General features: G+C 45.9%; 1 non-coding gene across 1 annotated transcript; it reads left to right on the top strand.

The window, feature by feature from the left end:
- The first annotated feature begins 43166 nt into the window (after nt 1-43166).
- On the top strand, nt 43167-43239 carry Trnaa-cgc (transfer RNA alanine (anticodon CGC)). Its single transcript has one exon. It is a non-coding gene; the product is annotated as a tRNA-Ala (tRNA).
- The last annotated feature ends 28850 nt before the right edge of the window (nt 43240-72089 follow it).

Genomic DNA, 72089 nt, shown 5'->3' with positions numbered 1-72089 from the left:
CCGATCCGATTTAACTTTCATTGTCGTCGTTCCATTCTACAGCAGATGGGTGTCCAAATTCGCAACTGCGAATACATTTAATGTATTTCACAACGGCTGTAGTCTCCGCAGTGCCTGTTCCTTTGGACGTACTTGCATGTCCGAAGGGACTTTGAGTGGTAATTCATAACGCGGGCAGTGCAATATCTTATCTATCCACTGACGCCGGGCAAGCGGCTTTCAAGTACATTGTCTCACCTGTATGTAAATAGAGGTAATGGATGTAGAAGTACAGGTTATAAGCGCATGGTTTACGACATATGGAAATTTGGAACTGGCTTGAGGCGTGCACGGATAGCCAAATGGTAAGGCAGTCGCTAGCTATAAGCGGGAAATCCGGGTTCGAACCATTGTCCGGCACAAATTTTCATTATCATTCCATTCTACAGTCGTTCGTTGTCAGTATTCGCAACTGAGAATACATTTAACGTAGTTCAACACGGCCTCGCGTTGCTCAGACGACGCTCACACTTAATTTATTGCTGCACTGTCATCTGCTGGGAAACGTGCTCCAACGTATGTGGCGAGAACAATGGACTACGCTACCGCGCAAAATTACGACTGCGTCATTTCCTTCTGAAGATATTAACTGTCAAAGACTGTCCACACTTTTCGGCTAGTTTAAGACTATTTTTCATGTATCACAATGTGGAAGGGAAAGGAAAGACGCGTTTTATTGCCGAAGCAGAAGATGCCAGAGATCTTCTAAAGAGACTCCCTACATTACGCTTGCCAGTCCTCTGCTGAAGTACTGCTGTGTGGTATGGGATCTGTGCCAGATATGATTGATAGAGGACATAGAAAAAGAAGGATAGGTAGCTCTTTATTATAGAGCAGAGACTGACGGATGTGACACGCGATTTCGGGTATCAATCGTTAAAAGAAAGGCATTATTCATTGCGGCGAGTTTTCACAAAGTTTCAGTCGCGAACACCACTGCAGTTGTGATGAAACATTCGAAATCAGCGCCACAACAAACACAAGAGCAACGATGAACAAACAAACAGCGACAACAACATAACGCCTCTCACTCCGTATGGAGACAGAAGTGTCTGCTCAGATCGCATTTCGTCACATTTTGTCAGACTGCATGGAAAGTGAAGTAGTGAGTGAAAATTTTGTGAAAAACTGTGTGGAAACAGTGCACTCAATAGCAGTTCATCGAGACACCAACCAGAGACACGAAACAGGACGGAAAATTTAAGTACAGAAACACACATGATATCTGCCCACGAAACAGCATATTCACAAATACACAATTTTTTCCATGGCTAGTTTGCAGAAAAAAGATGAAAAAGAGCACAAGAAATCAATGTATAATAATGCAGTTCATTTAGCGATGTAATTTTAAGGCGAGCGTATAAAGCAAAACAAAGCACATATTGTAGTTCTTACGTCTACACACTTAAATTATCATACATGTAATGTTGTATATTACAGAAATAAAAATTTCACCCACAGAAGATGATGTATGATTGTCGAAGCATGTCTCGGTAAATATAAACTAAATGTGTTTACATAAGGCGGACTTTCAAAACCACCCAATAGTTCAGGAGATATGACGTCATAAACACTAAGATGCGTCATAAACTGCCGCATCGTGCCTGAAGTTTCAATTTATTACATCTTTGCTACAAACACATTTAGCAGGCAGTAGCCACGTCTGCCGCCGCATGTAGCGACAAAATTAAATCATTGTGCAACACATACTTTAGGAGATATGACGCCATGAACCCTGAGATGCGTGAAAATGAAACTGCAGGGCCAAATTCGCTAGAAATAAAGATGAATACGTGTGAAACACTTTGAATATATGTGAGGTGTGCGTATGCGGGCAAAACAATTGATAAAAACTCCTCCCAAACACCTGAATCGATCTCAGTCAAACTTAATATGCATATTCCATACTATCTGGACAGAGATACAGTGGTAACAAGAAACCAGCAACCTTCTGCTAGGGTTGGGATAATGGATGCATGAAAATTGTGTCAAGTGAAATTTGTACCAAACCAGAGATCTATGGAATTTACACCCAGTTTGCCTGGAAACTAACCGCTGACTACGTCACGTCCTCCCTGCACCCCGAGTCCTCGCTCACTCTCTCCCTCCAGTCGCAGTGGGGTGCTGCGCGGCCCTGTCAGAGCTGCGTCGACGCCGCCACCCAAATAACCAACGTGAACAAAACATCCTACTGCCGACAGAGCGGCAAGAGCGCCACCAGTTGTCGACATAATGCTCTACGATATTCCCTCTTACGTACACATTGACACTGGTTCTACTTGTTGTAACTTTTATATCCTACTGTCCTATTATGATACACCTTTACACCTACATCTAAATAACTATTCTGCCATTCACACGTAAGTGTCAGGCAGATGGTTCATTGAACCGCTTTCACACTATTTTTCTATCGTTCCATTCTCGAACAGCGCGCAGGAAAGACGATCACCTAAGTCCTTCTCTGCCAGCTCTGATTTCTTTCATTTTATTACGAGGATCAATGGACACTGAAACTTTGCGAAGAAAGCTAGCCGCAATGAAGAAACGTCTTTCTTTTAATGACTGCCACCACAAATTGCGTGTCATATCCGTGGCTTTCTCTACTATTTCGCGATAATACACATCGAGCTACCCTTCCTCGCGCTTTCTTGATGTCCTGCGTCTATCCTACCTAATAAGGGTCCCATACTGCAAAGCAGTACTCTGCCAGAAGATGGACAACCGTGGTGTGGGGAATCTCTTTAGTTAGATCTGTTGCATTGTCTGCTCTGGGAATAAAACATTATTTTCCTTCCACTTTATCATCCATCACAATTCCATCGTTGTTTGGATGCAAATGGCCTCCAAGTAGCCGAAGATAACCATTGTCTGTCAAAGATCGGTTCAGATGGACCAGAGGACCGCGTCCACTCACTGGAAACACGGCGCACGTTGTTATGGAACCACCACCAGTTGCACAGTGCGTTTTTGACAACTTGGGCCCATGGTTTCGTGACGTCTGCGCCACACACTAACCTTATCAGCTCTTACCAACTGAAATCTGATCTCATCTAACCATGTTACATTTTCCAGTTTTGTAGGGTCCAACCGACATGGTCACGTGCCGAGAACAGTCTTTGCTGTTGGCAAAGGCACCCGCGTCGGTCTTCTGCTGCCATACCCCATTAACGCCTACTTCGCCGCACTGTCCTAAAGAACACGTCCGTCGTATGTCCCACTCTGATTTCTGTGGTTACACACAGTGTTGCTTGTCTGTTAGCACTGACAACTTTAAGCAAACGCCGCTGCTCTCGGTCGTTAGGTGAAGGTCGCTGGCCAGTGCGTTGTCCGTATTGAGAGTTATTGCCAGAAATTTGGTATTCTTGACACACTCTTGACATTATCGATCTCGGAATAATTAAGCCCATAACGGTTTCCGATATGAAATGTCCCATGCATCTAGCTCTATCTAACACTCCTCGTTTTAAGTCTGTTAATTCCCATTGTGCGGCAATAATCAAGTTGTAAACCTTTTCACACGAACCACTCGAATAAAAATGACAGCAACGCCAATGTACGTCCTTTTTATACCTTGTGTGCGCGATGCTACCGTCATCTGTATATCGCTATACCATGAATTTCGTTACCTCAGTGTATGATGAGGTACTGTCCGGGAAAAAGAAAAAACTGCACAAATATTCAGTTAGATAGTGATAAGATTTCAAAGTGACAAAAATACTGAAATCGTGCTTTGAACGTTCAGAAATGTAAAATGACGCTCTTTTCAAAACGAAAACAGTGTACTGTCCTATGACTACAATATCAACGAGTCACAATTGGAATCGGTCAACTCATACGAATACCTGTGTGTAACACTTCATAGGTATATGAAATGAGAAGATCATACAGGCTTAGTCGCAGGTAATGCAGGGGAAAACTTCGGTTCACTGGTAGGACACTAGGGAAATCCTATCACTGTACGAAGGAGACTGTATAGAAAACACTCGTTTGAACCATCTTGGAATATTGCTCAAGTGTATGAGACCAGTACTCAATTGGACTAAGAGGGGATATTCAACGAAAGAAAGGAACGTGGCACTAATAGTGATAGGTATGTTTAACCAGTGGGGGATTGTGACGGAGGTGCTAATGAAGCTGATCTGGCAGACTCTTGCAGGTGGCGGCGGACCATCCAGAGAAAGCATAGTTAGTAAGTTTCAAGGACCAGCTTTAAATTATGAATTTATGAACGTACTACAGCCCGCTAAGTATCGGTCCCGTAGGAATACCATGGTGGGTTTAGACTAATTAGAGCGTCCATTGAGGTATTTAAGTTGTCATTGTTTCCCCGCTCCATAAGTGAGTGGAACGGGAAAAACCTTTCGTAACTGTACATTGGGAAGTATCCTGCGCCATGCACTTCACAGTATTTTGCAAAGTGTGGGTGTAGATGCAGAAATACTGTTGAAAAGAAAATTGTATTCATGTCTAACTTACATATAGAGGACCCGCACAAGTAGCGTTGTTGGGCGTGGGAGACGAGTCAACGTTCGATTCATGTTACCTACACAGGATGAACAAGAATTTCATAGACAAAATTTCAGATTTTGTTCAGGAATATTTTGCAAGCATTTTGGTATAAGGACCCTTTGTGTCCGGTGGCGCCCCACGAAGTCATAACGTAATTAGGACATAACAGGATTTGTTACTAGAATAATCTTTGTTTCTGTGAAAATACTTTCTCAACAGTGAAGACGGCTGTAGCACGGAATCGTCAAAACGTAATAACACTAAAGGATGAGGTTATCTGTGGTCGCCAATATACAGATTGCTGTTACAGGGTTGCCGTCGCTGCGGTAACAGCTGAGAATATCGTCGTCGTGATGTTTTTCCATTGTGTTCAGTTAACCCGTCGACGAGATGCGAATCGTCCGATTCTTCATGACTAAACCTATCCATACCGTCGTGTTCACCTACTAACACTACTGGGAAAACCAACCCGCGTCTAGACGGAGCAGTAGTGAATGCAAGCTTCAAGACCAACACTGAAGTAGGCTTCGCTGTCGTCAACAGCAAGTACCGTGAGTGAAAGGAATAAATTGTCTCCAATCAAGACACACAGCTTGTACTGTCAAGAATGTCACTGTTGCGAAGATGTCTGCAATGTAATAGCAGTGAAAGGGTTAAGAAAACAAAAGAAATGCAATTACTCTGTAACGAACCACTGAAGAACACCATCATACGAAAATAGTCGGAAAATAACCCTGGCCAGCCTGTGAAATTTTGTCAGTGAAGTTCTAGTTCACTATGTCTCGTACGGCGGAATTTGGATCCCCGCCAGACGACATGGACGTCGAAGACCCCTAGAGGTCTCTGCACCATCGCGCCGTCAGCTGTAGCAGCGCGCGCCTCCTGGCCCGCATTTAGCGTGAGGGCGCCACAGTGGAACACGTGGTTCCAGCTGCCAATAGCGGCGTCCCCGATACAGTATTTAAGCGCCTGCCTCTCCCTCAGCCAAACACCATTTATGGCCGTCCTAACCACTTCACTCCTACCCTCAAATACCTTGGCCTCACACTCGACCGACACCTCACCTGGACTCCCCATCACCTTACCATCCAACACAAAGATCACAACCGCCTCCGCCTCCTGAAACTCCTGTGCGGCTGGATGTGGGGTCTGCATCCTTCCACCATCCTTCACACCTACAAATCTTTGATCCGCCCCATCCTCTGTTTTGCCAGCGTAGCTTGGATTTCCGCCCCTCCCCGGCTCTATAAAGGCCTCCAAATCCTCGAAAGCCATGTGCTCCGCCTCGGCTTCCGCATCCACCTTCCATCCCCCACACGCATCCTCTACGACCTCGTCCCCTTCCCCCACCTTCTCATTTTCCTTGAACACATCCGCACCTTGTATACTGTCCGCTGCCTTGATCCCCTCAACCCCTGGTGTCTCCCTTCCTCTCCAACCCAACCTGTTGCAGTGCCTTTACCGTTGTGTCCCACCCTCTCTCCATCTCCACACCCTCTGCCTCCTTTCGCAACACAATTTCCACCATCTACCCCTCCCGGATGATGAGGTTCGCCCTGACATCTACCCTTCCTATCAACTCTTCCTGCCTCCTCCTCAGGGCTCCCTCTCCTCCCCTTCCCCCTGCTCTATCCTGAGCAACTTCCCCCTCCTACTCCCCCTCCCTCTCTTGTGCTCCCATCCCGCCACCTCCCCGGCTGCCCCTTGCTCTCCCCTCCTTTTCCATCCTCTCCGACTTCTCCCTCAGCAGGTCCCATCTTGAAGTTTTATTCTTCATCATGTGTGCTCCAAGTGGGTTTTAAGTGTGTTGTTCTGTAGTGTTTTTTACTGTGGCCAACCTTTAACCTGTGCATGTGCTTCCAGTGTCTTCTTTGTGTTTAAAGAATCGCAAACTGTGTTTTTTACCTTTCTGGTGAATTTTTTAAGTGTCCCCCCCATGAACGTCTCCATGTCAGTGTATTTTTACCTCAACTTTCTCCCCTTACTCTGTTTTATGTTCCCCTTTTATATCGCCTTATATATGTAACATATCATTCTTGTTTTAGTTGTAGTGTCACTCGGCTGAAGAGCGGCGGATTGTGCCGCTGACAGCCCTCCCCTGCCCATATGGGGCAGGGGAATTAAATCACAATAAAGAAAAGGAAAAAAGCTCAGCCAGCCAGTGTAGCCTTGCATATGTCTCTGGACACATCGCCTCAGCTTAGACAGCTCATTTACTTTCTTGTTCTGTGTATGAGTAAACGTGGTTGTTTGGTTTTCTTGTGACTCTGTTGTTTCGATCTTGTTGTTGTTTGTTCTGTCCTTCGTTGCTCCTGTCCGCCCCCTGCTGTTGTGTTGTTGTTTGTGGACCACTCCACGGGTCCCACTGCGCTTTCCGTCACTTCAACCCTGCGACCGTTCTGGTCGCCATTACAACACCATGTCTACATGAAAATTGCTGCTTTCGTTACAATGGGAACACATCTTATGCACGTACCTATGCTGATCCACAGGCATAGACCATAATTTATCTTAAACTATGCTTTGTCAAGTAAAAGAGATATGTGTTTGTAATTCGGGTTGAATGTTTTCCATTGTGTTTCCTGAAGATCTGGTCGTAAGTAAAAAGAAATTATTGGGCCACACACAAAAAAATGTAAAAGCATAACCGCTTCCTACTACGAAAAACTTAGGAATTACAGTTCTTGTACAAGCATCTCCACTCCTGTTCATCAGGTCACCTCATCAGGGTTGGCCAATGGTGGTTCTCGTTCTTTTACCTGCCGGGAAGACAAGTGATTAGTGGACCTATCTGCGACCTTTTCTGGGTGAAATTTCACAGTGCGCAAATTTCAGTATGTGCAGTTTACAGGACATCTGATAATGCAGAGAGACTATGGAAGGCAGATGGGGAAGAAAGAGATTGACAGACAGGGAGGGACAAGCAGGAGATGGACACAGATATGAGAGAGTGGGAGGAAATACACAGAGAAAGGGAAGAGGAGAGCACTGACAAAGACAGGGAGATAGAGAGAAAGCTGGTAAGAGCAGATGGACAGAGGAAGAGGAGATGGGGTGAGAGAGGTAAAAGAGGATATGAATGGAGAGAGTGGGAGATGGACAGAGTGAGAGAAGGAGATAGAGAATATGAGAAAGATGTAAAGGGGACAGATGTACTTGGAAGGAAGAGCGGGAGATGGACAGAGGGGAAGGAGCCGATGGACAGAGGAGGGAGGAGGAGGTGGAAAGAGAGACTGAGGATGATCATATGGAAAGAGAGAGGGGCAGCATGAGGTGGGCAGATTGTGGAGGTGGAGGGGATTGACAGAGAAAGGGGGAGAAGGAGGGCGACAGGGAGGTGGAGGAGACAGACAGAGAAGGGGTAAGGATAAGACAGGCTAATAGAATGGGAAGAAATAAACACATGGACAACATCAGATATCTAATAAGACATAAAAGTTTGTTAGAAGACTTGAAATTAATATCCTTTGAAAGTTTCAGAGCCTTTTTTTAAAATTTATAATTAAGAAAAATCTTTGAACTTGCTAAACATTAAACAATTGCCCCCAAAGGCATTCAGTCCTTTTAAATTTATTTTGACTATTTGGAAACCTCAATATAAATAACTAAATATTTTAAAACATCTTCCAATATAGAAAAATATAGTGGCATCGTCAAATGTATCGTCAAATAAATTCCGTATGTAACATCTGACGATGCCACTATGGCTGCAGTAGATTAGGACTTTGTTTTTATGAAACAGATCTGATGATGGTCATTAAAGACCGAAACCGAGAATCTGTTAACAAAAAGTTTGTGACCATAGACGTAAATTAAAGCAAACTTATGAATCCCTTTTAAAATGAGAAAGGGATCATTTAAAAACGACATGCATAAGCAATTATTATTCACGAGAGCAACCAAGGGCAAATTCATAGCAAATAGTAGGGCTAGACAGCACAGATTAGGCAACGCACATAAGCAGCTTGAGCTCAGCCCGCGCCACAAATGGTAGTTGGATTCCGTTCAGTTTCATTAATTCCTGCATCTAGCGCGGGAGAACAGAGAACAGAGTATGTGGTCACGTCCACTAATCAAGGCAGCAAGAAATGGTATAGTCGTACGATCCGCTCCTGTAAAGACAAAATCAAGTGGCGACTCTCCGGGAGGCAAAGGCATGTTCCCCAAACTAAACGTCTGGTATCCAAATGGACCTGCACAGCTAGCAGTTTCATCCGTGATCGAGAAAAATACGTTCAATGACTGTCAACCCCTAGTATAAGTTGCGCACACACACACACACACACATCCCGTCTGAGACGCTTCAAGGCCACCACCTGCGAAGACACCAGAGATGTCATAGCTAGGCAGCGAAACACAGAGAAGTTCCATGAACAAAACAGTCTATATGAGTGTGCGTGCACAGTTCAATTTTCTACCAGAAAAATGAGGGGGAATGAGGATGCGAAGACCACAGATTTAAGAGACAACCTGTGGTTCAGCATCCCGACTGTCATAGCTAACTTTCAGCTGACTGAAATATGCCCTGAGCGGTCCATTAGTGGCTCTGTCCCGAACAAGGAAGCTATCTGGGGAGATCATATTGATGACGATGTATGGCCGCACAAGGAGTGGGAGCATCTTAGCAGTTTTATTCTAGCCAGCTTTGCTCTGACCCCAGAAATTGTTTAAGAAAACAACGTACCAGTCTGACGTAGTGTGCCTGCTCGTGTTATACTGGGCATCCTCCTTCCAGTGTCTGAGGCACGTATTATTCCCAGCATCTACACAATTTTGCCAAATGATCTTGGCATTAATATCTTGAGGGGAGAGATCCTTCATTGACTACGAGTTTTATAGAGGCTAGTAAACTGAAAAAGAAAACATCAGCTTGTCAGGTGCAGTTTTGTGGGTTTCACGTATATCTGCATTAAATGTAAAATTAAGCCAGTTGATGGACTGGTTCCACTTCGCCTGCCAAAGGGTGTGTGAAACAATCAGGGCTGATTTCAAGTTGTGTTGATGTTGTGGCCTTCAGTCCAGAGACTGGTTTGAGCTGCTCTCCATGCTACTCTATCCTGTGCAGGCTCCTTCATCACCCAGTACCAAATTCAAATGTTCAAATGTGTGTGAAATCTTATGGGACTTAACTGCTAAGGTCATCAGTCCCTAAGCTTACACACTACTTAACCTAAATTATCCTAAGGACAAACACACACACCCATGCCCGAGGGAGGACTCGAACCTCCGCCGGGACCAGCCGCACAGTCAACGATTGCAGAGCCTCAGACCGCTCGGCTAATCCCGCGCGGCTCACCCAGTACCTACTGCAACCTACACCCTTCTGAATCTGTTTAGTGTATTCATCTCTTGGTCTCCCTCTACGATCTTTGCCCTCCACGCTGCCCTTCATTACTAAATTGGTGATCCCTTGGTGTCTCAGAATATGTCATACCAAGCCATCCCTTTTCCTAGTCAAGTTATGCCACAAATTTCTCTTCTCCCCAATTCAGTTCAATACCTCCTCATTAGTTATGTGATCTACCCATCTAATCTTCAGCATTCTTCTGTAGCGCCACATTTCGAAAGCTTCTATTCTCTTCTTGTCTAAATTATTTATCGTCTATGTTTCACTTCCATACATGGCTACACTCCATACAAATATTTTCAGAAACGACTTTCTGACACTTAAATCTATAATCGATGTTAACAAATTTCTCTCGTTCAGAAACGCTTTCCTTACCATTGACAGCCTACATTTTATATTCTCTCTACTTCGACCATCATCAGTTACTTTGCTCCCCAAATACAAAAACTCATTTACTAATTTCAGCGTCTCATTTCCTAAATCACCCGATTTAATTCGACTACATTCCATTATTCTCGTTTTGCTTTTGTTGATGTTCATCTTATATCCTCCTTTCAAAACACTGTCCATTCCGTTCAGCTGGTCTTCCAGGTCCTTTGCTGTCTCTGACAGAATTACAATGGCATCGGCGAATATAAATATTTTTATTTCTCCTCCATGGATTTTACTTCCTACTCTGAATTCTTCTTTTGTTACCTTTACTGCTTGCTCAATATACACATAGCATAGGCTACAACTCTGTCTCACTCCCTTCCCAACCACGGCTTCCCTTTCATGCCCCTCGACTCATAACTGCCATCTCGTTTCCGTACAAATTGTAAATAGCCTTTCGCTCCCTGTATTATACCCCTGTCACCTTCAGAATCTTAAAGAGTGTATTCCAGTCAACGTTTCAAAAGCTTTCCCTAAGTCTACAAATGCTAGAAACGTAGGTTTGCATTCATCTATTTTCTAAAATGGGTCGTATAGTCAGTATTGCCATTTCTACCATTTCTACGGAATCCAAACTGATCTTCCCCGAGGTCGGCTTCTACCAGTTTTCCATTCGTCTGTAAAGAATTCGTGTCAGTATTTTGCAGCCGTGGATTATTAAACTGACAGTTCGGTAGTTTTCACATCTGTCAACACCTGCTTTCTTTGGGATTGGAATTAATATATTCTTCTTGAAGTCTGAGGGTATTTCGCCTGTCTCATACATCTTGCTCACCAGACGGTAGAGTTTTGTCAGGGCTGGCTCTCCCAATTGTATTCCTTTTTGCCTGCTTCATTTACTGCATTTTTGTATTTTCTCCTTTCATCAATTAAATTCAATATCTTTTCTGTTACCCATTTGTTAGCCCTCGTCTTTTTACATACTTGATTCTCTGCTGCCTTCACTATTTCATCTGTCAAAGCTACCCGTTCTTCTTCTACTGTATTTCTTTCCCCCATTCTTGTCAATCGTTTCCTAATGCTCGCCCTGAAACTATCTACAACCTCTGCTTCTGTCAGTTTGTCCAGGTCCCATCTCCTTAAATTCCCATCTTTTTGCAGTTTCTTCAGTTTTAATCTACAGTTCATAACCAATAGAGTGTGGTCAGAGTCCACATCTGCCCCTGTAGTCGGTGAATGCGACGTGAGAAATTATTAAAAGAAAACGCCCTGAATTCCTGGGAGAAAATAAATCGACATATTATCGCTCACTACAACCTTGCGTCTTCCCGACTCCGAAAATAATTTGCCCGTGTGTTGAACAGTACCCCTGATTGTCGTAGATTTACTCGGAAGCAACCAAACAAAACGAGTAAATGCGATAACCACCCGAAATATCCATCGCTTATCACATTTAGTAGGGCGTAGAGGTACGAGGTAGATGAACAACCCATCCATACAGTTTTCTACGTGTCTGGAATGCAGATTGCCCCTGCGGTTTCTAGAATTAGGAATTGGAGAGACCTAAAACTTGGCACTGTTTTCTCATATGAAATGCCTTGTACAAGTCCTTTATCAGTTTTGACACCCACCCAAAACTGAAACTAGACGATCCGCAATGACATGACCAGAAACAGAAACAGCCGAGAGGCAGTTGTCCAATCGCAACATGGCGCTGATCTCATGAGTATAACTAAACCCTCATACCCAATAGGTGTCGCAGTTTTAATGTGTAACGAATGTCTGTTCCAATCAAACATCGACAGAAACGAATGTCTGTTCCAATCAAACATCGACAGAATGTTAATAACTCGAACTGATGCTCGTAACTTCATGAAACTTCGGCTCCTGACGATATTAGACATCCTGGACATAGATCTTTAATCGAAATAATACTTCATCGTAGAACACAAATTCAGTAGTCGGAATATTTTGAACAACGCTGTGTTCGCAAGTAACTTCTCGCTACACGGCTGCTGCGTCCGCACGGTCCGTAATAATAACCAATAAGGCCGCCTCTTGTCAGCATAACCGCCCTCCACAATTGACTTTATCTGGTAGCCACACACGTGGTTTCAGTAGTATCTCAAGTAAATAGCGGCCTATGAGGTATCATGCGAAAGTAGCAACGTTGAATGAAGCGGCTATTAGGCCGCCCAGAGAATGAGACACCAAACAGCCTCATATTCTTTGGTGGATGACGCCCTTCAGCTGTCAGCTTTTTTTTTTCTTTATTGAATTTCAATTCCCCCCGAAGGGGGTGGGCTGGCAGCAGCTTAGTATGCCGCTCTTCAGCCTACAGACTTTGTGAGAAAGATGAAGAGAATAAATAATAAAAACAGGCGATAAAATCGGAGACTTAAAGAGTAACATGGCGAAAAGAAATCGTGGAACTGAAAACAAAGAACAGAGGGATGATGATGCTAATAAAATACATACGAAGCAGACAGGTAAAACAATAGACAGACAATTAAAAAACACGGCGACAGTCTGGATTCTGTTCGCAACACGAGAAAGACGAACAACACTGAATAGTCACTGGAACAGTGCACTAAAAAGTTGGCAAATGTGACATACCACAGCCAAGAGCAGGTGGGGGGAAACGGGACAGATGATGGGAAAACAAAAAAGGGGGGAAAGGAGAGTAAAAGCGAAGGGGGGAACCGGGAAAGGAGCTGATGGAGGAGGAGGACCCATAAGAGGGGTGGGGGGCAGACGCGACAGGGAGGGGGGAGGCAGAGGAGGGGAATACAAAAGGACTGGGGGGGGGGAGAAGGGAGGTAGGGAGAGATTTAGTGGGGAGGAAACAGGACGGAAGGGGGTGGGAAGAGGGAGCCCAGGGAAAGGACAGAGGAAAGGAGGGGGAGGGAGGATCAGAGTTGATAGGAAGGATAAATGGAGGGAGAGAGGGCATCATCCGGGAGGGGGAGTTGACGGAAGCCACCTTGGGAAAGGAGATGGAGGGTGTAGAGATGGAGGGTAGGGGGGACACAACGGTGAAGACGTGGCAGGGGGTGGGGATGGGAGAGGAGAAGAGCAACCAGGGGGTGAGGGGGTTCAAGACGGCGGGAGGTGTAGAGGATGCGGATATGTTCGAGGAATAGGAGCAGATGGGGGAAAGGAATGGACGGGAGGCAGATACGGAAGGCGAGGCGGAGTGCATGACGCTCAAGGATCTGGAGGGACTGACAGAATTTGGGGGGGCAGATATCCAGGCAGGACGGGCATAACAGAGGATGGGACGGATCAAGGATTTGTAGGTGTGGAGGATGGTAGAGGGGTGCAACCCCCATGTCCGGCCAGAGAGGAGTTTGAGGAGCCGGAGGCGGTTGTGGGATTTGGATTGGAGGGAGCGGAGATGAGGTATCCAGGTGAGGTGACGGTCAATGGTGAGGCCAAGGTAGGTGAGGGTGGGGGTGAGACGGACAGGACGTGCGCAGACAGTAAGGGAGAAATCCAGGAGCCGGAAGGAGCGAGTGGTACGACCTACGATGATTGCCTGGGTCTTGGAAGGATTGAGTTTCAGGAGCCATTGGTTACACCATGCAGCAAAAAGGTCAAGGTGATTCTGGAGAAGGCGTTGGGACCGTTGGAGGGTAGGGGCGAGGGCGAGGAATGCGGTGTCATCAGCATATTGCAAGAGGTGTACTGGAGGGGGGGGGGTTGGGGCATATCTGCCGTGTACAGGAGGTAGAGGAGAGGGGAGAGGACAGAGCCCTGGGGCACACCGGCAGAGGGGTAGAAGGTGTGGGAATTGGCATGATGGATGGTGACATAGGAGGGGGCTGTCAGCTGATGCTTTTCAGTTATGTACCGTTTCTACGAACCTGCTTCCCACGAGTCCGCCGCTGCCGACAGCTTCTGCACTGCTCCGATCTGTCCTATATCTAAGTGTTGTGGGCTCGCCTGTGTTGGAACTGTGCCACGCTGCGGAGCCACTACCACTGCCATCAACACAACAGCTGCCCACGCCTCCTTTTAATTTTCATTAACAGCGGAAATGTGCGCTCAGGAGAGTTCGCCGCTCCACCAGCAGGCGGCAGTAAATCTCCGAGACGGCTGGCTGGCTGCGTACGACGCATGCAGTTCTGGCTGAGTGAGTTTCTCCGACTGCGCAGTTAAAATGAAATAAGAAAATAAAAATGGGAGCAGTGCGTCTTGCCAGTAGACAGCTGCACAAGACAACAAGAAATAATTCATTTCGAAATGAAAAATATCTCTTACTGTTTGTTGCTGAAGTGTATACATAAAAAATTATGTTCCATTAAAAGAGTGAGCATTAATTTCTTCGAACTATAGTTTGAAGGTGGCAGCGAGTGCACCGAAAACGGTCGCAACAAAAAAACAGAGCAGATACGCTCTTGGAAACAAGTGACGTTCTAAACAGTTTTTGTTGTTGCCAAAGAACAGTCATATAAAACTTTTTTAATGAACACAACACTAATTGATGATATAGTTGTTTATTTAATTAAGACCCAAGTTTCGGTCTTTTATGCCATTTTCAAGCGATTGCGTTTATGTCATTAATATGTATTGCAGGAGATCAAGTACAAAATTGACCATAAGCTCAATCACTTAAATGTGGCATAAATGGCCGAAATCTGGGTCGCAATTAAATAAACAAATATACGGTTAAATGGCGGTGTGTTCATTAAAAATGACGCTATCTATTTATGGAGGTATCTAAATGAGAGAAGTGTGAACTGAAACTATATCGCTACGTTCACAGGTTCGAATCCTGCCTCGGGCATGGATGTGTGTGATGTCCGTAGGTTAGTTAGGTTTAAGTAGTTCTAAGTTCTAGGGGACTGATGACCTCAGAAGTTAAGTCCCATAGTGCTCAGAGCCATTGGACACATTTTGAAAGTATATGAAGAGCATACGCTCGCGTAAAAATAACGCAATTTCACTTACAAAACTAATATATGGTCCTTACTCATAAGCGGCTTTAGAGGTCTGTTAGTCATTTTGACTGGACTTCACAGTACATGAAATCCTTCATGAAGTTTACTGTAAATGATCTATTGCGGTTCAAAAGTAACAATGATAGACATACTTATTGTGCCAGAAGGATGTTATTCATTAGTCCACATTAAGGTTGAATTTAGCATAAAAAGGGTACACAACGGTGCGGCCAAAATGTTCGATCACTCGCCAAATGATATTAATTGTCTGAAAGACAGCAAAGTTAAATTTGAAAACGAACTGCAAAAGTTTCTTCTTGATCACTCCTATTCCATACAAGAGCCCCGGTTTATCTAATATGTAAAGGGCGGTGGGTTGGAAATACTATTTAAGATTTGTATCAAAAAAGAAAACACTAAACTGGTTAACGTAACCATATTTACATACGAATGTGTAATATGAATGTAAAATGACTCGCTCCACATCATTACGATTTAAAAGTTATTCATGGAACCTGTTGTTGCTGTTATGATCTTCAGTCCTGAGACTGGTTTGATGCAGCTCTCCATGCTACTCTATCCTGTGCAAGCTTCTTCATCTCCCAGTTCCTACTCCAGCCTACATCCTTCTGAATCTGTTAAGTGTATTGGTCTCTTGGTCTCCCTCTACGATTTTTACCCTCCAGTACTAAATTGGTGATCCCTTGATGCCACAGAACATGTCCATCCAAGCGATCCCTTCTTCTAGTCAAGTCGTGCCACAAACTTCTCTTCTCCCCAATTCTTCTGTAGCACCACATTTCGAAAGCTTCTATTCTCTTCTCATCTAAACTATTTATCGTCCATGTTTCACTTCCATTCATGGCTACACTCCATACAAATACTTTCAGAAACGACTTCCTGACACTTACATCAATACTCGATGTTAACAAATTAATCTTCTTCAGAAACGCTTTCCTTGCCATTGCCAGTCTACATTTTATATCCTCTCTACTTCGACCATCATCAGTTATTTTGCTTCCAAAATAGCAAAATTACTTTACTACTTTAAGTATCTCATTTCCTAATCGAACTCCCTCGGCGTCACCCGACTTAATTGGACTACATTCCATTATCCTCGTTATGCTTTTGTTAATGTTCACCTTATGCCCTCCTGCTTAGCCATTGTGCTCTTCCTGTCGATCTCATTTTTGAGACGATTGTATTCTTTTGCCTGCTTCATTTACTGCACTTTTGTATTTTCTCCTTTCATCAATTGAATTCAGTATCTCTTCTGTTACCCAAGGATTTCTACTAAACTTCGTCTTTTTACCTATTTGATCCTCTGCTGCCTTCACTATTTCATCCCTCAAAGCTACCCATTCTTCTTCTACTGTATTTCTTTCGCCCATCCCTGTAAATCGTTCCCTAATGCTCTCCCTGAAACTCTGTACAACCTCTGGTTCTTTCAGTTTATCCAGGTCCCAACTCCTTAAAGTCCCACCTTTTTGCAGTTTCTTCAGTTTTAATCTACAGTTCATAACCAATAGTTTGTGATCAGAGTCTACATCTGCCCCTAGAAATATCTTACAATTTAAAACCTGGTTCCTAAATCTCTGTCTTACCGTTATATAATCTATCTGAAACCTTCTAGTATCTGCAGGGTTCTTCCATGTATACAACCTTCTTTCATGATTCTTGAACCAAGTGTTAGCTATGATTAAGTTATCCTCTGTGCAAAATTCTACCAGGTGGCTTCCTCCTTCATTTCTTATCCCTAATCCATAATCACCTACTACGTTTCCTTCTCTCCCTTTTCACACTGTCGAATTCCAGTCACCCATGACTATTAAATTTTCGTCTCTCTTCACTACCTGAATAATTTCTTTTATCTCATCATACATTTCATCAATTTCTTCATCTTCAGAGCTAGTTGGCATCTAAACTTCTACTACTGTAGTAGGCGTGGGTTTCGTGTCTATCTTGGCCACAATAATGCGTTCACTATGTTGTTTGTAGTAGCTTACCCGGACTCGTATTTTTTTATTCGTTATTATACCTATTCCTGCATTACCCCTATTTGATTTTGTATTTATAACCCTGTATTCACCTGAGCAAAAGTCTTGTTCCTCCTGCCACCGAACTTCACTAATACCCACTATATCTAACATTAACCTATCCATTTCCCTTTTTAAATTTTCTAACCTACCTGCCCTATTAAGGGACCTGACATTCCACGCTCCGGTCCGTAGAACGCCAGTTTTCTTTCCCCCTATAACGACGTCCTCTTCAGTAGCCCCCGCCCGGAGATCCTAATAGGGGACTATGTTACTTCACCCAAGGAGGATGACATCATCATTTAATCATACATAAATCTAAGTAACTACCTAATTTGACTCGAAACAGATGTACGTCTATCTCCGTATCCGTTTGTACCCTTATTCTTTGTATTTTAAATCTCTTCTATGTGCCCTGACTTTCTTAACCATGTGAGTATATTTCCGTATAGCGTTACTCTTTACTCTGATATTATGAATGGATACACATGGCAGAACACTCATGAGTACGTCATGGTGATTAAACTTTGCTGCGAATCCTATTTGCTAATTTTCGTAAGAGAGAATTACTCTAAGTCTTATAAATACCGAGCTTCTGGAACGTAACAAAAGACAAAGAAGCTGTAACAAATAAAGTATCTCTGTTGTTCTGCGGTTCAGTCCGAAGACTGGTTTGATCCATCTCTCCATACTACTCTATCTTGTGTGAGCCTCTTTATCTCCGAATAACTACTTTATGAATCTGCTTACTGTATCCATCTCTTTCTCTACTATTTTTGCCCCCCACACTTTCCTCCAGGATACCTGGATATCTCAGAATGTGTCCCATCAACGGGTCCCATCTTTCGTTCCAGTTTTGCCACAAATTCCTTGGCTCCCCAAGTCTATTCAGTACCTGCTCATTACGTGATCGATCCATCTCATATTTAGCATTCTTCTGCACTATCACATTTCAAAAGCTTTTATTCTCTTTTTTATCTAAACTGTTTATCGACCACGTTTCACTTCCAAACAAGGCTACACTCCATACAAGGCTACACTCCAGACAAATACCTACGGAAAAGACTGCCTAATACATAAATCTACATTCGATGTTAAATTTCTCTTCTTCAGAAATGCTTGCCATTGACAGCTCAAATTTTATATCTACTTTGACAACCATGAGTTATTTTACTGCCCAAATAGCAAAACTGATCTAATACTTTGTCTCGTTTCCTAATCTGATTCCCTTACTAATTCGATTATCCTTGTTTTGCATTTGTTGATATTCAGCTTACATCCTTCTTTCAAGACGCTGTTCATTTAGTTCAAGTGCTCTTCCAAGTCCTTAGATGTCTCTGACAAAACTACAATGTCATCGGCAAACCTCAAATTTTTTCATTTCTTCACCCTGAACTTTAATTCCTATTACAAATTTTTCTTTGGTTTCCTTTACTGCTTGCTCAATGCAAATAGTAAATAACCTGGGATAGGCTACTACCCTTTCTCAATCCCCACTCAGCCACTGCTTCTCTTTCATGTCCATCGACTCTTCTAACTGGCGTCTGATTTCTGTACAAGTTGTAAATAGCGTTTCGCTCTCTGTATTTTACCCTCGCTACGTTCAAAACTTTCGAGTATTCCAGTCAACACTGTCAAAAGCGTTCTGTAAGTCCACAAATGATATAAATGTGGGTTTGCCTTTCCTTAACCTGTCTCCTAAGATAAGTCGTAGCGTCAGTATTGCATCGCGTGTTCCTACATTTCTCCGGAATCTAAACTGATCTTCCCCGAAGTCTGGTTCTACCAGTTTTTTCATTCTTCTGAAAGAATTCGTGTTAGCATTTTGCAAAGGTGCGTTATTGCAATGATGGTTCGGTAATTTTTGAGATCTGAGGGTATTTCACTTGTCTCATACATCTTGCACAGCAGATAGAAGAGTTTTGTCATGGCTGGTTCTCCTATTGCTATTAGCAGTTCTGACATAATCTCGTCTACCCGTGGGGCCTTGTTTACACTTAGATCTTTCAGAGCTTCGTCAAATTTTTCTCGCAGTATCGTATCTCAAATCTCACCTTTATTTACATTCACTTTCCTTTCTATAATATTGCTTTAAACTTCATCTCCATTGTAGAGAACCTGTATATACTCCTTCCATCTTTCAGCTTTCTCTTCTTTGCTTAGTAATGGTCTTTGATACTCATACAGCTGCTTCTCTTTTCTCCGAAGGCCTGTTTAATTTTCCTATAGGGGGGGGGGTCTGTCTTCAGTATGTATATTTCGACTATGAACTATATTTCTTAATCATTACATTTGTCTTCTAGCCATTCCTGCTTCGAAATTTTGCACTTCGTGTCAAATCTCATTTTTTGAACGTTTGTATTCCCCTCAGCTGCTTCATTTGCTGCCATTTTACATTTTCCCCAATCATAAGTTAAATTCAATATCTCTTGTGTTATCCCAGAACTCCTACCTGTTTGGTCCTCTGCTACCTTCACTATTTCATCTCTCAATGCTACCCATTTTTCTTCTACTGCATTCTGTCAAACGTTGTATAATGAACCCTCTGAAGCTCCCAAGAACCTCTGGTTCTTTCAAGTTATCCACGTCCCATTTCCCTAATGTCCTACCGTTTTCCAGTTTTTTTCAATTTTCATCTGCAGTTCATAATCAAAAAACTGCGGTCAGAATCCACATTTGCCCCTGGAAATGTCTTATAATATAATGTCTGGTTCCTATGATTCATAAACCAAGCGTTAGCGTAGGTTGATGTTCTGTGCGGAAATCTACATGGCGGCTTCTTCTTCTTTCTCCCACACAATTTCACCTACTATTTTTCCTTCCCGTCCTTTTCCTCTTATGAATTTCAGCTCCGTATCACGATTAAACTTTTAGCTTTTAACTATATGAATAATTTCTGTTATCTCATGTAAATTTCGTAAGCTTGTACTGCTGTGATAGGCGTGGTCTCCTTGTCTATTTTGGCTATTTTAATGGGTTCACTATGCTGTTTATTGTAACTGACTCGCATTCGTATTTTATTATTCACTATTAAATCTACTCCGGCTCTGCTATTATTTGATTTAGTATTTATAGCCCTGAACCCCCCTGACCAGACGTCTTATTCTTCCTGCTACTGAACTTCTCTAATTTGCACTATATCTAACTTCACTATATCCATTTTCCTCTTCAAATTTTCTAACGTGCCTGCCCGATAAAGGAATCTAACATTCCACACTCCGATCCGTAGAATTCAAGTTTTGTTTCTCCTGATAACAACCTCCTCAAAAATCCCCGCCCGGAAATTTGAATGGGGACTATTTTACATCGGGAATATTTTACCCAAGACGACGCCATCATCATTTAACCATACAGTAGAGCTGCATGTCCTAGGGAAAAAATAAGGCTGTATTTCCCACTTGCTTTCAGTCCTTCGCAGTATGAGCACAGCACGTTCGTTTTGATTGATATCACAAGGCCAATCAGTCAGTTACCCAAACTGTTGCACGTGCATCTACAGAAAAGGCTGCCGCCCCTCCTCTGCTGGCCTCTCAACAGATACGCCTCCGTTATGGTTCTACCTGCAGTACAGCTGTCTGTATCGCTGAGACACGCAAGCCTCACCACCGACGGCAAGTTCACAAGAGGGAGGGATGATTTATGCAATATATATATATATATATATATATATATATATACAGGGTGTTTCAAAAATGACAGGTATATTTGAAACGGCAATAAAAACTAAACGATCAGCAATAGAAATACACCGTTTGTTGCAATATGCTTGGGACAACAGTACATTTCCAGGCGGACAAACTTTCGAAATTACAGTAGTTACAATTTTAAACAACAGATGGCGCTGCAAGTGATGTGAAAGATAGAGAAGACAACGCAGTCTGTGGGTGCGCCATTCTGTACGTCGTCTTTCTGCTGTAAGCGTGTGCTGTTTACAACGTGCAATTAATGGCCACACCTCGCGATCAGTCTAAGAGTCAAATTGCCTGCCTCAGCCGGGTCACCCGTTTTCCATGAGGCCTTTAGTTCCGCCTCATACACAACAACGTTTGCTGGCTATAGGAAACTGGTAAGTGTGTTGCATGTGAAATTACGCCTTTAAAGTGTGCCGAGTGTTTCTGAGACAATGAGTTTCTCAGACAATGAGTTTCTTTAACAGCCACTCACGTTTTGCCGACGTCGACAGATGTTTTTCATTTACTTGGTGACTGTATTGAAGGTAATACAGATACTTTTGATAATCATAACGCTTTTTAAAGTCGACAAGACTTATCCTTTGTTAATATATTACTCTATAAATACAAACAGATGCGTGTTCTGCTTTATCTAAAAAGGTACATTCGGAAGATTATCTTCACTGTGAATGGATAAATGACTATATTAAGAGGACACCATAAAAACATATTGTGCTAATAAAACTACAAATAAATCTCATTTTCACGGTATTTCCATTATCATTATGCGTGACATATGGGTAAAAGATCATTAATAAGAAATATTTGAGGCTTGTCATGAACTTACTATATGGCAAAGGGATGTGATTTCTGACACGTTGCAGCGTTCTGCCTGTACGGACGATGGTTGCCTAATGCCATACAACCGCTCTGCACCAGAAAACAGTTTTGCATCACTTTCACTAGGCGGCCCTAGCAGAGTGACTTCACGTCCAGACAGAGCTACAGACGGACACCCGCTCTACTACGCTACCTCGGCCGGCCAGCTGCCTCCTCGACGAAAAGCACCGGGCCTCTGCAGCTCCAGCTTTTCGTTTAACCGTGGAGTACTTTCCGCCTGACGCGATCGATAGTAATCGGCCACTCCGATCCGTAGAATTCAAGTTTTGTTTCTCCTGATAACAACCTCCTCAAAAATCCCCGCCCGGAAATTTGAATGGGGACTATTTTACATCGGGAATATTTTACCCAAGACGACGCCATCATCATTTAACCATACAGTAGAGCTGCATGTCCTAGGGAAAAAATAAGGCTGTATTTCCCACTTGCTTTCAGTCCTTCGCAGTATGAGCACAGCACGTTCGTTTTGATTGATATCACAAGGCCAATCAGTCAGTTACCCAAACTGTTGCACGTGCATCTACAGAAAAGGCTGCCGCCCCTCCTCTGCTGGCCTCTCAACAGATACGCCTCCGTTATGGTTCTACCTGCAGTACAGCTGTCTGTATCGCTGAGACACGCAAGCCTCACCACCGACGGCAAGTTCACAAGAGGGAGGGATGATTTATGCAATATATATATATATATATATATATATATATATATACAGGGTGTTTCAAAAATGACAGGTATATTTGAAACGGCAATAAAAACTAAACGATCAGCAATAGAAATACACCGTTTGTTGCAATATGCTTGGGACAACAGTACATTTCCAGGCGGACAAACTTTCGAAATTACAGTAGTTACAATTTTAAACAACAGATGGCGCTGCAAGTGATGTGAAAGATAGAGAAGACAACGCAGTCTGTGGGTGCGCCATTCTGTACGTCGTCTTTCTGCTGTAAGCGTGTGCTGTTTACAACGTGCAAGTGTGCTGTGGACAACATGGTTTATTCCTTAGAACAGAGGATTTTTCTGGTGTTGGAATTCCACCGCCGAGAACACAGTGTTGTTGCAACAAGACGAAGTTTTCAACGGAGGTTTAATGTAACCAAAGGACCGAAAAGCGATACAATGAAGGATCTGTTTGAAAAATTTCAACGGACTGGGAACGTGACGGATGAACATGCTGGAAAGGTAGGGCGACCGCGTATGGCAACCACAGAGGGCAACGCGCAGCTAGTGCAGCAGGTGATCCGACAGCGGCCTCGGGTTTCCGTTCGCCGTGTTGCAGCTGCGGTCCAAATGACGCCAACGTCCACGTATCGTCTCATGCGCCAGAGTTTACACCTCTATCCGTACAAAATTCAAACGCGGCAACCCCTCAGCGCCGCTACCATTGCTGCATGAGAGACATTCGGTAACGATATCGTGCACAGGATTGATGACGGCGATATGCATGTGGGCAGCATTTGGTTTAATGACGAAGCTTATTTTTATCTGGATGGCTTCGTCAATAAACAGAACTGGCGCATATGGGGAACCGAAAAGCCCCATGTTGCAGTCCCATCGTCCCTGCATCCTCAAAAAGTACTGGTCTGGGACGCCATTTCTTCCAAAGGAATAATTGGCCCATTTATCAGATCCGAAACGATTACTGCATCACGCTATCTGGACATTCTTCGTGAATTTGTGGCGGTACAAACTGCCTTAGACGACACTGCGAACACCTCGTGGTTTATGCAAGATGGTGCCCGGCCACATCGCACGGCCGACGTCTTTAATTTCCTGAATGAATATTTCGATGATCGTGTGATTGCTTTGGGCTATCCGAAACATACAGGAGGCGGCGTGGACTGGCCTCCCTATTCGCCAGACATGAACCCCTGTGACTTCTTTCTGTGGGGACACTTGAAAGACCAGGTGTACCGCCAGAATCCAGAAACAATTGAACAGCTGAAGCAGTACATCTCATCTGCATGTGAAGCCATTCCGCCGGACACGTTGTCAAAGGTTTCGGGTAATTTCATGCAGAGAGTACGCCTTATTATTGCTACGCATGGTGGATATGTGGAAAATATCGTACTATAGAGTTTCGCAGACCGCAGCGCCATCTGTTGTTGAAAATTGTAACTACTGTAATTTCGAAAGTTTGTCTGCCTGAAAATGTACTGTTGTCCCAAGCATATTGCAACAAACGGTGTATTTCTATCGCTGCTCGTTTAGTTTTTATTGCCGTTTCAAATATACCGGTCATTTTTGAAACACCCTATATATATATATATATATATATATATATATATATATATAAAATAAATCATCCTGTGTACCGCTCTCTCTTCACGTTTGTGATGTCACCGCAAGGCACCACACTTGCTAGGTTGTTGACTCCAAATCGGTGACGTTCCGTCAGTAGACATCGGACCCGCCAGTCGCCACTGTCGACGCTAGCAGACCGAGCGCCGCCACTCGGCTGGTCTTACGAGACAAGCTGGCGCACTGGCCAGTTCTACAGCCGACTTTAATAGGAACGGTTCACTTCTTATAGCATTAGAGATCTCATTTTTAGAGACGCTAGGTAGCATAGCCTTCAGCTAAGTTAGTAGCTACGACCTAGACAGGCGCCACATACAGTTTATGCATTGAAAATTGATCTATATGTGTCAATCAATCAGAATTTTAAAGAAGTGTTAGCAGTGCAGTCAATAACGGCACTTGTAAATGTTAATGTACAAAGTCAAGATCGACGTTCACCGCCGATGCTGAATTAAAACTAAGTATTTTCTTGTATTCCTGTCTACTAACTTTCTAATCACCTAAGGTGTTCCAGATACATCCCGTCAAGTATAGCTCATTGATCCTCTCGTCAGCCTACGTGATAACCGCGTGCAATTAATGGCCACACCTCGCGATCAGTCTAAGAGTCAAATTGCCTGCCTCAGCCGGGTCACCCGTTTTCCATGAGGCCTTTAGTTCCGCCTCATACACAACAACGTTTGCTGGCTATAGGAAACTGGTAAGTGTGTTGCATGTGAAATTACGCCTTTAAAGTGTGCCGAGTGTTTCTGAGACAATGAGTTTCTCAGACAATGAGTTTCTTTAACAGCCACTCACGTTTTGCCGACGTCGACAGATGTTTTTCATTTACTTGGTGACTGTATTGAAGGTAATACAGATACTTTTGATAATCATAACGCTTTTTAAAGTCGACAAGACTTATCCTTTGTTAATATATTACTCTATAAATACAAACAGATGCGTGTTCTGCTTTATCTAAAAAGGTACATTCGGAAGATTATCTTCACTGTGAATGGATAAATGACTATATTAAGAGGACACCATAAAAACATATTGTGCTAATAAAACTACAAATAAATCTCATTTTCACGGTATTTCCATTATCATTATGCGTGACATATGGGTAAAAGATCATTAATAAGAAATATTTGAGGCTTGTCATGAACTTACTATATGGCAAAGGGATGTGATTTCTGACACGTTGCAGCGTTCTGCCTGTACGGACGATGGTTGCCTAATGCCATACAACCGCTCTGCACCAGAAAACAGTTTTGCATCACTTTCACTAGGCGGCCCTAGCAGAGTGACTTCACGTCCAGACAGAGCTACAGACGGACACCCGCTCTACTACGCTACCTCGGCCGGCCAGCTGCCTCCTCGACGAAAAGCACCGGGCCTCTGCAGCTCCAGCTTTTCGTTTAACCGTGGAGTACTTTCCGCCTGACGCGATCGATAGTAATCGGCCACTTTGACCTCCAATAACTCAGGTACCCGTGGTCTAGGGGTAGCGTCTTTGATTCATAATCAAAAACGTCTTCGGTCCCGGGTTCAATCCCCGCCACTGCCTAAATTTTGATAAATAATCAGCATTGGCGGCCGAAGGCTTCCGGCATAAGAAGTCAGCCTCATTCTGCCAACGGCCTTGTCAAAGAGGGCGGAGGAGCGGATAGAGGTTCAGGGCACTCTCTTGTCCTAGGGGTGGGAAATTGCCCCTAAAGGCGGAAGAATCAGCAATGATCAACGACATGAGGATGCAGAAGGCAATGGAAACCACTGCATTAAAGACACGTAACGTGTATCCACAGGACATGTGGCCTGCATTTCAAGAAAGTGTCATGATGATCTTTCCATTGGCAAAAGATTCCTGAATAGTCCCCCATTCGGATCTCCGGGAGGGGACTGCCAAGGGGGAGGTTACCATGAGAAAAAGATTGAATAATCAACGAAAGGATAACGTTCTACGAGACGGGGCGTTGAATGTCAGAAGCTTGAACGTGGTAGGGAAACTAGAAAATCTGAAAAGGGAAATGCAAAGGCTCAATCTAGATATAGTAGGGGTCAGTGAAGTGAAGTGGAAGGAAGACAAGGATTTCTGGTCAGATGAGTATCGCGTAATATCAACAGCAGCAGAAAATGGTATAATAGGTGTAGGATTCGTTATGAATAGGAAGGTAGGGCAGAGGGTGTGTTACTGTGAACAGTTCAGTGACCGGGTTGTTCTAATCAGAATCGACAGCAGACCAAAACCGCCGACGATAGTTCAGGTATACATGCCGACGTCGCAAGCTGAAGATGAACAGATAGAGAAAGTGTATGAGGATATTGAAAGGGTAATGTAGTATGTAAAAGGGGACGAAAATCTAATAGTCATGGGCGACTGGAATGCAGTTGTAAGGGAAGGAGTAGAAGAAAAGGTTACAGGAGAATATGGGCTTGGGACAAGGAATGAAAGAGGAGAAAGACTAATTGAGTTCTGTAACAAGTTTCAGCTAGTAATAACGAATACCCTGTTCAAGAATCACAAGAGGAGGAGGTATACTTGGAAAAGGCCAGGAGATACGGGAAGATTTCAATTAGATTACATCATGGTCAAACAGAGATTCCGAAATCAGATACTGGATTGTAAGGCGTACCCAGGAGCAGATATAGACTCAGATCACAATATAGTAGTGATGAAGAGTAGACTGAAGTTCAAGACATTAGTCAGGAAGAATCAATACGCAAAGAAAAGGGATACGGAAGTACTAAGGAATGACGAGATACGTTTGAAGTTCTCTAACGCTATAGATACAGCAATAAGGAATAGCGCAGTAGGCAGTACAGTTGAAGAGGAATGGACATCTCTAAAAAGGGCCATCACAGAAGTTGGGAAGGAAAACATAGGTACAAAGAAGGTAGCTGCGAAGAAACCGTGGGTAACAGAAGAAATACTTCAGTTGATGGATGAAAGGAGGAAGTACAAACATGTTCCGGGAAAATCAGGAATACAGAAATACAAGTCGCTGAGGAATGAAATAAATAGGAAGTGCAGGGAAGCTAAGACGAAATGGCTGCAGGAAAAATGTGAAGACATCGAAAAAGATATGATTGTCGGAAGGACAGACTCAGCATACAGGAAAGTCAAAACAACCTTTGGTGACATTAAAAGCAACGGTGGTAACATCAAGAGTGCAACGGGATTTCCACTGTTAAATGCAGAGGAGAGAGCAGATAGGTGGAAAGAATACATTGAAAGCCTCTATGAGGGTGAAGATTTGTCTGATGTGATAGAAGAAGAAACAGGAGTCCATTTAGAAGAGATAGGGGATCCAGTATTAGAATCGGAATTTAAAAGAGCTTTGGAGGACTTACGGGCAAATAAGGCAGAAGGGATAGATAACATTCCATCAGAATTTCTAAAATCATTGGGGGAAGTGGCAACAAAACGACTATTCACGTTGGTGTGTAGAATATATGAGTCTGGCGATATACCATCTTACTTTCGGAAAGGCATCATCCCCACAATTCCGAAGACGGCAAGAGCTGACAAGTGCGAGAATTATCGCACAATCAGCTTAACAGCTCATGCATCGGAGCTGCTTACAAGAATAATATACAGAAGAATGGAAAAGAAAATAGAGAATGCGCTAGGTGACGATCAGTTTGGATTTAGGAAAAGTAAAGGGACGAGAGAGGCAATTCTGACGGTACGGCTCATAATGGAAGCAAGGCTAAAGAAAAATCAAGACACTTTCATAGGATTTGTAGACCTGGAAAAAGCGTTCGACAATATAAAATGGTGCAAGCTGTTAGAGATTCTGAAAAAAGTAGGGGTAAGCTATAGGGAGAGACGGGTCATATACAATATGTACAACAACCGAGGGGGAATAATAAGAGTGGACGATCAAAAATGAAGTGCTCGTATTAAGAAGGGTGTAAGACAAGGCTGTAGCCTTTCGCCCCTACTCTTCAATCTGTACATCGAGGAAGCAATTATGGAAATAAAAGAAAGGTTCATGAGTGGAATTAAAATACAAGGTGAAAGGATATCAATGATACGATTCGCTGATGACATTGCTATCCTGAGTGAAAGTGAAGAAGAATTAAATGATCTGCTGAACGGAATGAACAGTCTAATGAGTACGAAGTATGGTTTGAGAGTAAATCGGAGAAAGACGAAGGTAATGAGAAGTAGTAGAAATGAGAACAGCGAGAAACTTAACATCAGGATTGATGGTCACGAAGTCAATGAAGTTAAGGAATTCTGCTATCTAGGCAGTAAAATAACCATGACGGACGGAGCAAGGAGGACATCAAAAGCAGACTCGCTATGGCAAAAAAGGCATTTCTGGCCAAGAGAAGTCTACTAATATCAAATATCGGCCTTAATTTGAGGAAGAAATTTCTGAGGATGTACGTCTGGAGTACAGCATTGTATGGTAGTGAAACATGGACTATGGGAAAACCGGAACAGAAGAGAATCGAAGCATTTGAGATGTGGTGCTATAGACGTATGTTGAAAATTAGGTGGACTGATAAGGTAAGGAATGAGGAGGTTCTACGCAGACTCGGAGAGGAAAGGAATATGTGGAAAACACTGATTACGAGAAGGGACAGGATGATAGGACATTTGCTAAGACATGAGGGAATGACTTCCATGGTACTAGAGGGAGTTGTAGTGGGCAAAAACTGTAGAGGAAGACAGAGATTGGAATACGTCAAGCAAATAATTGAGGACGTAGGTTGCAAGTGCTACTCTGAGGAAGAGGTTAGCACAGGAAAGGAATTCGTGGCGGGCCGCATCAAACCAGTCAGTAGACTGATGACCAAAAAAAAAAAAACCCATGTACTATTCAAGTTACATGCCTGTAATTCATACCAATTTAGGTTTACACTAATAGCTTTCTAAAGACACGTAGGTCGACGAAATCGGATTAAGCGTTTAGATATTGGAGATTCGTTGCTGGGTGTTACATGTATAATTTACTGTCGGATACTAAACCTTAAACTAATAAAGATATTGAAAATCTGATTACACCATGAGAATAGTAGTGCAAATAATAGTAATGTATATGTTTCTTTTTGAGGTGTCCTGATTTATCTGACTACTTTTAATTTCTATACGAACTGTGAAATGTCTGCCATGATGGTTTCACAACGTCCACCATCTTTGGCACTCTCGACATACAAGTCTCTTTCATTGACACAGCGTCACCCTGGGATTCCCAGCCACGCTGCTGGACCATACGCCGGGACTAGCCTTCTTCTCCGGCTAACGTCCGCCACCACGTGTTTGCTGCCGGTTCCCGACTGCCCGAGCGGCCCGTGAGGCCACGCCAACTTAGAATATTTTCAGGGCGCCACATTTCGCCCGTTACTTCAAAGACTACAAACAAAGCTGACTTGTCTGTGTTGAGCAAGGTGGGCCTCGTGATTCGGCTTGTTCTTTCATTGAAATGGACATCAACACAGCTGCAGTGATTGTCTGTGAGGATCGATGATAACATTAGGTAACCTCAGTGAAGTATTGAGAGTTTCATGTGTCAGTTTTATACGATAATGCATAATCGTCTCTGTGTGACCTGTGTGTGTGTGGGTGTGTGTCTGTTGACTGTTGACTTCCGAACAAAAGTCTGTGCGACTGGAGACAAGCCGCGAGGTGACACGTGTCTTCGTTGATGTAGCGGATGCGTTTCTGGAATCGATTAGGACCCTGAAAGAAAACGAGTCAACGAAGTGTGGAAATCGCCAGCTTCTCTAACACCAAAGAAGGTGAAAGTGGTTCCATCTGGAGGAAAATTGATGGTGACCACATTTTTTGACTGTCTTGGAACGATTTACCAGCATGCATCACACTAATGTTACAGCAGCGTACAACACGTCAGAATAGGCTTAACTGAGGACGCACATTCCAAGGAAACGATGAGGACTTTCTCGGACTTGGTGGCGACTTCATCATAAGAATGTGATGCCTCATGTGCATCCTGTGATCTGTGCTTCCATTAAGGAGCAGCCTCTCAGCTGGCCCTCCTACACGGCGGCAGACATCCTAGTTCTGGGCGCCTTTACTCACTCACAGTCCGCTCACAACTGAAAAGAGCGTCTTCATACGATCGACGGTCATACTAGAGACACTACCCAATACATATGTGCAAAATTTCATCGGGTTTTCACTGTGGTGTCCATTTCGTGACCGATTGGAATTTACTTTCTGGACTTGTGAACTTATACGATTCAGGACTACACCTCTGGGTAGGCTGTCGTCGTTAAGTATGCAGCGTTCAGTGCCCGGATGCAATTCTTCTGTCTATACTCACGTTGAGATGTTATCTGAATTCCTTCCTTGTGGCAGGGAGTTCGAGATTTTTGCCTGTAGAACACAGAAAGGAGAAGACACTGTTAGATTATACTAGACAAAGGACCGTCTTCTGCCGTCCTAGTGTTTGAATGATCTTTTTACACATACAGGGTGAGTCACCTAACATTACTGCTGGATATATTTCGTAAACCACATCAAATACTGACGAATCGATTCCACAGACCGAACTTGAGGAGAGGGGCTATTGTAATTGGTTAATACAAAGCATAAAAAATGCACAGAAGTATGTTTTTTAACACAAACCTACGTTTTTTTTTATGGAACCCCGTTAGTTTTGTTAGCACATCTGAGCATATAAACAAATACGTAATCAGTGCCATTTGTTGCATTGTAAAATGTTAATTACATCCGGAGATATTGTAACCTAAAGTTGACGCTTGAGTACCACTCCTCCGCTGTTCGTTCGTGTGTATCGGAGGCACAGAAATTTCATGGAATACGTTTAGAAGCAAACATGACATTCACGGTAGATAGGAAATAGCTGATAAACTGGTTAGGCTGATAAAAACAACAAACATACTGCAAATATAAACATCCGGCCTTCAGAAAACTGGATAAACCACTAAAATAAATATTAGTATAATCTGGTTGTTGAAAACCTATCGGGTGGAAAAGGGGGAGGGGGGAACAAACTGGATTTGATCGAATAAAGCAGCCATTCAAGCAAATATGCACCTGGATTACACATAGTTACCGTAGAACAGATAAGTTACAGGACATGACTTGCTCAGCGACTTATACTGCAAATTAACGCTCTCCAAAGTCTTGTGTCAAGTTTCATGTCATTCATGATGCAAAAAATGCATCTTTCATCAAGCGGACTACCGACGTAATCACAATCAGGACATACACGACGCGCGTGCCTGCAGAGGCAGCTCAAAGTAAACTGTGTTCCACTTTAATCTTAGCAAACGGAGGTTAATATGAGCTCACATTCTGATTCTTTACCCGCTCCTCTTTGCAACACGCAACGGAACGGCAGACGCAAGTGAATGAATCACAAAGGAATGCACACAGTGCAAAACTTATCTAATTCAGGCCAGATCTCCCTGTATGGAAAAACAGCTAACGGCTCTGTTTCTCGCAAAACACATAAAAGCAGTATCCCGAGAGTTAGAACTCATAATCGTATTTCAGAACAAACCACAATCTATTCATATCTTTACACATTTGTAATCAGTCTCTACAGTTTCAGCAAGATACCGATGCTTATGTCAAACTGATTAATCAAGCAACTTGAGAGCAGCTGGGATACGGTGATATTCATAAATGGGTGCCGGGCGAACCGTGGCAAGGCGCCTGAGACCGCGCGACTAGCACGCGTGGCATGGCGAAACACATTTGTCCGTGGGACTAGCAGCTTGCCGGTAAAATATCATGCCATTCACAGCAGTTCTATCACGTACGAGTTCAAACATTTTTGACATGAACACATTTTATTTGTCTGTATTAAATATCCAGGAAGATGCGCATACTTTTGATACGCAATTTTCTCATGCCAGAATTCATCAACTGTGTAAAGAATGTGGACGTTTTTCCGCTGGCACATTAAAACATGTTAGAAATTTTCAAGCAAGAATAATGCTCAACTAAAGTTTTAACGCACACATCCGGTGCCTCACTTAATTCTCGACCGAAGTTACTTCCTGACTCAACAGACTAGAACAAACTGGTGTCTTGAAACTTATTCCCGTTAGTCAATGGGCTTCTCCTCTGGTTATTGCAAGAAACCCGACTTTAAAGCAACAGTAATGCCAAACGTTATTGGTTCTTTTCCGGATCCACGTACTGAGGAGCTTATGGATTGTCCACCAGACGCTTGATTGTCTTCTAAAATTCGCTTAGACGATGCATACATTCACACGTGAGCTTGTATCAGTACCAGAGCCTTCCATTTGGAAGCGCATCTGCTGCTTTTTATCTCAAAACTTTGCTGAATAAGTGACGTAATAAGTTCGGGCATGGTTGGTTGGTTGATTCGAGGGAGGGGACCAAACAGCGAAGTCATCGGTCCCATTGGATTAATGAAGGATGGGGAAGGGAGTGGGTCGTGCCCTTTCACAGGAATTATCCCGGCATTTAGCAGAAGCGATTTAGAGAAATCACGAAAAACCTGAATCAGAATGGCCGAACGCGAATCTGAACCGTCGTACTAGACAATTCGAGTCCAGCGTGCTAAGCACTGTGCCACCTTGCGCGGTGATTCGTCATGTTAAAATTATTTGGATGAAATCATTGCCTCGGAGAGCCACCGGAAAAGCAAAGTCTGCATTTTCTTTTCCAACTTTAACCCATGAAGCTCTTATGTGTAATTCACAGAATAGCTGGACTTTCATTTACGAAATTGAATACCTCATTCACTTACACAGCGCTCCTCCTTCGACTAAGCATCTAGAGATATTGCCGATTTTATCTTCTCGCAAAAATGTACGAGAACTACAAGCAGTTCTGAGCGAAATATATTACTGTATCAAATTTACTGCGAACGCAGCGCAAATTGTTACTCCCTTCCATCACTTCCGACGTAAATATACCCCCTTTCCAATGGATTGGAGAATGCGAACAATCATTTCACAAGTTTAAACATGCATCGCACATTGCAAAAACAGACATAATGTCTTATGGGACAACAGCAATCAGTGATTTTATAATGTTACTTAAAATCCGTCTTGATTGCAAAAATTTTTTTATTATTCATATGACCGGTTTCGGTTCATTCAGAACCATCTTCAGATCTGATATTTCAGTTACAGGAGTAACCCGTCCAAATCCAGCACCTTTCACATGCTACGTCACATAGCATACGTGACGTAGCATGTGAAAGGTGCTGGATTTGGACGGGTTACTCCTGTAACTGAAGTATCAGATCTGAAGATGGTTCTGAATGAACCGAAACCGGTCATATGAATAATAAAAAATTTTTTGCAATCAAGACGGATTTTAAGTAACATGCATTGCTCAGCCGCCTCCGCCTTATTCATTTCAATCCCCAAAGACCAATACTACTTGTACTTAGTGGGATATCATCCACATGAGTGCTAAAAGGAACTTGTTAAACTTCGGATACGCGATAAATCAGTCTAATCTAAAAGCCTTAAGTTCAACTAAATACATAGGTATTACAATTACGAATAACTTAAATTGGAAGGTTCAAAAATGGTTCAAATGGTTCTGAGCACTATGGGACTTAACTTCTAAGGTCATGAGTCCCCCAGAACTTAGAACTACTTAAACCTAACTAACCTAAGGACATCAAGGACATCACACACATCCATGCCCGAGGCAGGATTCAAACCTGCGACCGTAGCGGTCGCGCAGTTCCAGACTGTAGCGCCTAGAACCGCACTGCCACCCCGGCAGGCAAATTGGAAGGAACACATAGAAAATGTTATGGGGAAGGCTAACCAAAGACTGCGTTTTATTGGCAGAATACTTAGAAAATGTAACAGACCTACTAAGGAGACTGACTATACTACGCTTGTCCGTCCTCTTTTACAATACTGCTGCGCGGTGTGGGATCCTTACCAGATAGGACTGACGGAGTACTTCGAAAAAGTTCAAAGAAAGGCAGCATGTTTTTTATTATCGTGAAATATGGGAGAGAGTGTCACCGAAATGATGCAGTATTTTGGCTGGAAATCATTAAAATAAAGGCGTTTTTCCATGCGACGAAATCTTCTCACGAAATTCCAATCACCAACCTTCTCCTCCGGATGCAAAAATATTTTGTTGACACCGACCTGTATAAGGTGGAACGATCACCACGATAAAATAAGGGAAATCAGAGATTGTTACAGAAAGATACAAGTGTTCATTCTTTCCGCGAGCTATACGAGATTGGAATAATAGAGAATTGTGAACCAGAATGAGATTTTCACTCTGCAGCGGAGTGTGCACTGATATGAAACTTCCTGGCAGATTAAAACTGTGTGCCCGACCGAGACTCGAACTCGGGACCTTTGCCTTTCGCGGGCAATGCTCTACCATCTGATCTACCGAAGCACGACTTACGCCCGGTCCTCACAGCTTTACTTCTGCCAGTATATCGTCTCCTACCTTCCAAACTCTGCAGAAGCTCTCCTGCGAAACTAGCAGTTAACTATCCACAATTAACCGAATTAGTTCTTAAACGAGACGGTGGAGGCTGAGATGACCAAGTTATTCTTCAGTGGTATGCTTCTCTTACACTCCAGTACAGTACAGTGCTCCCTGCCGCCGTTGGATAAGCAGCTGCAGCAGCAAGTCGTATACTCCTAGCTCACTCATTTGTTACATAGTTTAATTCTTAATTTCTTTGCGTGTTTTTGGTACTTGCATTGTTTAATTCATAAATTTCGGGCGTATTATAGTATTTGAGAGTTGTAGCATCGCGTTTTAGTACCTGAATAGTGTAAATTCGCGTAGTCGTCTGTCAACTGTTTTTGTTTTGAACGGCCAGTGTCGGTTGGTCACAGTCAGTGTGCTCCCTGCCGCCGTTGGATAAGCAGCTGCAGCAGCAAGTCGTATACTCCTAGCTCACTCATTTGTTACATAGTTTAATTCTTAATTTCTTTGCGTGTTTTTGGTACTTGCATTGTTTAATTCATAAATTTCGGGCGTATTATAGTATTTGAGAGTTGTAGCATCACGTTTTAGTACTCGAATAGTGTTAAATCGCGTAGTCTCCTTCCGCCGCCGAGCAGTGTGTCAGCAGTGCACAAGTGGCAGCATTACTGCATTTACTAGGCAATCTTGTATTTTAATAACCGCTTCAATTTTGTGTCGTTTTGTTTGCGCTCTCTGTAGATTAGTTCAGACGTTCTTTGCACAGTTTTTAGCATGGATAGGGACTGCAACTGCTGTGTTCGGATGCAGGCTGAGTTGGCATCCCTTCGCTCCCAGCTTCAGGCAGTGTTGGCTTCGGTCACACAGCTTGAGGCTGTTGCCAATGGGCATCACTGTGGGGGTCCGGATGGGGGTTTGTCGGGGACGGCCAGCTCGTCCCACGCATCCCCCGATCGGACTAAGACTGTGGTTGCCCGGGATACTGCCCGCATTGAGGCTGATCCCTCACCTGTGGTAGAGTGGGAGGTCGTCTCAAGGTGTGGCAGGGGGCGAAAGACATTCCGGAGGGCTGAACGGAAGGCCTCTCCAGTTTGTCTGACGAACCGGTTTCAGGCTCTGTCTCAGGCTGATACTGATCTTCGGCCTGACATGGCTGCTTGTCCTGTTCCAGAGGTTGCCCCTCAGTCTGCAAGATCCGGGCAGTCGCAGAGGGTGGGCTTACTGGTAGTTGGGAGCTCCAACGTCAGGCGCGTAATGGGGCCCCTTAGGGATATGGCAGCAAGGGAGGGGAAGAAAACCAAAGTGCACTCCGTGTGCATACCGGGGGGAGTCATTCCAGATGTGGAAAGGGTCCTTCCGGATGCCATGAAGGGTACAGGGTGCACCCATCTGCAGGTGGTCGCTCATGTCGGCACCAATGATGTGTGTCGCTATGGATCGGAGGAAATCCTCTCTGGCTTCCGGCGGCTATCTGATTTGGTGAAGACTGCCAGTCTCGCTAGCGGGATGAAAGCAGAGCTCACCATCTGCAGCATCGTCGACAGGACTGACTGCGGACCTTTGGTACAGAGCCGAGTGGAGGGTCTGAATCAGAGGTTGAGACGGTTCTGCGACCATGTGGGCTGCAGATTCCTCGACTTGCGCCATAGGGTGGTGGGGTTTCGGGTTCCGCTGGATAGGTCAGGAGTCCACTACACGCAACAAGCGGCTACACGGGTAGCAGGGGTTGTGTGGCGTGGGCTGGGCGGTTTTTTAGGTTAGATGGCCTCGGGCAAGTGCAGAAAGGGCAACAGCCTCAACGGGTGCGGGGCAAAGTCAGGACATGCGGGGACCAAGCAGCAATCGGTATTGTAATTGTAAACTGTCGAAGCTGCGTTGGTAAAGTACCGGAACTTCAAGCGCTGATAGAAAGCACCGAAGCTGAAATCGTTATAGGTACAGAAAGCTGGCTGAAGCCAGAGATAAATTCTGCCGAAATTTTTACAAAGGAACAGACGGTGTTTAGAAAGGATAGATTGCATGCAACCGGTGGCGGAGTGTTCGTCGCTGTTAGTAGTAGTTTATCCTGTAGTGAAGTAGAAGTGGATAGTTCCTGTGAATTATTATGGGTGGAGGTTACACTCAACAACCGAGCAAGGTTAATAATTGGCTCCTTTTACCGACCCCCCGACTCAGCAGCATTAGTGGCAGAACAACTGAGAGAAAATTTGGAATACATTTCACATAAATTTTCTCAGCATGTTATGGTCTTAGGTGGAGATTTCAATTTACCAGATATAGACTGGGACACTCAGATGTTTAGGACGGGTGGTAGGGACAGAGCATCGAGTGACATTATACTGAGTGCACTATCCGAAAATTACCTCGAGCAATTAAACAGAGAACCGACTCGTGGAGATAACATCTTGGACCTACTGATAACAAACAGACCCGAACTTTTCGACTCTGTAAGTGCAGAACAGGGAATCAGTGATCATAAGGCCGTTGCAGCATCCCTGAATATGGAAGTTAATAGGAATATAAAAAAAGGGAGGAAGGTTTATCTGTTTAGCAAGAGTAATAGAAGGCAGATTTCAGACTACCTAACAGATCAAAACGAAAATTTCTGTTCCGACACTGACAATGTTGAGTGTTTATGGAAAAAGTTCAAGGCAACCGTTAAATGCGTTTTAGACAGGTACGTGCCGAGCAAAACTGTGAGGGACGGGAAAAACCCACCGTGGTACAACAACAAAGTTAGGAAACTACTGCGAAAGCAAAGAGAGCTTCACTCCAAGTTTAAACGCAGCCAAAACCTCTCAGACAAACAGAAGCTAAACGATGTCAAAGTTAGCGTAAGGAGGGCTATGCGTGAAGCGTTCAGTGAATTCGAAAGTAAAATACTAGGTACCGACTTGACAGAAAATCCTAGGAAGTTCTGGTCTTACGTTAAATCAGTAAGTGGCTCGAAACATCATGTCCAGACACTCTGGGATGATGATGGCATTGAAACAGAGGATGACAAGCGTAAAGCTGAAATACTAAACACCTTTTTCCAAAGCTGTTTCACAGAGGAAGACCGCACTGCAGTTCCTTCTCTAAATCCTCGCACCAACGAAAAAATGGCTGACATTGAAATAAGTGTCCAAGGAATAGAAAAGCAACTGGAATCACTCAACAGAGGAAAGTCCACTGGACCTGACGGGATACCAATTCGATTCTACACAGAGTACGCGAAAGAACTTGCCCCCCTTCTAACAGCCGTGTACCGCAAGTCTCTAGAGGAACAGAAGGTTCCAAATGATTGGAAAAGAGCACAGGTAGTCCCAGTCTTCAAGAAGGGTCGTCGAGCAGATGCGCAAAACTATAGACCTATCTCTCTGACGTCGATCTGTTGTAGAATTTTAGAACATGTCTTTTGCTCGAGTATCATGTCGTTTTTGGAAACTCAGAATCTACTATGTAGGAATCAACATGGATTCCGGAAACAGCGATCGTGTGAAACCCAACTCGCATTATTTGTTCATGAAACCCAGAAAATATTAGATACAGGCTCCCAGGTAGATGCCATTTTCCTTGACTTCCGGAAGGCGTTCGATACAGTTCCGCACTGTCGTCTGATAAACAAAGTAAGAGCCTACGGAATATCAGACCAGCTGTGTGGCTGGATTGAAGAGTTTTTAGCAAACAGAACACAGCATGTTGTTATCAATGGAGAGACATCTACAGACGTTAAAGTAACCTCTGGCGTGCCACAGGGGAGTGTTATGGGACCATTGCTTTTCACAATATATATAAATGACCTAGTAGATAGTGTCGGAAGTTCCATGCGGCTTTTCGCGGATGATGCTGTAGTATACAGAGAAGTTGCAGCATTAGAAAATTGTAGCGAAATGCAGGAAGATCTGCAGCGGATAGGCACTTGGTGCAGGGAGTGGCAACTGACCCTTAACATAGACAAATGTAATGTATTGCGAATACATAGAAAGAAGGATCCTTTATTGTATGATTATATGATAGCGGAACAAACGCTGGTAGCAGTTACTTCTGTAAAATATCTGGGAGTATGCGTGCGGAACGATTTGAAGTGGAATGATCATATAAAATTAATTGTTGGTAAGGCGGGTACCAGGTTGAGATTCATTGGGAGAGTCCTTAGGAAATGTAGTCCATCAACAAAGGAGGTGGCTTACAAAACACTCGTTCGACCTATACTTGAGTATTGCTCATCAGTGTGGGATCCGTACCAGATCGGGTTGACGGAGGAGATAGAGAAGATCCAAAGAAGAGCGGCGCGTTTCGTCACAGGGTTATTTGGTAACCGTGATAGCGTTACGGAGATGTTTAACAAACTCAAGTGGCAGACTCTGCAAGAGAGGCGCTCTGCATCGCGGTGTAGCTTGCTCGCCAGGTTTCGAGAGGGTGCGTTTCTGGATGAGGTATCGAATATATTGCTTCCCCCTACTTATACCTCCCGAGGAGATCACGAATGTAAAATTAGAGAGATTAGAGCGCGCACAGAGGCTTTCAGACAGTCGTTCTTCCCGCGAACCATACGCGACTGGAACAGGAAAGGGAGATAATGACAGTGGCACGTAATGTGCCCTCCGCCACACACCGTTGGGTGGCTTGCGGAGTATAAATGTAGATGTAGATGTAGATGTAGATCCATGGGTTGATGCACGGCATGACATATGACACTTAACTTTCTAGCGCTGACTACAAGAAAGATCACTTCATCCAGCACACATAGTCTCCACACACTCGGATGCGCATCATCCTATCCACAGTATCTCATCTCGTCTAGCATAATCTTCGAGCGATCGCAATCTATAATCGCCTGAGAAGGTTTCAAAAAGTCCCATCCGAGAATTACGTCATGACTACACTCTCGTAAGAAGATGAATTCTAAGGGCTGTGGATGGCCACTTATACCCAGACGAATGCTACAGCTTCCTGTAGGTTTTACATATTTCCCATTAGCCACCTTCAGCAGAGACTTTTTGCTGTCGATGAATACGGTTTTCTGCACCTGGCCACGGTGCTTCTCCGAAATGACAGAATATGACGCTCCAGAGTCCACAAGAGCTTCGGCTGGTCAGTCATCCATGAGGATATCGACGTAGTTTCCTATCATTTCTGTAGTGATCGGCGACGGAAGATTTTTCTCTTCGGCGGGCTCACGTCCAATGAAGGTCGCACTCTTTAGTTTTCCAGCTTGCGGCGGCTAGGTGATCGGCTGGAGCTTCCAAACGGCGATGGAGACCTTGATCGGCGCGTTGGGGAGCGTCCTCTCCAGCGGACAGCTTGCGGCGATGGAGACCTACGTCGTCCTGCACCCACATCTTCTTCTTCATCTTCGTCGTCTCGGAGATGGCGTCGGCTAAGATCGGCCTGCTGTCTTCTGGTGTGGGCGGCATCAAATATCCGCGACCTTTCTCGGAATAGTGCACCGCATGTCCCGGTCGTCCGCAGTGGAAACATACTAGATGGTTGGTTATCCAGGATCATCCATACGTCAGTCTTCCTTGGTGCCCAAACAGGTTCCTCATGCGGCATTGTAGGAACGTAACTTCGCCTGGATCTCGACGTTTTCACCGTTTTAAAGGGAAATGAAGGACTAGAGATTGAGTTCAATGTCTGTTCCACTTCCTCCCTTATGACCTCTTGAAGCGTCTCGGTTTATTGCCGGCCGGAGTGGCCGTGCGGTTCTAGGCTCTACAATCTGGAGCCGAGCGACCGCTGCGGTCGCAGGTTCAAATCCTGTCTCGGGCATGGATGTATGTGATGTCCTTAGGTTATGTAGGTTTAATTAGTTCTAAGTTCTAGGCGTCTGATAACCTTAGAAGTTAAGTCGCATAGCGCTCAGAGCGATTTGAACCATTTCCGTTTATTGCTCGCCATGCAATCCAGTGCAATCTGAACTTCCTCTCTATCTGACGAAGAACACTTGTGAAATCAGTTCCTTCCTCCATCACAGACATCGATATGACGTTTGGAAGCCGTTCAAATTTCTTGCGTGTAATTCTTTTTTGATGCATTGCCTCGATATGCTGGCACCATTTTATGAAGTCGTCTGCTGTCGAAACCTCCCTCTGGAGAACATGTCCTCAGCAGCGCCCTTCATCATAGAATTATATTAATACCTTCAGCTGCTGACGGGCGTTGATATATATCAACGGGGACAGGTGAAAATATGTGCCCTGACCGGGACTCGAAATCGGGATTCCTGAATACATGGCAGACGCTCTATCCATATAATTATATACACTCCTGGAAATTGAAATAAGAACACCGTGAATTGATTGTCCCAGGAAGGGGAAACTTTATTGACACATTCCTGGGGTCAGATACATCACATGATCACACTGACAGAACCACAGGCACATAGACACAGGCAACAGAGCATGCACAATGTCGGCACTAGTACAGTGTATATCCACCTTTCGCAGCAATGCAGGCTGCTATTCTCCCATGGAGACGATCGTAGAGACGCTGGATGTAGTCCTGTGGAACGGCTTGCCATGCCATTTCCACCTGGCGCCTCAGTTGGTCCAGCATTCGTGCTGGACGTGCAGACCGCATGAGACGACGCTTCATCCAGTCCCAAACATGCTCAATGGGGGACAGATCCGGAGATCTTGCTGGCCAGGGTAGTTGACTTACACCTTCTAGAGCACGTTGGGTGGCACGGGATACATGCGGACGTGCATTGTCCTGTTGGAACAGCAAGTTCCCTTGCCGGTCTAGGAATGGTAGAACGATGGGTTCGATGACGGTTTGGATGTACCGTGCACTATTCAGTGTCCCCTCGACGATCACCAGTGGTGTACGGCCAGTGTAGGAGATCGCTCCCCACACCATGATGCCGGGTGTTGGCCCTGTGTGCCTCGGTCGTATGCAGTCCTGATTGTGGCGCTCACCTGCACGGCGCCAAACACGCATACGACCATCATTGGCACCAAGGCAGAAGCGACTGGAGGCGGGCTGCACGATGTTGGGGCGTGAGCGGAAGACGGCCTAACGGTGTGCGGGACCGTAGCCCAGCTTCATGGAGACGGTTGCGAATGGTCCTCGCCGATACCCCAGGAGCAACAGTGTCCCCAATTTGCTGGGAAGTGGCGGTGCGGTCCCCTACGGCACTGCGTAGGATCCTACGGTCTTGGCGTGCATCCGTGCGTCGCTGCGGTCCGGTCCCAGGTCGACGGGCACGTGCACCTTCCAGTGTTAAAGACTGCGATGGAGCTCCGTATGCCACGGCAGACTGGCTGTCACTGACGGCGGCGGTGCACAAATGCTGCGCAGCTAGCGCCATTCGACGGCCAACACCGCGGTTCCTGGTGTGTCCGCTGTGCCGTGCGTGTGATCATTGCTTGTACAGCCCTCTCGCAGTGTCCGGAGCAAGTATGGTGGGTCTGACACACCGGTGTCAATGTGTTCTTTTTTCCATTTCCAGGAGTGTATATCCTTCTGTCTTCTGTTTAGAGGGTCTGACACAAAGAGTTGTTTCGGACAGTGACTCATAGTTTTCTTCGTTGTTGGTACTTTGTCAATAGAATGGGATTCGCAATATCCGAAGTGCACTGTTCTCTCACAATCGAAGGGTGCATCTGAACGCTAAATTCTCACTTTCAGCATCAGATTTCCGAACTCGTGCATCCCACTCAGGAGGCAATGCTTTATTATTGTTTCTCGGCACCTATCGCAATTTTCCCTTTTACGATGCTTCGTCGACGGAATTATTACGTACGGCTATAGACGTGAGTGATGTCCGTTCTGTCCGACTTACGTCTATGCTAGTCAGCTAAAACATGGCCAGTGTCTCCCGCGTCGCTGGATGCCGCCTGCTGGCGTTGTAGGCACGTGACGCGGTAAAGTAAGTACGTAAGCGGAGCGGACATGGACTGGAGATCCTTCCAGCGAAAAAGGTTCAAATGGCTGCGAGCACTATGGGACTTAACATCTGAGGTCATCAGTCCCCTAGAACTTAGAACTACTTAAACCTAACTAACCTAAGGACAGCACTCACATCCATGCCCGAGGCAGGATTCGAACCCGCGACCGTAGTGGTCGTGCGGTTCCAGACTGAAGCGCCTAGAACCGCTCGGCCACACCGCCCGGCGTTCTAGCGAAGATAAGAGCTGCAAATGGGGAAGTCCATTAAGTGACTTTGAAAAAGGGCAGATTGTTATTAGGCAGAGTCTGTGAACGAGTATCTCGAAAACGGCGAAGCTTGTCGAATGTCTACGTGCTACTGTCGTGAGCATCTACGGAAAGTGGTAGAAGAACGGTGAAACTACCAATAGGTACTAAATGGTTGGACGTCCAGGACTTTTCACAGAACGTGGGGCTCGGAGGCTTTTCTGCTCTGTAAAGTTGGAGATGGGGTTCTGTGGCACCACTGCGGAGAGAGCACAATGCTGGCGCACGCAGAAGGGTGTCGGAGCACACTGTTCGTCGTGTATTCAACATGGGGCTCCGCTACAGACCACCCCTCCGTGTTCACACGTTGACCCAACAGCATCGTCAATTAAGATTGCAGTGGGCACGGGAACATCGAGATTCGAACGTCGATTAATGGAAACTCATCGGCTATTCACGTGAATCGCATGTTTGCTACACTAAGTCGATGGTCGTCTCCACGAACGCCGTCATCGAGCTGAATGGAGGCTCGGAACGTGCAGACCGAGCGAGGTGGTGCAGTGGTTAGCACACTGGACTCGCATTCGGGAGGACGACGGTTCAATCCCGTCTCCGGCCATCCTTATTTAGGTTTTCCGTGATTTCCCTAAATCGCTTCAGGCAAATGCCGGGATAGTTCCTTTGAAAGGGCACGGCCGATTTCCTTCCCCATCCTTCCCTAAGCCGAGCTTGCGCTCCGTCTCTAATGACCTCGTTGTCGACGGGACGTTAAACACTAATCTCCTCCTCCTCCTTCGGAACGTGCAGCGCGCCTTGGACGCAGGCTGCTGAGAGCGGTATTATGTTAGGGGAGATTTTCACCTTCCCTTGCATGGGGCCTTTGGTAGTGATCGAAGACACGCTGACAGCTACGAACCACCTCCATAGCTCCATGCTTGATGTCTTCTCCAATGGCGATTTCATCTTAACTTTCTGTGCCACGCAGCCACAATCATGCTCAAGTTGATGTCCGGGCGACCAAATTCGCCTGATGTAAATCCTATGGAGCCCGTTTGAATCACTATTGAGCGCCATCACCACGTACGCCAATCAGTGGCCCGTTATATACGGGAATTACAAAAAAAAAAAAAGAAAAATGTTCAAATGTGTGTGAAATCTTATGGGACTTAACTGCTTAGGTTATCAGTCCCTAAGATTACACACGACTTAACCTAAATTAACCCAAGGACAAACACACACACATCCATGCCAGAGAGAGGACTCGAACCTGCGCCGAGACCAGCCCCACACTGTCCATGACCGCAGCGCCCGAGACCGCTCCGCTAATCTCGCGCGGCGGGGATTACATGGCCTGTACATAGACATCTAATTGCACATACCTCCACAAACCTACCTTGCGATCACTAATACGCAGAATCTGTTATGTATTCGTATTTCGTTCCAAAGACGGACAAAGAAGCTATTAAACCAGTGTTCATAGTGTTCTGGCTCATCAATGTACACTCCTGGAAATGGAAAAAAGAACACATTGACACCGGTGTGTCAGACCCACCATACTTGCTCCGGACACTGCGAGAGGGCTGTACAAGCAATGATCACACGCACGGCACAGCGGACACACCAGGAACCGCGGTGTTGGCCGTCGAATGGCGCTAGCTGCGCAGCATTTGTGCACCGCCGCCGTCAGTGTCAGCCAGTTTGCCGTGGCATACGGAGCTCCATCGCAATCTTTAACACTGGTAGCATGCCGCGACAGCGTGGACGTGAACCGTATGTGCAGTTGACGGACTTTGAGCGAGGGCGTATAGTGGGCATGCGGGAGGCCGGGTGGACGTATCGCCGAATAGCTCAACACGTGGGGCGTGAGGTCTCCACAGTACATCGATGTTGTCGCCAGTGGTCGGCGGAAGGTGCACGTGCCCGTCGACCTGGGACCGGACCGCAGCGACGCACGGATGCACGCCAAGACCGTAGGATCCTACGCAGTGCCGTAGGGGACCGCACCGCCACTTCCCAGCAAATTAGGGACACTGTTGCTCCTGGGGTATCGGCGAGGACCATTCGCAACCGTCTCCGTGAAGCTGGGCTACGATCCCGCACACCGTTAGGCCGTCTTCCGCTCACGCCCCAACATCGTGCAGCCCGCCTCCAGTGGTGTCGCGACAGGCGTGAATGGAGGGACGAATGGAGACGTGTCGTCTTCAGCGATGAGAGTCGCTTCTGCCTTGGTACCAATGATGGTCGTATGCGTGTTTGGCGCCGTGCAGGTGAGCGCCACAATCAGGACTGCATACGACCGAGGCACACAGGGCCAACACCCGGCGTCATGGTGTGGGGAGCGGTCTCCTACACTGGCCGTACACCACTGGTGATCGTCGAGGGGACACTGAATAGTGCACGGTACATCCAAACCGTCATCGAACCCATCGTTCTACCATTCCTAGACCGGCAAGGGAACTTGCTGTTCCAACAGGACAATGCACGTCTGCATGTATCCCGTGCCACCCAACGTGCTCTAGAAGGTGTAAGTCAACTACCCTGGCCAGCAAGATCTCCAGATCTGTCCCCCATTGAGCATGTTTGGGACTGGATGAAGCGTCGTCTCACGCGGTCTGCACGTCCAGCACGAACGCTGCTCCAAATGAGGCGCCAGGTGGAAATGGCATGGCAAGCCGTTCCACAGGACTACATCCAGCATCTCTACGATCGTCTTCATGGGAGAATAGCAGCCTGCATTGCTGCGAAAGGTGTATATACACTGTACTAGTGCCGACATTGTGCATGCTCTGTTGCCTGTGTCTATGTGCCTGTCGTTATGTGTGATCATGTGATGTATCTGACCCCAGGAATGTGTCAAAAAAGTTTCCCCTTCCTGGGACAATGAATTCACGGTGTTCTTATTTCAATTTCCAGGAGTGTATAATTGTATGGGCGCGATGGCTGATTGATGAAGAAGTTTCCGTGCGAAAGCAGAAACAGTGCCCATACTCTTACGGGAATCAGAAATCAGCGAGTACGGTGTTAATGGGCGGGGTTCTTGGCGGTGTGGCGAGCGGGATATTGGGAATTTGGGTCTGGTGGAAAGCGTGTCCGAATAGCTGAGGCGGCGTGGTGCTCTTGTCTGCAGTGAGGGGCGGGCGACTCGTGTGAGTCCAGCCAGCCGAGTTGCGCGTTGGCAGCTCTCCACTTCCCAGTCGTTACGCGGCGTTAAGGACACCTTTTAAATATGGCGCATCCCTTTAGACAGGCCACCATCAAAATCCCTCTTCAACAGGATCACGCAAGCCTACACAAGACCACGCGCATACGTTTTGAACGTATCTCCACAATTGTGTCCGGCATATAAAAATCTAACTCACAAACATGTACCGTCCTAATTCTTTATTGGCGGTTGCCGTAGGATAGTGATACGACGTCAAACCACGCACGTGTTCTGGCTGTGGCCGGGAAGGCCATGTCAGTTCGGAGTATACAGGGCTATTACAAATGATTGAAGCGATTTCATAAATTCACTGTAGCTCCATTCATTGACATATGGTCACGACACACTACAGATACGTAGAAAAACTCATAAAGTTTTGTTTGGCTGAAGCCGCACTTCAGGTTTCTGCTGACAGAGCGCTCGAGAGCGCAGTGAGACAAAATGGCGACAGGAGCCGAGAAAGCGTATGTCGTGCTTGAAATGCACTCACACCAGTCAGTCATAACAGTGCAACGACACTTCAGGACGAAGTTCAACAACGATCCACCAACTGCTAACTCCATTCGGCGATGGTATGCGCAGTTTAAAGCATCTGGATGCTTCTGTAAGGGGAAATCAACGGGTCGGCCAGCAGTGAGCGAAGAAACGGTTGAACGCGTGCGCGCAAGTTTCACGCGTAGCCCGCGGAAAATTGGCTCATGCCACAACTGGAGACCGACAGCGCCGACTTCATCTTTGAACAGGATGGTGCCCCACCGCACTTCCATCATGATCTTCGGCATTTCTTAAACAGGAGATTGGAAAACCGATGGATCGGTCGTGGTGGAGATCATGATCAGCAATTCATGTCATGGTCTCCACGCCTTCCCCACTTAACCCCATGCAATTTCTTTCTGTGGGGTTATGTGAAAGATTCAGTGTTTAAACCTCCTCTACCAAGAAACGTGCCAGAACTGCGAGCTCGCATCAACGATGCTTTCGAACTCATTGATGGGGACATGCTGCGCCGAGTGTGGGAGGAACTTGATTATCGGCTTGATGTCTGCCGAATCACTAATGGGGCACATATCGAACATTTGTGAATGGCTAAAAAAACTTTTTGAGTTTTTGTATGTATGTGCAAAGCATTGTGAAAATATCTCAAATAATAAAGTTATTGTAGAGCTGTGAAATCGCTTCAATCATTTGTAACAACCCTGTATTCAACGCCGGCTGACGCAGGCACCGATCGGAGAATCGGCGCCCCCTCACCTACGACGAAGTGTCGGAGACGTTCTCCATAGACGAAAAAACTGCCTATCACCGGCAGTTGCCGACGTTCTGCGAACCCAACAAGGTCACGATTGAGGTCACGCCGCCACGCTTGACGCTGTTGAATAGCGATAATTTTCACCGGACCTCTCAGCATCAAGGTTCAAATGGTTCAAATAGCTCTGAGCACTATGGGACTTAACATCTGAAGTCATCAGTACCCTAGACTTACGACTACTTAAACGTAACTAACGTAAGGACATCACACGCATCCATGCCGGAGGCAGGGTTCGAACCTGCGACCGTAGCAGTCGCGCGGTTCCGGACTGAAGCGCCTAGAGCCGTTCGGCTACAGAGGTCAGCCTCAGGATCAAGCTTCAGTGTCGGGACCCTTCAACATATGCGCATATAGGGGACATTGGCGAAGACGCATACCACGTGCGCTGGCGTCCAGCGACTTAAGTCAAGCATTTGACCGAGTTAACCAATCATTCGAGGGTGCTCTTTGAAGGCCGTTTAACGCGGCCGTCCAGTTTCGCCGCTCAGTGCGTCAGAGCTGCCCATTATCAACAATATTGTACGCTTTGGCCTTAGAACCCAGCAGCCTACGTCATAGAATAGACTGACTGGAATGACGTTCGGTACTCGGATGGCTATGTTGGTCCTCCGCGGCGGGATGATATGGCAGTCGCCATGGAATGAATCACGATGTACAGGACAGCCTCAGGTAGCGTCGTAAAGCCAGTCGCCCTGTGTCTCGGGAGAGGACTCACCTGACAGTGGCACCCCTTACGGATCAGCGACCACATGAGATGCTTGGGTTTAGTCTTCACGAACGATATACACCGAAGTACGACCGGTAAGTGTAGTCGCCTCCTGCACCAAATTAGAGCAGGCATAGCAGATAACCACATGCTGACTTTGTAGGTACTCCAGAGGACATAGGATGCCAAAGTCTACTTAGCGCATCCCGCACGTTGCCCACGCACTTCCAATGCCCCACAGCAGTACGGCAACTCTCGGCTACGTTGTTAGCACAAGAATGCTGCTCAAAGTTCGATATGAATCACACACGCTCTCCAAGGACAGGGAGGAGTAGGGCTAGAAAACATTTACGGTTGAGCGGTGGCCATGTTTGTTAGTTCACATTTACGGTTATGGCAGCTTTGTCCCACCAGCCTTACGAGCTTGCTGTTGGGAGCACTAGACCGGTCTCCCTCGAATCCCAACATCCCGCACCGGTGTTCCCCCCCGGGGCGCTTCTATTTGAAACTCAGTTACACACGCGACGCTTTCCTGGCTCCGCCCTTCAGCGGAGACGGCAACCGAATGTAGTGGAAACGGAATACCACAGCCGCAATGGCGTGTCGTGTTGTGGACAGTCCACGCTACCGTCTAGTCCACTTGGTATGCGACAGTCAGCAGGATACAGATCACGCAAGAGTGTCTACATAAAACCCGCATGGAGGAGCCAGGGTACCATCTGAGGGCCAAGACCAACGCCATCATGTGGACCTGAGACCATTCGATTAATTGCTTATTCAATGACGGATGTATTTGATTTTTGAAATTACACTCCTGGAAATGGAAAAAAGAACACATTGACACCGGTGTGTCAGACCCACCATACTTGCTCCGGACACTGCGGGAGGGCTGTACAAGCAATGATCACACGCACGGCACAGCGGACACACCAGGAACCGCGGTGTTGGCCGTCGAATGGCGCTAGCTGCGCAGCATTTGTGCACCGCCGCCGTCAGTGTCAGCCAGTTTGCCGTGGCATACGGAGCTCCATCGCAGTCTTTAACACTGGTAGCATGCCGCGACAGCGTGGACGTGAACCGTATGTGCAGTTGACGGACTTTGAGCGAGGGCGTATAGTGGGCATGCGGGAGGTCGGGTGGACGTACCGCCGAATTGCTCAACACGTGGGGCGTGAGGTCTCCACAGTACATCGATGTTGTCCCCAGTGGTCGGCGGAAGGTGCACGTGCCCGTCGACCTGGGACCGGACCGCAGCGACGCACGGATGCACGCCAAGACCGTAGGATCCTACGCAGTGCCGTAGGGGACCGCACCGCCACTTCCCAGCAAATTAGGGACACTGTTGCTCCTGGGGTATCGGCGAGGACCATTCGCCACCGTCTCCATGAAGCTGGGCTACGGTCCCGCACACCGTTAGGCCGTCTTCCGCTCACGCCCCAACATCGTGCAGCCCGCCTCCAGTGGTGTCGCGACAGGCGTGAATGGAGGGACGAATGGAGACGTGTCGTCTTCAGCGATGAGAGTCGCTTCTGCCTTGGTGCCAATGATGGTCGTATGCATGTTTGGCGCCGCTCAGGTGAGCGCCACAATCAGGACTGCATACGACCGAGGCACACAGGGCCAACACCCGGCATCATGGTGTGGGGAGCGATCTCCTACACTGGCCGTACACCACTGGTGATCGTCGAGGGGACACTGAATAGTGCACGGTACATCCAAACCGTCATCGAACCCATCGTTCTACCATTCCTAGACCGGCAAGGGAACTTGCTGTTCCAACAGGACAATGCACGTCCGCATGCATCCCGTGCCACCCAACGTGCTCTAGAAGGTGTAAGTCAACTACCCTGGCCAGCAAGATCTCCCGATCTGTCCCCCATTGAGCATGTTTGGGACTGGATGAAGCGTCGTCTCACGCGGTCTGCACGTCCAGCACGAACGCTGGTCCAACTGAGGCGCCAGGTGGAAATGGCATGGCAAGCCGTTCCACAGGACTACATCCAGCATCTCTACGATCGTCTCCATGGGAGAATAGCAGCCTGCATTGCTGCGAAAGGTGGATATACACTGTACTAGTGCCGACATTGTGCATGCTCTGTTGCCTGTGTCTATGTGCCTGTGGTTCTGTCAGTGTGATCATGTGATGTATCTGACCCCAGGAATGTGTCAATAAAGTTTCCCCTTCCTGGGACAATGAATTCACGGTATTCTTATTTCAATTTCCAGGAGTGTATATTAAGGAACAGCAGTGTGCGATAGATAGGAACCCCAAACCCAGAGAATATTTTTCGAATTACCTCCGGAATGCGCTACAGAACCCGCTGCGGAGCTGGATCACCCATGTGCTTACGTTTCCTAACTGAAGTACAGTGCCACCTCCAGCAAGTGATCGGATTACAGGAAACGCACATGCCAGCCACAAACTAGATTAACTGTAAGTAGTCACTTGTTTACGTAAGAAATAAAATGTGAACTGTTTCATAATCTAAAAATATCGCATATCTAAACAATATTGTATCAGTCTAGATTCTACTGATGATACCTGAAAATAAAAGTAGAAACGCGTATGAAACAAAAACAGTAAAATACACTGGAACAGTATAAAGTAGTGTATTATTTGCAGAATGAATATTACTGTGGTTGTCGACGGTGACTGTCACGCAAACAAATTTGGTATCGTATAAAAATTTCAAATAAATCTGTCAACAATTTCTGAGATTTTTTTCCCTAACAACGTCTCGCCTTTATATGTATTTCAGTTTGTTTCGAAAAATCTCGAAAAGTGGTTGACTGTATTACTTCAGATGTTTATACAATACTCTAACAAACATTAGGGCGGCCATACATAGGAGTGTGTGTGTGTGTGTGTGTGTGTGTGTGTGTGTGTGTGTGTGTGTGTGTGCGTGTGCCTAAATATTTATTAGAGTATTGTGCAAACATTTAAAGTAAATCGGTCATGAACTTTCAGATTTTTAGAAACAAAATGAGGCAAAATCTTGTCTTTATACAGCAGTATTGATTAATGCCGCGGCAGTAAATGTATTATGCACGCTATAATAACGATGTTTCACCTTTGTCATATACACTCCTGGAAATGGAAAAAAGAACACATTGACACTGGTGTGTCAGACCCACCATACTTGCTCCGGACACTGCGAGAGGGCTGTACAAGCAATGATCACACGCACGGCACAGCGGACACACCAGGAACCGCGGTGTTGGCCGTCGAATGGCGCTAGCTGCGCAGCATTTGTGCACCGCCGCCGTCAGTGTCAGCCAGTTTTTCGTGGCATACGGAGCTCCATCGCAGTCTTTAACACTGGTAGCATGCCGCGACAGCGTGGACGTCAACCGTATGTGCAGTTGACGGACTTTGAGCGAGGGCGTATAGTGGGCGTATAGTGGGCCGGGTGGACGTACCGCCGAATTGCTCAACACGTAGGGCGTGAGGTCTCCACAGTACATCGATGTTGTCGCCAGTGGTCGGCGGAAGGTGCACGTGCCCGTCGACCTGGGACCGGACCGCAGCGACGCACGGATGCACGCCAAGACCGTAGGATCCTATGCAGTGCCGTAGGGGACCGCACCGCCACTTCCCAGCAAATTAGGGACACTGTTGCTCCTAGGGTATCGGCGAGGACCATTCGCAACCGTCTCCATGAAGCTGGGCTACGGTCCCGCACACCGTTAGGCCGTCTTCCGCTCACGCCCCAACATCGTGCAGCCCGCCTCCAGTGGTGTCGCGACAGGCGTGAATGGAGGGACGAATGGAGACGTGTCGTCTTCAGCGATGAGAGTCGCTTCTGCCTTGGTGGCAATGATGGTCGTATGCGTGTTTGGCGCCGTGCAGGTGAGCGCCACAATCAGGACTGCATACGACCGAGGCACACAGGGCCAACACCCGGCATCATGGTGCGGGGAGCGATCTCCTACACTGGCCGTACACCACTGGTGATCGTCGAGGGGACACTGAATAGTGCACGGTACATCCAAACCGTCATCGAACCCATCGTTCTACCATTCCTAGACCGGCAAGGGAACTTGCTGTTCCAACAGGTCAATGCACGTCCGCATGTATCCCGTGCCACCCAACGTGCTCTAGAAGGTGTAAGTCAACTACCCTGGCCAGCAAGATCTCCGGATCTGTCCCCCATTGAGCATGTTTGGGACTGGATGAAGCGTCGTCTCACGCGGTCTGCACGTCCAGCACGAACGCTGGTCCAACTGAGGCGCCAGGTGGAAATGGCATGGCAAGCCGTTCCACTGGACTACATCCAGCATCTCTACGATCGTCTCCATGGGAGAATAGCAGCCTGCATTGCTGCGAAAGGTGGATATACACTGTACTAGTGCCGACATTGTGCATGCTCTGTTGCCTGTGTCTATGTGCCTGTGGTTCTGTCAGTGTGATCATGTGATGTATCTGACCCCAGGAATGTGTCAATAAAGTTTCCCCTTCCTGGGACAATGAATTCACGGTGTTCTTATTTCAATTTCCAGGAGTGTATGTTTAACGACTATTTTCGTGACCATGTTCACGACATATCGTTTCATTAGTAAAATGACCCTACGTATTTCCTCGCTTCTATGTTGCTTGAAGATAGTCAGAAAGCTAAACACTGGTATAAAATAAAGGTTTTATTAATTAACTGCTCATTTTGTTGCATAAAACTACTTCCTTTTAAACATTCACTACCTGTGCGGCACCTCCACACAAAATAAACATCCATGGTTTTCATTATCGGTGTATTATAACTGTTAAATTAGAAGTCACGCTGAACATCATGGGAAATTTCACAGCTCATAGTTACCTTGTTTGCTAGTTTACGAAACGACATACAACTCTGATATTCGCAGCAAACAAACTGTGAATGTTGATCTGTGGTTTCATTTGTATGTGTATATTCACAGACGATCCCTTACTCGTCACCGGACATAGCATGATGATGTAAGAGGATAATGGGCGCTACTGTTACATAGTAATACGTAGACGTAAGTTGTTCTATGGAACGATCTGATCACTGAAACGTGCGTTGTCAGTTCGATAATATCAGAAGGACGGGGCAAGCGACAGAGATTTACACAGTAAAAGCGAATTCCTGTAGCTCGCAGACTGCGCTGGCATCGGACAGCTAATATTTATGCGGTGTCAGATGTTATCGCCTACATGGCGGACCCAGCGAGCGCTCGACAGCATTCGTACTGACAGGGACAAACACTCTGGTACGTGGGTGTGGAGCTAAAGTGCAAATACTGGTATGTCTTCCTGAATATGATTTCAGTACACTGCGACTGTTGTAACTTACATTTCTCATCCGGGTTAAGATTTTCAACTTATTTTAACGCGAAATGATTGTGATGTAACGAGTGAGCGTCTGATATTATGGTATACAAATTGGAGTACGAATGTATAACGTCATTACTCTCGCATCCGAGGCGACCGTCATCACGAAGTTGAATATGTATTCCGTAATGAAAGCTTCGCACAGGAGTTAATCTCAAGTAAAATTTGTTTTTTAATTGTGGGAGTAAGTGTCGGCGGGCACTATTAGAGGCCGGCCGGAGTGGCCGAGCGGTTCTAGGCGCTACAGTCTGGAACCGTGCGACCGCAGGTTCGAATCCTGCCTCGGTCATGGATGAGTGTGAAGTCCTTAGGTTAGTTAGGTTTAAGTAGTTCTAAGTTCTAGGGGACTGATGACCTCAGAAGTTAAGTCCCATAGTGCTCAGAGCCAATTGAACCATTTTTAACTATTAGAAAAGCAGGAAACGCGAACGGATGCCACCAATTCTCTAGAGTTACTCAGTTTTCTGTACTGAGAAGACAGCGGATAGATAAGGACAGAACGCCACGGAAGTACCTATGGTGTAGAGTGACCAGGAAGAAATAAGTAAAGGAAAAGAGCGGAGCATCAGAAAAGCTGTCCACGGAGCGCTTGCTGCTGGAGTACTCGAAAAATGGGAAAGGAAAAGGACAGAGCCAGAGGAAAGCGGTTCGTTAGGCACTAGCTGCGAGAGCGTTCGTATCAGTACGGGAAGCAAAGGTAGGGCTTGGATAGGAATGAGAAATGGTGGGTCCCAGTGAGCTCAGGTGGCAGGCAAAAGGAAGGTGGTGTCCACTGCATGCGAAGCTGCTGCAGGGCAGGGTTGCTTTGGAGGCAGATGACCCTCTAAACCCTGGAGGTGGTTGATCCTCTAAAATCTGGCACATGTTGATCTCGGATACAGATGAGTCCAGAGGAAGATGACCTCGGAAATGGATGAGCTCAGAGATAGGTGGCAGTAGGTGTTGGTCGTGACGGATGGACCTGAAGAGGAAGGCAGGCCAGCCATGGAGGGGCCGGTGCAGCAGAAGAGAGCTGGAAGCCCATGGGCAACTGATGTCTGTACCAGTGTCCCAGTCAAGAAGAGCACCCACCATGGCAGGGCAGGTGGAGGAGCACGGATGCAGACCGTGGAGGAGACTAAGGTGCTAGGACGCTCTGTGACCCTGTTTCCTAGAAGCCGGAAATCGTCAGGAGTATCGGGCGTGAAGATCATGCAGAAGAGGCATGGTGCAGTAGAGGCCATGTTAGGTCCAAGACAGGAAACAACGAGAGAGCAGATGAGAGGCTTGGTGCTAATGACACAACGAGGACCAAAATAGGCAGACGTAATCAGTAAGTAGAATCTTCAGTGAACACAACAGAGAGCGAAAATGTGACGTACCTTCGGTAAAACTGGTATGGGACGAGACTGGAGGAAACGGCGCTGAAGCCAGCCAAAAATTTGTGATCTCATTGCCAGTTCATTTGGACGTGGCAGTGGCACCTTCAGGAAAAGCGCTCATCATGGCCGCAACCTGTGTATGCAACAGCGAGAAACATCGGGTAGTACAGAGAGCAGCGGTAGGATTGCAGACGAGACTGGAAATGCTATGATCCCAGCCGATTCAGATACTGTGACGAGAACGGGGCAATGAAACGTGGTTATTTTGTCGCCAGTGGTTAAAGTGGCCAGAACGGGAAAGGGACTACATCGGCAACGACAGAAAGAGACATTGCAAAGAAGGGTTATATCCTCGTCTCCACTCTGTTTTGACTGAGAAGACTGAGTGAGGTCACCAGAACTTGATCCTCGTTGCCAGGATGTCACTGACTGGGATATGGCACTTCCAGGTAAAAGGGCAATCAAGTGGACTGAAAATGATGCTGGTTTATTCCGAAACAATTACAGAAAGAAATAACAGTACATATTACCGTAACGATCTGACATGACTCACAGAAAGGGGCAACACTATCCACTAACTCCGTGGGAAGGCTCATGGTAAAGCCCTAGTACAGTAAAGTGTAGAACGAGGCCTCAACCTGCTAATCAGACTCTGCTACAATAATGTCCGTCCACAATAGCCGATGGCTGGTGCTAGTTACGAGTATGAGAGAATTCGGCAGAGCAGCTCCCGATGAAAAGGCTTATCGGAGGTCATGCGATGGTCTAAGCACTGTTGGGCAGAGGAAAAGGACACGAATTATTTTCAAGCACGTGACTTTCAGAGAGAATCAGTCCTGCACAGGCTGCACATCTTGTTGTCGATTGGAATGCCACCAGACGGCGGTAGCAGAGTCTGAAGCGGCAGTCCCGTGAATTCCCGGCAGTAACAAGCCTCTCTTGTCACTGTTGTTCTTGTGCTGGCTTGCTATGTGGAACTGCTGTCATCGTAGCAGGCTTCCGAACGCCTTTGCTGGCAGTGGACGACGCTTGAAGCATGGAAATCAGTACGGAGCTCTTGTGCGTGCGGTTACAGTTCTATCAGAGAGCTGGTGCAGGTAGCACGTTTGTGGAGCTAGTCAGCGAATCTCCTTAGCAGCCAAGTAGGTGGCGCTAACAGTACGTACAAGAACCAGCAGAGCACGACAGGCCTGGAAGATCAAGAATGAAATGCTCCGATTAAAAAGGCTGTGAGATAGGGTACAATATTTCGCCTCTTATGTTGAATGTATACACTGAAGAAGCATTGACGGAAATGAACGAAAGGTTCATGAGCGGGATTACAATTCAGGGTGAAAGGATTCCAATGATGGGCTTTTCTAGTGACATAGCTACAGGATTTGTTGAGTGGAATGCAGAATCTAACATGTACAGAATATGGTTTGAGAGTGCATTGAGAAGGACGAAAGTAGTCAGAGATAGCAGAGATGAGGAAAGTGAGAGAGTGGCCACAATATAGAATTTCTGCTACCTTCAAACTAAGGGCATGCATGACAGATATGCAAGGAGGACGTAAAAAGCTGGCGAAGAAGGAGTTCCTAGGCAAAATGCCAGTATCCCTTCCAGGGAAAGGTTACTTACAATATCTCTCTGACGCTCAGCGATGGACGTGAAGAATGGGCTGTGAACAATATGGAGAAGAAGAGAATCGAAGTGTCTGAGATGGTTTATTATATAAGGTTGGTTGGTTTAAAAGAGTGAGGGAAAGGGACCAAACTGCGAGGTCATTGGTCCCTTGTTCCTGGTAAAATAATTGCACAAGTGAGAGAAGAAAAGAAGAGACTTACAGCACAATAACATGATAAAGGAAGAACGAGAAGAAGGACAGAAGAACAGTCAACACTGCCATGGATCAAATAGGTAAAGAAAACCACAGAGACAAGCAAAAAGCAGGTAAAACAGGTAGAAGAGGTAAAAACAAGTGAGCAGATGACCGTGGCTGGCCGACTACGAGAAGAAAAAGGAAAAGCCAGCCACTCTGGGCCACATTAAAACGTCCACCCTAAAAGCATTAGAGTGGAGAACTCAAAGGGACAAAGGACACACACCAAACTTTATATAGAATGATAAAACCCACTGTCACGTATAAAACGTAAAACTAAATTAGCCAATGAGGCGTTCTCAGCTAAAATTAATGGCAACGAGTCCTGTAACTGAAGAGTTCGTCGCAGGGCAGCCAAAGGACAGCTCGCCAAGATACGGGCCGCTGTCAGCACCAACACCGAGGTGGATCGTCACGGCGCAGCAGGTAGCCGTGTGTAGCCAACCGTGGCCAATGCGGAGCCCGCAGACAGCCACAGAGTCCCTGCCAGAGGCCCACATGGATGTCTGCTACATAGTTGTAGTCTTCTTAATGGGACACAATTGGTTGTGCGTGCTGAGGTTATGCTATTTCGTCTCCCAAAGCCGCAGAACCTTGTGGCATAGTACTGAAAAAGGATCAGCTGCAGAGAAGCCGATCTCCATAAGCGGTTTCCGCGTAGCCTGTTTCGCCAGCCGGTCGGCAAGTTCGTTGCCTGGGATTCCGACGCGTCCTGGGGTAGAGACAGACAACCAATGAACAACTGCAGCCTAGGTGCACGCCTTGGAGGTATACGTATATGGACCTCAAGTATAAGTGGTAAAGGCAAGGACTCCAGTTCGGAAATAAGGGATCGGACAGGAACTGAAACTGGAAGCCGTGACCTGAGCGGTCGATGAGGCAGATGAACCGCCGCAGGTGGGAAAAGACGACGGTGATTCGGACGAGCAGCAGAACTACTAGCGTGTGCAACGTAACTGGCCAGCAGCTGCGCACGCCTAACCTGCAATGGAGCGACTCCGGGCTCCACCAGGGCACTGGTCACCGGACTCGTCCTAAAAGCTTTTCGTTAATCAAAAAAGACGGCAACCAGGTGCTGGCGTCTGGAAAAGGCTGTGCGGATGGCAGACTCGAGGGACACGGGATTATCAGTGGTAGAGCGACCCTGGCGGAAGCCGCCCTGACATGGAGCCAGTAGGCCACGTGACTCCGACCGCTGACACACCGTACGTTCCAGCAGCTTACAAAGAACGTTGCTGACGCTGATGGGTTGATAGCTATCCATACCAAGCGGTTTTTTACCGGGTTTGAGAACCGGAATGATGGTGCTCTCCCGCCATTGCTATGGAGAGACGTCAGCACACCAGATCCGTTTTAAGATGACGAGAAGATGTCACCTGTAGTCAGATGAGAAATGTTTAATCATTTGACTCTGGACCCGATCTGGCCCTGGAGCAGTGTCGGGGCAATGTGCAGGGGCAATGAGGAGCTCCCACTCTGTAAATGGGGCATCTTATAATCCATTGTGTGTATTGAACGAGAGGACTTTCCCTTCCAGCCGCCGTTTGAGAGTGCGAAAGGCTGAGGGCTAATTCTCTGACGCAGAGGCTGGAGCATAATGTTCAGCAAAGTCCTCGGCAATCGCGTTTGCGTCGGTAGATAATACGCCGTTTGTGTTAACACCGGGAACAGCTGTTGGCACCTGTTACCCAAAAAGACGTTTGATACTTGCCAAGACTTAGGAAGGTGACGTATGGCACTCAATGGTCGAGACATATCTGTCCCAACACTCCTGCTACTGTCGTTTTATAAGTTGGCGAACGTGGGCACGCAGCCGTTTAAAGGCTATGAGGCGCTCCAGGGAAGGGTGGCGCTTATGCCACAGTAGAGCTCGTCTACGCTCCTTAATTGCTTCAGCGACTTGCAATGACCACCAAGGCACTGCTTTTTGCTAGGTGCTCCCTAAAGAGCGAGGGATAGTGTTTTCTGCCACAGAAACGATTGTTGTTGTCACTAGCTCAACCATCGCATCCATGTTATTGGGTGAGGGAGATTCGATGGTGGCAGCAGAGGTGAAAGTTTCCCAGTCCGCCTTTTTGAAGCTCATCTGGGCAGGCGTCCGTGGGCATGACGCAGGGGCAAGGACAGGAAGATGGGGAAGTGGTCACTACCACACAGGTCGTCATGTGCTCTCCAGTGGATAGATGGGAGAAGTCCTGGGCTGCAAATTGATAAATCAATGGCCGATTAACTTCCATGAGCCACACGAAAATCTGTGGAGGCCCCAGTATTTAACAGGCAGATGTCGAACTGAGACAGTAAACCTTCCGGGATGTAAGGTCGTGGTCCATGAAACTCTTCAGCTCCTAACGTTTCGTCCAGAGCTGCGCTGGACATCTTCAGAGGGGTGTTTCTCCTCCGGCAAGACTCACCGGAGGAGAAACACCCCTCTGAAGATGTCCAGCGCAGCTCTGGACGAAACGTTAGGAGCTGAAGAGTTTCATGGACCACGACCTTACATCCCGGAAGGTTTACCAGAAGATATGTCATCCGGTCGTGAAAGCCTTCATACTGTGATGAGACAGTAAAGTTTCGACATCTCTGCCTCGGCCAGTAAGCACGGTGCCACCCCACAAGGAGTTAGGGCGTTAAAAGCTTCCAAAAGTAGGAAAGGCTTAGGGAGTTGATCAATCAGTGCAGTTAGTACATTCAGGGATACTGCACCATCTGGAGGAAAGTATACATTGCACACAATTATTTCCTACGTCGTCCTTCTTCTGACAGACATAGCTTCAAGAAGACTTTGAAGCAGCCCAAGTTCATTACAGACTGAGTTTAGGACATAAACGCAAACTCCACCTGACACTCGATTACAGTCGCTATAGCCGGCCGCGGTGGCCGTGCGGTTCTAGTCGCTGCAGTCTGGAGCCGCGGGACTGCTACGGTCGCAGGTTCGAATCCTGCCTCGGGCATGGGTGTGTGTGATGTCCTTAGGTTAGTTAGGTTTAAGTAGTTCTAAGTTCTAGGGGACTTATGACCTAAGATGTTGAGTCCCATAGTGCTCCGAGCCATTTGAACCATTTTTTGTAAGGCTTAACAGTTGCTGTAGCTCAGCCAGGCGGCTGAAAAAGCCGCGGCAATTCCGTTGGAGGATTACGTCACCATGAGACTGGGAAGGCATGGAACATTCAATGAGGCAGTTTACACCTCAGAGTCACCTGCTGCCACCGAAATTTTGCCTGTGCAATCTATATCCACTGTGTCTGAGAGTCCGGCGAGATCCTCAGCGGACGCCAGAATCTCCACCTCATCTGCAGATGCAGAGCTTGTAGGTAGCGGTGGTGTGGGTGGCACCGCAATTCCCTAGGTCTTGGGAAACATCTTTTTGCATTTCACTCGCTGTTCCTTGGGTTTCCCTGGCTGGGAGGACTAAGGATGGGAGTGAAGCCCTACAGCCAGCTACTTTTGGGCTCTTCAGCCACTGGTGGTTGTCATCTTTCCCACTAGCTGAAACCTGGGAAGGGAGTGACCCAAGGAACCCTTTCCTAGCGAGAGGAGCCGAAGAATACTCACACCACTCTGGCTCAGAAGGGGGTCTGATATCTCCGATGGTTTGGGGGTGGGGGGGGGGGGGGTGTTGCTCCCGAAGTAGGTGGTGTGAGAGCAACAGGGATGGAAGTGCCCCCTACCATCAAGGGGGCAGGTGTAGTCCTCTATTTCTGAGAGGAGACAGGAATGAGGAACTGTTGGGGCGACAATTGTTCTTATAGTGGCGGTATAAGAGGAAGTCATAGCCAGTGGATGTAGGCGCTCAAATTTCCTCTTAGCTTCAGTGTAGGTCACTCGGTCCAGGGTCTTATGGTCCATGATTTCCCTCTCTTTTTGTAAAATCCTGCAGTCTGACGACCAAGGTGATTGATGCTCTCCGCAGTTGATACAGATGGGGGTCGGGTACATGGAGTATTTCGATGTGATGAACGTCCACAATCTCTACATGTTACGCTGTATGTACAACAGGAAGACATATGGCCGAACTTCCAGCATTTAAAGCGCCGCATCTGGCGAGGTATATATTGCTAGACGTCACAGCGGTAGACCGTCATCTTGACCTTCTCGGGCAATGTCTCACCCTCGAAGGCCAAGATGATGGCACCAGTGCCAACCTGATTATCCTTCAGACCCCAATGGTACGCCGGACGAAATTAACAAGTCGCCGCTCTAAATTGGCGCGCAGCTCGTCGTCTGACTGCAAAAAAAGGTCCCTATGGAATATAATACACTGTACCCTATTTAAGCTCTTATGGGGCGCGATGGTAAAAGAAACATCCCCGAACTTGTCACAAGTGAGTAATGTCTGTGACTGTGCAGAGGATGTTGTTTTTATTAAGAATGTCCCAGTGCGCATTTTTGACAAGCCCTCCACCTCTCTAAACTTGTCCTCCAAATGCACCACAAAAAACTGAGGCTTCATGGACATGGCAGGTTCCCCATCAACTCTCGTGCATACGAGGTACTGGGACGAATATGCTTCACTTTCATCCATATCCTGGCGTTCGTCCCATGGTGTGGCAAGGGAGGGGAACGGTTTGGGGTCATATTTATTAGCACTGAAGTTAAGCTTTGCCTGCTTAGAGACTGCTGGTGGCGCACCACCAGCAAGAGATGACATACAACGATTTGTGGTGTGTCATTTGCCCTGAAGCCACCCACTCCTACCAGAGGCCCTCCTCTTGAGCGCCACCCAGCTGCAGCAAAGGCCATTGCTGGGATTCCAATGCTCCAGATGACGGGCATCTACTCTTTGGAATATGTCGGGAGTTATCGGCGTAGCCATCAGCAGAGCGATCCCTGTGTAGTCGGAGAGCTACAGCCGACAGCTTACATGGCGGCCCCACCACAAGGGACTGGTTACTGTGTTGGATATGAGGTGCAAGGAATTCCGTGCTCGTCGTCGGCACAGAAAATGACACTGCCTAGTGGGTGAAGGAAAACGCACCCAGGAATGTGTCCTCACCCAAGAGATGGAGGATGAGCGGGACTGCAGTGCCTCGAGTAAGTGGGCTAAGGATCTCAATGCATGATGGACATGATGCTCCACGTAAGGTGCCCTTCCCCAGTTGGCTCGCTCTTCCGCAAAATTTTGAAAAATGGAGGTCAAACCCTACAGGGGAGCATCACATAAAGGACGAAACGTGTCAGACTCCTTTTAGTCGCCTTTTACGATAGGCAGGAATACCTCGGGCCTTTTGTAGCCCCCAGGCCCATAGGGGCAACTATATAAGGAGGCTAAAATATAGGTAGACGCAAGGAGACTGATAAGAATAGAGGAGGATCTCAGCTGAACCATTGAGGACATAAATATGTGACAATCATTGGCAAGAAGATGGGACGGGGTGACAGAACATGTATTAAGACATCAGAGAATAGCTGTCAAGGTGCTTGTGGGAGCAGTAGGGGGAAAAACGGTAGGGGAGAAAAGACTGAAATACATGCAACAAATAACTGTTAACGCAGAGCGTTACTGCTACTCTGAGATGACGAGCAAGGTCTGCGAGAGAAACTTGTGGCGGGTCACGTCAATAAAGCAAGAAGATTGATGACTTAAAAATAAAAATGTATTTGCGGAGGGACAGGCTGTGTTACATAGATGACTAAGGTGGGTGAAAATTTCAATTATTTCACACACTAATGCGAAATAATAGAGAGACGGAAAGGGTTAAAAGACCGTTTGCTCGCTGATGGAACTAAATCACGAGTGAGCATTAGCCGTTAACGTAAGTCATCTGTAGTGGAGTGAAGATAAAATAAAAGTGAGTCAGAGGTCGCTATTGTCATAGGAGCGGTCTTCAGATCTGGTGGTTCCCGATTAGATAATTCAGTTAATGAGAGTTGTTCAGAAGTGACACTATTCGAAACTTCGACGAACAGTATGAAGAAAGTCGAAGAGAAAATGATACAAATAAATACAAGTGGATACCGTTGTTTTAAACGTAGCAAACAATGTCCCTTTTAATTCTTGGAGTTAACAATTACCGAAATTAGTCAGATGCACACAAAACATAATCAAAATAAAATAGTCAATGCTTTCTACATTAACAAGTTTAAATTATACAGGGTGGTCTATTGATCGTGACCGGGCCAATTATCTCACGAAATAAGCGTCAAACCAAAAAACTACAAAGAACGAAACTTGTCTAGCTTGAAGGTGAAAACCAGATGGCGCTATGGTTGGCCCGCTAGATGGCGCTGCCATAGGTCAAACGGATATCAACTGCGTTTGTTCAGATAGCAACCCCCATTTTTTATTACATATTCGTGAAATACGTAAAGAAATATGAATGTTTTAGTTGGATTACTTTTTTCGCTTTGTGATAGATGGCGCTGTAATTGTCATAAACACATGGCTCACAATTTTAGACGATCAGGTGGTAGCAGGTAGGTGTTTTAAATTAAATTACAGAACCTAGGTACGTTTGAACATTTTATTTCGGTTGTTCCAGTTGATACATGTACCTTTTTAAACTTATCATTTCTGAGAACGCCTCATGTTACAGTGTGATTACCTGCAAATACCACATTAATGTAACAAATGCTTTAAAATGATGTCCGTCACCCTCAATGCATTTGGCAATACCTGTAACGACATTCCTCTGAACAGCGAGTAGTACGCCTTCCGTAATGTTCGCACATGCATTGACAATCCTCTGACGCATGTTGTCAGGCGTCGACGGTGGATCACGATAGCAAATACCTGAGCCGTGGTAAAAATTGCTGTTTTGAACAGCGCGCCGCAGCGCGTAGTATGAAGCAGTCGCCCTCCGTTTCTGGCGGTGGCGCCGCTGTCGCAATCGCAGCTTTGGTGTCTCCCTCTGGTGGGAAAGGGGAAAGGTTGCCCGTTCACGTGCATTTAAGGGGCGCTGTGAGTTCGCCAGTCAGTCAGTCTGGGTTAGTCTCTCGTCCCCAGCTTGCTAGTCTGTCTCTAGTCCGCATTTGTTAGGCAGTTAGTGCCTGTCTGTCGTTCGGATCAACCTTTAAAGCCGGCAAAATCGAAGTCTTTTCACTCCGTCAGTGAGAGAACTCAGCGAATGGTCGCCCGGTCGGGGCTTAGTTCCTGCATCTGAGTCTGCGCGTTAGGCTGCTAGTTTGCTCGAGTTTGCTCAGGCATTGGTCATTGGCGGTTGGATCGATCGGTTGGTCGGTCGCGCAGTGAGACACAAGATGACTTGTCCGTCTTGAGCGTCGGCGCACGTGAGGTCGCCGCGTGAGTCTAGTGGGCCGCGGCGTATAGCGAGGGATAGTGACTTCACGTTCAACACGAGAGCAACAGGAGTCAACCCATGACATCAGTCTGGCCGGTGGGAGCAGCGACGCCGTGAGACGGGAGATCGGCGCGCCTTCCTGCGTCCGTTGAAGCGGCTGGCAGCGGACAGTTTGGGAGAGCGATTTCGGGGGCTGCGCCAGGTCTTCTCGAGAAATCGCAGTTATTAGAAGTTAGGTGATTGGTGATATGTTGTTTGATTTACTGTTGTTCTGTTTCATTGGTGAGGTCACCAGCCGTTTTGCTTTGGGGTCGTCCCACCATTCTTCTCCGTTTGCCCACCCGCGGGAAGGTGGTTGTTTATAAATTGGTGGTCCGTTTTTCCCTTGTGGAGTAGGTGCGGGTTAGAGCAACCTGCGGTTCGGGTTGTTCGGTAATCTCCCTATCCATCTACCGTACGTTAATAGCTGCCTCTGTCATGTTTGTCTGATTTGGTGTGTTAACGAATTTATTGCTTGGAGTGTAACGGCCTAATACCTGAAATATGTTTTGATCTTTGTAAACTCTGATATTATTGCCTATGATCTTGTGAGGCGGTATCTGTATACTGTAGAGCATCTTAACTATTGTTTGGCCAACCTTGTAGAATTCTATATAAGATTGCATTTAATGGGCTTTTATTTAAATGATCATTTTAGTATATAAAGTTGTCACCCTTTCACCGTAAGATTTTTCTTAGAAGTTAAAATCAAGTTGCACCTTCGGTGGTAAGGTTAATATTTCAATTGTTAGTGTTTTGTACCATTTGCATCCCTCCTACGGGGGGCGCATAGTTTGTGTGCTTGTGTAAATTGTTAAAACTTTTAGTTTAAAGTAATCTGGTGTGTTGCAGATTTGCAAAAAATGGTTCAAATGGCTCTGAGCACTATGCGACTTAACTTCTGAGGTCATCAGTCGCCTAGAACTTAGAACTAATTAAACCTAACTAACCTAAGGACATCACACACATCCATGCCCGAGGCAGGATTCGAACCTGCGACCGCAGCAGTCGCGCTGTTCCGGACTGAGCGCCTAGAACCGCTAGACCACCGCGGCCGGCGCAGATTTGCACTAGTGTAGTCTTTCAGAGGCTGTTGTGAGCGGTCGTAACCACCGCCGTGTCAAAAGGGAGCGGCAAGGTTCTCTGCCCGAAAGCTTATACAGTCAAAAATTGTTTCTTCCCGTCTCTGAATAAATTGTAACTTGATATTTAGAGTGTGCTTTCTGATTATAATTTATAATCTGTTTCTTTTAAAAAATGCATTTAGGCACTATTAAAGTGAATAAAATTTCCATTTGTTAAAAGCATGTACTTGCTTACATCGTGTGATTCAATGTGTTAATATTCTTGATGAATCGCTAGTAAATAAAATAATTCAATATCCTTCAACTTTCCCCACAGAAAGAAATCCGGGGACGTCAGATCCGGTGAATGTGCGGGCCATGGTATGGTGCTTCGACGACCAATCCACCTGTCATGAAATATGGTATTCAGTACCGCTTCAACCGCACGCGAGCTATGTTCCAGACATCCATCATGTTGGAAGTGCATCACCATTCTGTCATGCAGTGAAACATCTTGTAGTAACATCGGTAGAACATTACGTAGGAAATCAGCATACACTGCACCATTTAGATTGCCATCGATAAAATGTGGGCCAATTATCCTTTCTCCCATAATGACGCACCATACATTAACCCGCCAAGGTCGCTGATGTTCCACTTGTCGCAGCCATCATGAATTTTTCGTTGCCCAATAGTGCACATTACGCCGGTTTACCTTACCGCTGTTGGCGAATGACGCTTCGTCGCTAAATAGAACGCGTGCAAAAAAATCTGTCATCGTCCCGTAATTCCTCTTGTGCCCAGTGGCAGAACTGTACAGGACGTTCAAAGTCGTCGCCATGCAATTCCTGGTGCATAGAAACATGGTACGGGTGCCGTCGATATTGATGTAGCATTCTCAACACCGACGTTTTTGAGATTCCCGATTCTAGCGCAATTTGTCTGCTACAGATGTGGGGATTTGCCGCGAAAGTTGCTAAATCACTTACCTGGGCATCATCATTTGTTGCAGGTCTTGGTTGACGTTTCACATGTGGCTGAACACTTCCTGTTTCCTTAAATAACGTAACTATCCGGCGAACGGTCCGGACACTTAGATGATGTCCAGGATACCGAGCAGCCTACATAGCACACGCCCGTTGATCACAATAGTCATACATCAACACGATATCGACCTTTCCCGCAATTGGTAAACGATCGATTTTAACACGGGTAATGTATCACGAAGCAAATAGCGTCCACACTAGCGGAATGTTACGTGATACCACGTACTTACACGTTTGTGACTAGTGGAGCGCCATCTATCATAAAACGAAAAACGTGGTCCAACTAAAACATTCATATTTCTTTACGTACTACACGAATATGTAATAAAAATGGGGAGTTATATTTAACTAACGCAGTTGATATCCTCTTTGACCTATGACAGCACCATCTAGCGGGCCAACCATAGCACCATTTGCGTTCCCCCTTCAAGCTAGACGAGTTTCGTTCTTTGTAGCTTTTCCGTTTGATGCTTATTTCGTGATATGTTTGGCCCGGTAACTATCAATCGACCAGCCTGTATATTAATACCTTCAGCTGCTGACGGGCGTTGATATATATCAACGTGGGCAGGTGTGAATGTGTGCCTCGACCGGGACTCAAGCCCGGGATCTCCTGCTTAATGGCAGACGCTCTTTTCATGTGAGCCACCGATGGCACAGAGGATAGTGCGACTGCAGGGACTATCACGTGCACGCCTCCCGCGAGACCCACATTGTCACCATATAGTCCACACACTACATTCGTTGTGTCCCTAGCCAACATACTCATTACTCGTGGAAGACATTCTTACCAAGTCCTGTAAGAGTTCCGGTAATATGTGTGCATCCACACAGAAGAGGAAGATCATAGCCGGTATTGCCAGAACTATACAGGGTGAGTCACCTAACGTTACCGCTGGATATATTTCGTAAACTACATCAAATACTGACGAATCGATTCCACAGACCGAACGTGAGGAGAGGGGCTAGTGTAATTGGTCAATACAAACCATAAAAAAATGCACGGAAGTATGTTTTTTAACACAAACCTACGTTTTTTTAAATGGATCCCCGTTAGTTTTGTTAGCACATCTGAACATATAAACAAATACGTAATCAGTGCCGTTTGTTGCATTGTAAAATGTTAATTACATCCGGAGATATTGTAACCTATAGTTGACGCTTGAGTACCACTCCTCCGCTGTTCAATCGTGTGTATCGGAGAGAACCGAATTACGTAGGGATCCAAAGGGAACGGTGATGGACCTTAGATAAGGAAGAGACTGGAACAGCACATTACGTCCACATGCTAACACCTTTTTATTGGTCTTTTTCACTGACGCACATGTATATTACCATGAGGGGTGAGGTACACGTACACACGTGGTTTCCGTTTTCAATTACGGAGTGGAATAGTGTGTGTCCCGACATGTCAGGCCAATAGATGTTCAATGTGGTGGCCATCATTTGCTGCACACAATTGCAATCTCTGGCGTAATGAATGTCGTACAGCCGCAGTACATCTGGTGTAATGTCGCCGCAGGCTGCCACAATACGTTGTTTCATATCCTCTGGGGTTGTAGGCGCATCACGGTACACATTGTCCTTTAACGTACCCCACAGAAAGAAGTCCAGAGGTGTAAGATCAGGAGAACGGGCTGGCCAATTTATGCGTCCTCCACGTCCTATGAAACGCCCGTCGAACGTGTACCTCACCCCTCGTGGTAATGTACATGTGCGTCAGTGAAAAATACCAATAAAAAGGTGTTAGCATGTGGACGTAATGTGCTGTTCCAGTCTCTTCTGTGCCTAAGGTCCATCACCGTTCCCTTTGAATCCCTACGTAATTCGGTGCTCTCCGATACACACGATCGAACAGCGGAGGAGTGGTACTCAAGCGTCAACTTTAGGTCACAATATCTCCGGATGTAATTAACATTTTACAATGCAACAAACGGCACTGATTACGTATTTGTTTATATGTTTAGATGTGCTAACTAACCTAACGGGGCTCCATTAAGAAAAACGTAGGTTTGTGTTAAAAAACATACTTCCGTGCATTTTTTTATGGCTTGTATCAACCAATTACACTAGCCCCTCTCCTTACGTTCGGTCTGTGGAATCGATTCGTCAGTATTTGATGTGATTTACGAAATATATCCAGCGGTAATGTTAGGTGACTCACCCTGTATACCTATATGTATGTGGTGTCTGTTCTTTCGGACATGTACATTAACAAATAGATTGGAACGTCATAAATCTTCTACTTTTTCCTCCTCCTCCTCCTCTCTTCATAATCTATAGCCTATTACCTTCAGTACCCCTCAGTCTACTCCCAGTTTTTTCCTCCATCGTTTCCTTGGACAGTCAGTATTTCTTTTGCCATCTGGCAATTTATATTTTATGATTTCCACAATTCATCCTGTCTATGTGTTCCTTCCAGTCATGCTCCCTCTTTAATATTTTTTTCTAATGCTAACACTTCTCTCAGTGTCTTCAGTGTCTTTCATGCAAGGCTTTGAAGAATTTTCGTTTCCTTGATTTCCGAAAGTCTTTCTTTTTGTTGTCATACTGTGTAGGTCATAACTGGTCTCACGATTGTTTTTCACTCCTATACTCTTGCCTTTGCATCTTTTCCGATACGCTTGTTTTTCAAACAATATAATTTAAGCAGCCTGCCACTTATTTCCTTTTGCTATCTGTTCTCTAACTTCCTTTTAGACATTTACACTGCTTGAAAGGGTACAGTACCGCCCGACATTGAATATAGGTACAACATACTTCATTATTTTTGTCAGAACAACACATTTTTTTTGTAAAATAACTCAATTTCAATTAATACAGCGAAGCCGGATACCAGTGTAGGAAAGAATGACAATTTATTTATTTAATTTATCATATGTGCACTCCCACAAAATAAATCCCTACATCCAGTTTGGTGAGATCTTTTGAAATGAATGAATGTATGGTCGTCTGCTAACCGCAGATAGTGAATGTGAACATATGATCATCTTTGAGTCGATCCTTTGGCCACCTTTGGTGGAACCAAAGAGATGAAATTTACCAGAGCTTTGAGCGCCTGAAATGTAGCTGGCCAATAGTGTAGTAAGGTGCTCCCCCACTTCAGCAGAGGTGGAGAGGACCTCGAGAACGGCCATGTTTTAGGCACTCTGCCGCTGGATCCTGTGTTGTTAACACCTGTTTTAGATGTGCTCCGTAATGACGAAAGAGTGGAGGCATGGTATGCATGTGGAATATTTAAGAGTAGTTTGAAATAATAATTTCTCTATTTCAGGAACTTTTGTGGGGAGAACTAAATGTCAGGCAGGTAATATTAATGAGATTGTAGTAATCTTCGGAAGTGACCAACGGTCACAAAGAAACCGCGTGTAGCAATAAGTTGAAATACTTCCGTGTGCTTAAGCTAAGCTGAATTACTAGCGTGTGTACAATAAGTTGAAATATTTAAGAAATAGCGTGTGTACCATAAGTTGAAATATTTAAGAAATGGCGTGTGCAGGACTTGAAATTAGAGACGAGTACTTCCACGTGGTGAGTACTGTGTGAGTCTCAATCTGTGTATGAGACAAAGGATAAAGAGAAGTACTCGTCCATGGCATCAGTTCGCGTGTGTGATGAATACATTAATACTACATTGCGTGTGACGCTAGATTCAAACTCTGAGAGAGAAGTAAGGTGAGTCGGCCGTCTATCCAGCAACGCCACATGGCTTGCATTGCACAGGAAGACGTGCATTTATCTCCAGAGTTCACAGTAGGAAAGTAGAATTACAAAGTGGGGCAGTGTCGTGTGAAACTGGGATCAATATTAATTGAAGTGGGAAAGCTGAAAGTGATAATGTTGTAACCATTCTCTGTGTAGTATTTCATATTGTTGTGTGGTGTATGTCATGTAATTTGGGTATGTGTGGTTTCCATGGGTGTGTAGCGAAGTAGTTTCAAAAGATTAGTGGGTTATGCTTGTTCCTTCTGTACCGCTCGGTCTGGAGGAAAGTTTCGTGATGATGATTGTGAGAGTCGAAGTGTGAGGTATGATAAAAGATCCACCAACCTATCCAGAAAGTGCACTGTAGCGTTAAATAAATTACGAGACCATAATATAGAGATTCACTAATGTAAAGCCATGCCCACTGGGCGGAATTTCTCATATGTTATTGTTGTAGGTTATCGAATTTGTGTGTTTAGGTTAGAGAATTTATCGGAATAAATCAGATAGTGAAAAGAAAGAGATTGGTAGACTATTCCTTCAAATTGTATGTTGTCATAATGTCCCGAATTTATAATGTGTGCGCCATTCATATTCAGTGGGATGGCCACGTGTTAATAAAAGCCGTAAAGTGAAAGACAAAAAGAAAATGTGGTACTGCCAGTGCGTAGTGTACAGTCAGAGTTCTGTAAATCACTGATAGTCAGATATGAGTTTCCGTTGCGTAGTAATCATATAGGAGGATAACTTGTAACTTAAGTGAGAGTACTGGAGCTAATATTACTCGATAACTAAGAATGAATCCACTCGCTTGGCAGACCACTCATCTTGCAGGCCTGACTGCTTGATGCCACAGTATGAGCAAGGCATGTGGGTGCCTCTCATGCTGAAAAGTTAAATATCAAGATATTTAAATGTCATTGAGCCGTAGTTGCGTCTGGCTCTTCGAAAAGCGCACCAGGCGGAGTGCTTTCGCTTCGAGTCTAGTGTTTCCGGTGGCGCTTTCGGTTTGGCGCGCTGTTATGATGGCTACCGCCCTCTGGCGGGAGGTGGAGCAAGTGTACGGTCGCGTGACGATCTAGGCAGTACGTACTGGGCGATGTCCGAGAGAGGCGGTGGCGTTAGCGGGGCGCTGTTGGGGGTCGTCAACTGCTCGCCACGTGCTTTGGCCGACCTCTTGGCTGTCAGGGGCTAAGTCTGCCTTACCCGCTTGTACGTGGCTTATGAAGCTTAGAAGCCGTGGTGCAGGAGATCAGCGGGTGGAACCGTGTGTCTTCTTATCGGCCGTTGCAACCACTGGCAGCGGTTGGCTCTGACGAGCATAAGGAAGTGCAACGAGTTCTCAGCGCTGTGGTGAAGTGTGAGAAGTTGAGTACTGTTTTTATGTAGCAAAGAGAAGATTTTCAAGTTCTAGCGAAGTGTCTGAGTTTCTTCACCATTTGTTTTGTAGGGGTCGTCCTACCACAGTTTCCGTTTGCCTGTCCGCGGGCATGCGGCAATTGCTTCTTGGTCGGCCTGTTTTCATTCACACCTTGATGGCGTGATTTAAGGTCAGTGTGGCGGATTTCTGTGGTTCGGAGTCTGTGCAGGCACCGCCCTTGCTACACCTTCTGGTTTTGAGTAACACGGGGAGGTGGCGGCTTGTAATGGAAGTTTTGGGGCTGATCTGCTATTGCCCTGTAGACCACCAGTAACTATTCCGCCTGTTGTGACTTGGCCCCCTTTACACGTGTCATTCCCTCACCGAGCTAATGAAAATTTTTTTGGGGGGGAACTGCCTTTAACGTGAAGGTTTGTGCACTGGCTTATTCACATTTATCTTGTAACAGATATAAGTTATGTAACTGGCGAGAGACAACTATTTTTGCTTAGTACAAGCTAGCTACTTAAAGTTTTTTGTAATTGTTCCCTTATTGATATAACAAGTTTAAAATCTTCTTATTGTTAACGTCAAACCTTGCAATATCCTTTACATAGAGCTCTTTTTAAAAGAGTTTTATAACTGTTTTCTTATGTCAAGTTAAAATCTCAAGTGGTTAATGTCATACCTGGTAATCTCCTTTTCATAATGAAAATTGTCAAGCTATTTGAAATTGTTTTGAAAGTATTTTTTAAGTGATGCTAGACATAAAAATTTATTACTGAGAAAGCCTTTTAAAATAAAAGATAACCTTATCAATGCGTGTTTTTCACTTGCACCCCCTGGCCCCTACTTCCACGATAACGTTTTTGGAATAACATGTGTACTTAAGCTGTTGTTACTGAATCGCCCTATTCGACGTTTCAGTCATTACTTGTAGAATCCTTATTTATCAACTTCCAGTTTGAATCTAATTGTTTCAACAATTTTCGAGTGGATATAATCGTATTTAGGTTTATGGCTGCCACATTAAATACATGTAGCAGTTTCTGCATGTTATCTTCACTGTTTGCCTCCAGAACTGCACCGGCAGCATAACAAATGATTTTTATTTCTTCATCCCCCATTCTATAATAACTACCGTCCAATACCTTCTTTATCACCTCGTCCATGACTATTTTAAAAAGTAGCGAGGTGAAAGAGTCACTGCATATGCGCGTTGCAAATCGATCAA

Source organism: Schistocerca cancellata, chromosome 2, assembly GCF_023864275.1.
Source record: "Schistocerca cancellata isolate TAMUIC-IGC-003103 chromosome 2, iqSchCanc2.1, whole genome shotgun sequence".
In the NCBI taxonomy this organism is placed as follows: domain Eukaryota; kingdom Metazoa; phylum Arthropoda; class Insecta; order Orthoptera; family Acrididae; genus Schistocerca; species Schistocerca cancellata.
This window is presented reverse-complemented; position numbering and strand designations above follow the sequence as displayed.